The following is a 64,970-nucleotide window of genomic DNA, read 5'->3' as shown; positions in this document are numbered from 1 at the left end:
TGAAGAAGGGCTTATGCCCGAAACGTCGATTCTCCTGTTCCCTGGATGCTGCCTGACCTGCTGCGCTTTTCCAGCAACACATTTCCAGCTCTCCCTCTCTTCCTACCTCCCACTACAACTCTCCCCTCACCCCACTGCCCCCTCTTACTCCAAACATCCCACCTGCACTCTATTCTTCATGTCTTCAATCCACCTCCCACCACACCGTGCCCCCAAACATGTACATCTCCCTCAATTATTAATGGAGACTGTTTTCTTTTTCATTCCCCAGCTCAGACGCAATGAGGCCATTTCCAATATCTCCTAGGCTCCCAGCTGAGATTGTAAGGGAAGCATTTAACAATCTTTCCCCTACTCATATTGGGAGTAACCATTGAATTATCTTGATGTAAAATCAAACAAAATGCTATTTTTCAATAAATGCTATTTTTCGGGCGGCATGGTGGCACAGTGGTTAGCACTGTTGCCTCACAGTGCCAGAGACCTCTTTCCCCTACTCATATTGGGAGTAACCATTGAATTATCTTGATGTAAAATCAAACAAAATGCTATTTTTCAATAAGTGGTTAATCTAGAAAATGAGAGGGTGGCACGTTAACTTGCACAACATGAATACTCTAAGCTGACCATACATTAAAAGATGCAGTATAAAATCTTTTACATGTAGGTTTTGTATGCAGCACGTGCTCCGTACGGCACCACAACTGAAGTCTCCATATGTTAAGGAAACAACATAGCTGAAATTAACCATTGCCTATTAATTTATGAGCAAAATATCTGTAAGATTTTCATGCCACACAAACAGTTCCTGAAAACTCCATTCCTCTCAATGTTAGGTTTTATGAATCTGTTCATTTGCTTCCATCATCGCATTCAGATGCACTGTCATTCCTTTTGGTCCCACATTCTGCAATTTCCTGACTTGAACCTCTCTGCCTCTCCATCTCACTCTTCACTTTGAACAACTTCCTTTAAACCTCAAGCTTTTGGTTAACCGCACTCTTTGTTGTGGCAGAGTTCATTCTAATCCGATTACTTGTCTGGGTAAAATCTTTTTTATTCATTCATGGGACGTGAGTGTCACTGGCTGGCTAGCATTTATTGCCCATCCCTCGTTGCCCTTGAGGAGGTGGTGGTGAGTTGGCATCTTGAACCACTGCAGTCCACCTGCTGTAAATTGACCCACAATGCCGTTCAGGAGAGAATTTCAGGAATTTGACCCTGCAACAGCAAGGAATGGCGATATATTTCCAATTCAGGATGATGAGTGGCTTGGAGGCAAACTTACACGGGATGGTGTTCCCATGTATCGGCTGCACTTGTCCTTCTAGATGGAAGTGGTCATGCATTTGGAAGGTGCTGTCTGAGGATCGTTGCTGACTTTCTGCAGTGTATCGTACTATCTTTATACATTGAACACAATACGTTTGTGTAATTTGTTGTTGTTAAGTGAGTGAAATTGATTGATCAAACTATTTTTTGGTTCAAAGCAAAGCATTTCAAAACTATCCTGTTCAGGTACAGAAAGCCAACTGGCAATACTCACAGAAACTAATCAATTGATTATTTCCCAAATACAGCAATTGATTCATTTTGTGATTGGATCTGATCCAGATTACACGGAAATTTTTCAAAGCACTTTCAACTGCGGTCATTCTGGACAGCCATATGTACCATTTATATGATTGCCAATACACCTACATAAAAACTTGCACCATTTGAGAAATTCACTTAAAAAATTTATACTGGAAGCCCACCATGTTGGGAAGGAGATCTCTTCAACACCTGGATCCTGATTTCTGTTTGACCTACAGCTGAAGGCATCACCTGTGTCTTGAAAGTGAACCGTTCTGAGTGTGTCAGGGAGGTGCAAAACCATGCTACCCCTTCGAAATTTGTTAACATCATTTATTTACATGATGATAAACCTGTGCCCAACAACAAAAACAAAGGAGATCAAAAGGTACACATAAACAACACATGGCTATAATTCTAGTGAAGACAATTGAATCCGGAGTGTCTAAAATATAAGTATGAGTGTTTAAATGAAAGTATACATTTAGTTCAGGAAAATATCACAAGCTACATTAAATCAGTTTAAAGTGAGGTGTTGATTCCAAAAAATGTCTTTCGAGTTAAACATAAATGCGCTAATGCAATTATTGTACACAAATCCCCATACAATTTGCAGAGATTTAGTAGATTTTATTTTAAACAATGTATAAGTATTGAGAATTGAATGGACAAAAACCTGGACTTATCTCCCAAACCCCAAATTTAATTGGAACTACATGTTACGAAATATATGTTTGTGCAACAGACATTTGGAATACGATTATGCAGAGACATTTTTGAAAAGCTCCATAATTAATTGGAATTTGAAAGGCAATTTCCAAAAATAAAATTCACAGAACTGCACTCTACATTCCAAAGGCATAACCAACAAAACATCAGTTAAATTAAGCAAGCAAAGTCACGTCAGTTTAAAATGTAAAGTCAGTTCCACAAAATGTGTTTCAAGTTAAAGCGCTTCAAGTGTTTCTTTTGCAAATGGTAGAACACTGGAAGCAAAGACTGACTCAGAGTAATTACCTCATTGCATAGGAAAGTGAAATTGGCCTGATGTGGCCCCGCTGTGACATAAAGGTCTTGGCTCAAATTAACTGCATCAACAAACAACTTTCTGAAGAAACTGGAATGTGGAGAATGGTGAAATTTCACAAAATAAAATTCAAGTGCCGTGTTGCCAATAAGCAAAGAGTAACCAAAATAAAGCTGCCATTAGATATAGAGACAGGATACAAAGTTAAAAGCCGTACCTACACTGATTCAGAATCCCTACAGCATGGAAGCAGACCCTCCGGCCCAATACGTCCACAGCGACCCTCCAAAGAGTAACCCACCCAGACCCATTCCCCTACATTTACCCCTGATCTACACAACTCTGAACACTATGGCTCAGCATGGCTAATCCATTCTAACCTGCATATCTTTGGCTTGTGGGAGGAAACCCACACAGACACAGAGAAAACTTGCAAACTCCCACAGACAGTCACACAAGGCTAGAATTGAACTCAGGTCCCTGGCACTGTGAGGCAACAGTGCTAACCACTGAGCCACCATGCAGAAAAAATTCATTTATCTAGTTTATTGCGCCTTTGTGAGTGGATTGGGCTTAGTATCTCTGTTCTGTTGCGCATTTGGTAAATGAAACAAATAATAAAAGAACAGCTAGGACAAAATCTGAGCAGGCAATACTATCAAGCAGCTTGACATTCACTTGTGAACCTGTTGCAGAATTAACAACAGAAGGATGCAGCATAGAAGGGAGCTATTCAATTTAAGAAAAGCTTGCATTTATATAACTCCTTTCATGGCCACAGGACATTGCACAGCCCTTTACAGCCAATGGAGTGCAGTCACTGTACCAACATAGAAAATTCTGACAGCCAATTTAGGCACAGTAAGCTCCCACAAACAGCAATAACCAAATCATCAGTTCTTTTGTTGTCGTGACTGAGGGATAAATATTAGCCAAAACACAAGACCTACCTATGGAATGAGCTGCCAGAGGAAGTGGTGGAGGCTGGTACAATTGCAGCGTTTAAGAGGCTTCTGGGTGGGTATATGACTGGGAAGGGTTTGGAGGGATATTGGCCAAGTGCTAGCAAATGGGACTGGATTAGATTGGGATATCTGGTCAGCATGGATGAGTTAGACTGATGGGTATGTTTCAGTGTTGTACTTCTCTCTGACTCTTTGACTCTATAACATCATGGGGGTCATCCATAGCCACCGCAGAGAGGATACAGATCCTTTGTTTAACATCAAATCTGAAAAACAGCACCTCTGAAAGTATAGTCCATTGATATTGCAGTATAACAGATGGTGGAATTTGAGTTCAATAAAAAAATTTAGGAGTCTAATGATGACCATGGATCCATTGTCGATTGTCGGAAAAGCCGGCTTGGTTCACTAATGTCCTTTAGAGAAGGAAACTGCAGTCCTTACCCAGCCTGGCCTATATGTGACTCCAGACCCACAGCAATTTGGTTGACTCTTACTGCCCTCTCAGCAATTGGAGATGAGCAATAAATGCAGCTGAGCCAGCGATGCCCACACCCCATGAATGAACAAGAAGAATTAAGTCTGCGATCACATGACACCAGGTATTAGTCCAACAGATTTATTTAAAATCACAGCGCTCTGAAAGCTTGTGATTTTAAATAAATCTATTGGACTATAAGCTGGTATCATGTGACTTCTAGCTTTGTCCCCCCCCCAGTCCAACACCAGCACCTCCACATCATGGCACTGGAGTACCAGCCGTGATTTTTCCTGCCTAAGACCCAGAGTGGGATCTGAAACCATAAGTTTCTGGCTCATAAGTAGAAGTGCCACAATTGAACCACCTTAATTACATAAACTTGCAAAATAGATTCCCTCAAGTTTACCATTGTTAGTGCTGTCTCTTTGAAAGAACATGACAACTACTTTCGCTGCTAAGCTCTTTCCCCATGTCACTGCATAATTAATAACCAAGCTGATATTCAAAGAACAACTGAGAGAAAACATACCCAATTTAACACAACAGGTTAAATTTTCTAAGTGCTTCTAACTGCATTGTTCAAGATTTTCTGATAATTGCCAGATCAAGAATACTTTTTCGCTCTTGAACATAAAGGTTCTTCTTGGTTGAATTATGTGATAATTGTTACTAGATTTCTAATATTTATCAACTAAATCTCTACCTCAGGTCATGGTCATAGAGATCGACAACAGAAAAAGACACTTTGGCCCATTGAGTCTGTGCCAGTCAAAAACAAGTGCGCAATCATTCTAATCCCATTTTCTAGCACATGGCCTATAGCCTGAATGCTTTGGCATTGCAAGTGCACAGTTAAATATTTCTTAAATGTTTGGAGGGTTTCTGCATTTATCATATTTACAGGCAGTAAGTCCCAGATTCTCACTGTCCCGTGAGTGAAAAAGATTTTCCTCATATCCTCTCAAAATCCCCCACCCTTTACCTAAATCTATGTCCCTGGTCATTGATCCCTTGGCCAAGGGGAACAGTTTCTCCCTGTCTACCTTGCCTGTGCCTCTCATTATTTTGAAACGCTTTAGGTTAGAAAGATTACCTGCTTTGATTCCAGCATATTTATTATTTCCATTGCCGATTCCAATGACTTCACCATCAGCAAAACCCATCTGGGAAGGTCAAGGCTGATACTTCAGTGCCATGATGTGGAGGTGCTGGTGTTGGACTGGGCTGGACAAAGTCAGAAGTCACATGGCACCAGGTTATAGTCCAAAAGGTTTATTTAAAATCACAACACATCAGCACAACCCATCTGGAAAAGTGTAATGATCCCAAACTGCACAATTTTCAAAGCCATCACAAGAATTAATGTTTAATCAAGTCACTCGAAGTTCTCAATTTATCTATCCAATGGACTCAGATTCACAGAAACCACTGACTGGGCTTCAGTGCTTAACATGAACTACTATTTATTATAATTAAATCAAATCTGACCACAGGCAAACACAAAATGTGAATGCAATAGAAAGTGAGGACTGCAGATGCTGGAGATCAGATTCGAGATTGTTGTGCTGGAAAAGCACAGCAGATCAGGCAGTATCCGAGGAGCAGGAGAATCAATGTTTCAGGCATAAGCCCTTCATCAGGAATTTATAACTCTTCTAGCTTAAGTTCCATCCCTTTCCTAAATCCCTATATCCACACACAGACACAGACAAACAAGCAAACCTGGGTGAAGAAGACTAAGTACTGGGGAGAAACAGTTCAATAGCACCAGTCTATAGGACTCAATAAAGTGTCCCTTTTGCTTCTTCCAAAACCTTCAATTAACAACTCTATGTATTTCCAGATTCTTTCATAAGATGCAAAGGTGTGGTTGACACATCAATTGTTCAGTTTTCCAGCCACTCGTCTGAGGCAAAAGTTTACAGATGGGAGAGATTAGCTATTTTTAAGCATTTGCTTATTTCACTTCAGTGAAAGAGAAGAGTGAAGTGCTTTCCCTCTGCCTTTATATTATATTACCCACACACAATCTGTCCACCTGCCAAGGAACCAATCAGAGTGTTGTTGTCAAGCTAATGACCCCTTGACATCCACAAATGGCCTTGATTGCATAAACCAATCAGCAGATTGCCTCTGGGTGATGCTTGCTCTGCACACACACGCAAAGCATTCTTCCGCGACTTGAACAAAGCAACATTGCAAACACAACTCATAGTGAGTTCCACTACCTTTTGTTTTCTCAGAAGTGCAGCAGCTCTTTCCACAGTCCTTATTTTGAAGCAGTCCTTTACCAGTTTTAGTCCAAACCCAAAATAAAGAAAGCATGTGGTCTTCACGCCATGTACCAGTGCTTTGCAATCGACATGTTGTGTAAATAAATAAAGGTACAACCACAAGAAGATAACCTACTCCAATATTTAATAAGATCACAATGAAAAACTTCACTTAACACTCCTCAGCTTTAAGATTCCTTAAACCACATTTATTTTCTCCATTACAGCTAATAATATTAATTGGTTGGAGATACTAGGTGAAGGCAAGTGAGGGGAGGCAACATCTTAGAAAGAGAGAAGGAATACATCATGCAACTATAAAATATTCTTTTGCTGCTTAAAGTAGACCTTTATTCCTTACAGGGTAAAAACAAGGACTGCAGATGCTGGACACCAGAATCTAGATTAGAGTGGTGCTCGAAAAGCACAGCAGGTCAGGCAGCATCCAAGGAGCAGGAAAATCGACGTTTCGGGCAAAAGCACTTCATCAGGAATAGAGGCAGGATGCCTGCAGTGGAGAGATAAATGAGAGCATTTCCCTCATTTATCTCTCCACTGCAGCCAACCTGCCTGTATTCCTGATGAAGGGCTTTTGCCCGAAACGTCGATTTTCCTGCTCCTCGGATGCTGCCTGACCTGCTGTGCTTTTCCAGCACCACTCTAATCTTTATTCCTTACATGCTACAAAGTCCAGTGGACATGAGTGTAAATACAGTAGAGGTGGTGACCTAATTGTTTTATCATTATACCTATTAATCCAGAGACTCAGACAATGTTCTGGGGATCTGCGTTCAAATCCTTTTAGGGCAAATGATGGAATTTGAACTGAATTTTTTTTTAAAATCTAGAATTAAGAGTCTAAGGGTGTCTGTGAAACTCCTGTTGATTGTCAGGAAAAGAACCAGCTCATTCACTAGTGTCCTTTAGCGAAGGAAATCTGCCATCCTTGCCTGGTCTGGCCTACATGTGATTCCAGTCCCGCAACAACATGGCTGACTCTCAATTGCCCTCTGGGCAAATGAGGGATGGACAATAAATATTGGTCTGGTCAGTGACATTCACATTCCATGAATATAATATTAAAATAAATCATCAGGTGAATTAGAAACTAATTTATGTGGTGGGCAAAACTCGGGTATGCATTTACAAATTATTTCTAAAGAGGTTTTGGCTTTAGAAGGCTATTAACAGGCTGGATTGACCATTGCTGTAATAACCAACCTGGGAAGCAAGGTGGTGCTGATGAACCTCATGTAGACTGACACCATAATTTGTAATGTCACTAATTTCCAAATCTGGCCCCAGTGAAGACAAAAATATCAAATGCCCAGAGGGCAGTTAAGGGTCATCCGCATTGCCATGGTTCTGGAGTCATATGTCAGCCTGAAGGTTTCCTTTCCTGAAGGACCTTAGTGAACTGGATGGGTTCTGTTGACAATCAACAATGGTTACATCATTACCACCAGACTAGCTGTCTATACCAGATTTTTTTGGTGAATTCATGTTTCATCATCCAGCATCATCAACCTATACCACCAGAATATCACCCTGGGAGTTCTGAGTTAATAGTCCAGTAGCATTATCACTATACCACTCCCTCCCACTTTCCTTATTCATCCTGTGCTTGTCTATCCTTTTGACTTTGCCACTCTTCAGAGTGTCACGTTTTGAGATACTGCTCATCAGTTGACTGCTCCACTGGGGAAAATCACAATGAACAACTCTTTCCCACACAGAGCAGGTACCTAAAACCCATTGCAGCCCAATGGCAGGGTTAAGTAGCCTGCAGAGAAAGCCCTTCCCAGAACCAAAATGTCTTTCCCATTGTTTCATTGAGTTTTTCACCTCATGACCTTGGTTGGACTAAACAAGAGGGAAAAATCTTTTAATGCACAGTGCCCACCAGTTTCCTTTACACCAGGAAGTGCATGTAACTGTTCCCCAACATCTTACCAACTAACCTGAACAAATACAAGCATTTCCTGTTGTTTTTCAGGCATCTATAAATTTATTCTTTTTCCACAAATACGCTTTGAAATCTTTGGAGTATTTCGTACTCAAAGGGTAGAGAAATCAAAGCTGACTGCTAAAAACTTGAGTCCAGCTACCAGGTTATTTTTGTAATGTGTTATTGCTGAAAAATGTTGGCCTAACATTGAACAGAATCAACATCTTTTTACGTGAGGAGCATGTTTGGCACCTCTTGAAATTGATTCAAGTCTTGAAACATATACACGTACTGCCCTTGAGAAATCGTGCATGGTGTTTTGAAACAGGAATTTCAGCTGTGGAAACAAATCCCACTTCACAAAACAACAAAAACAGGTTTTAAGTGAGAATAAAATCTGCAAAAGTGCAATCAAGCATTGGCAAGTCAATTGTGAGTGAAGAAAAATAGTTGCACAAGAATTTAAGTAATATTAAATATAACATTACAGCTCAGTTGTTTCCCCTGTGCTTCACTGTCTCTTAAAAGCAGCCACATTGTACAAAGTGGTGAGATTTTCCAAGCTGTTACTATGGTTGGAGACCACCAAAGTTTGTGCCACCTCTGTTACACTGCATCAGCTCCTGCCTGATTTCAGAAGTTCCTGTGTCAGAGCTACGAAGGATTCATGCTGCAAACTGGATTTTGTTGGAAAAATAATCATGTTTCATTGATGCATCTGGTTATTAATGCACAAACCGGTGTAACAAGAAGATACGGGACAAGAATTACAAATTACCACAAATGGCTCGGCTAATGTACCCTGCTCCATCATTGGCTTTATGAAATCAGCCTTTCTTGCTTAAAACCCTCTGATTATCATTGCTTTGCTGCTCGGTAAAATAATTCCAGAAAGTTCAGCCGAGTAATTAATTTCTATTTCCTCATCTTTCTCACTCTTAATCTAATCTTCCCTTTAATTCACTTACTTCGCTTCTTGTATTTGATTTGACATTGAATTGCTCCACTCCAATTCACCCACCTGCTCAGTTCTTCCTTTGATTATTTCCAAGTCGCTAAACCTGATTGGTGTTACAATCCCTGCACAGGCTGATAACTTCGAAAATTAAAGGAATTTCCCACATTGCCAGTGGAAATAAGTAGACAGACTAGATTTCACTTTTAAAACTTTTACTGCAACAAACAAGCTATAATTAACATTGATCAAATAGTCATTATCAGACAATTGATACACCAAACTAAAGCTACGTTTTGCATTATCTAACTGATGCAACTCAAGTATCTATTATAAAATGTTTACACATCACAGGTGTGGTAAGAAAGCCTCAAAGTTACATCCAACTCTAATTAGTGAGTCACCTTGTCATGGCTTCCAGTTGACTTTCAACAATCATTCCACTCCACCTGAATCTTTTGGATTGAATAATAACCAAAAAGCACCTCGCTCTCTCAGGCCACGGCAATCTCATTGATCTACAATTCCAGATATTCCTGTATCCAGCCCCTTTAAATAGTTTAGTCACCTCTGCTAAAGCCCCTTGCCCCATTGAGAATTGCATTTCTGCTCCCTATCATTTTCTACAGTCAGCGTCCTTTGGAGATTCTAATTCTTTTTCTTCTATATCTCAGCAGCAGCTCCTCCTTATTCTGTGAGGTATCAGGAGAGGTGATGACCTCATGGTATTATCACTGGACTGTTAATCTAGAGTCATGTGCCAGTGATTCAGGTCTGAATCCCACAGCAGATAGTGGAATTAGCATTTTCAATAAAAATCTGGAATTAAAGAGTCTAATAGTGACTATGAATCCTTTGTCAATTATTAGAAAAACCCATCTGGTTCACTAATGTCCTTGAGGGAAGGAAACTGCCATCCTTAACTAGTCTCGCCTGCATGTGACTTAAGACTCACAGCAATGTGATTGACTCTTAACTGCCCTCTGGGTAATTAGGAGTGGACAATGAATGTTGCCTGAGCCAGCAATGCCCTCATCCTGTGAATAAATACAAAAACAGGATTCTGCATCTGCACATCGAAGCCCAAATGGGTTTTTACTTCAGTTCATAACAAACAGAGATCACATGAACATTTCTTCTTGTTCACCATCCCCTATTTCAAAGCTAACAATTTTACTTTGAATTGATGGGACACTCTGAAACAAAATTGTTTTGTAAAATTAACCATATGTAACATTGATTAAGGAGGTGCACTCTCTGTCCCATGCTTTTCCGTTGAAGGCTTGTTGTTCTCACATTTCAGCTCACAAATTCAGCAACCTAAAACATAAAATGTGCATGAACAAGTCTAACTAATGTAGTGCTCCACAAGATACAAAATCAGGCCCTACCTATCATATTAGGAAGCATAAGCAGCATGTAGCATTAATAACATTGTGAAGCTTCAGTAGTCTAAGAGTTATTATGGATCATTGACATTTAAGCAGCCTGGATTTTCTCATGCAATTATGTCAATTATTTTTATTCATTTGTGGGATGTGGGCATCACTGGCTGGGCCAGCATTTCTTGCCTGTCCCTACTTGCCCTTGAGAAGGTGTTGGTGAGCTCCTTCTGGAACCAGTCCATGTGCTGTAGGTTAACCCACAAAGTCATTAGGGAGGAAATTCCAGGATTTTGACCCAGTGACACTGAAGGAATGGTGATATATTTCCAAGTCAAGATGAGGAGCAGCATCAAGGCAAACTTGCAGGTGGTGGTGTTCCCGTGTATCTGTTGCCCTTGTCCTTCTAGTTGGAAGTGGTCTTAGGTTTGGAAGGTGCTGTGTAAGGATCTTTTGATGAATTTCTGCGGTTCATCTTACAGATAGTATACACTGCTGCTGCTAAACGTCAGTGGTGGAAGGTGTGGATGTAGGTAGATGTGGTGTCAAATGGGCTGATTTGTCCTGGATGGTGTCAAGCTTCTTGAGTGTTGTTGGAGCTAAATCTATCCAGGCAAATAAAGAGTATTCCATCACAACCCTAACTTGTGCCCTATAAATGATGGACAGACTTTGGGGAGTCAGGAGATAAGTTACTCTCCGCAGTGTTCCTAACCTCTGACCTATTTTTGTCACCACTCAGCTAATGTAGCAAGTGCAGTTGAGTTTCTGGTCATTAGCAAACCTAAGGATCAGCCAAGGTGCAGTGGTTGGATTGTCTCTTATTGGGGGTGGTCATTGTCTGGCATTTGTGTGACACAAATATTAATTGTCACTTGTCAGCCCAAACTTGGATACTGTCCAACTCTTGCTACATTACCTTGAGGAACTCCAGTAAGGAAGATCTGGAGCTGAGGTACCTGACCTCCAACATCCACAACCATCTCGCTATGTGCCAGGTATGACTCCAACCACCAGAGAATTTGCCCTTGTTACCCCTTGATTCCAGTTTTGTTAGGACCTCTTGATGCCACACTCATCGAATGTGGCCTTGATGACAAGGGCTGTCGCTCTCATCTCCCGTCTAAAATTCAGCTCTTTCGTCCATGTTTGAACATTCCCTTAGGATGAGCAATGTTCTGTCATACAGTCTCTATCTTATCTTTGAGGGCTTTACTTTTGCCTCACCACCTTTAACCACTGACCTTATACAGTTTTATAAAATCATGAGGGGTATGGATAGGGTAAATAGACAGGTCTTTTCCCTGGGGTGAGCAAGTCTAGAACTAGAGGGTGTTGGTTCAGGGTGAGAGGGGAAAGAGGGGAAAGATTTAAAAGGGCCTAAGGGGCAGCTTTTTCACGGAGAGGGTGGTGCGTGTATGGAATGAGCTGCTAGAGGAAGTGATGGGGGCTGGTTCAATTACAACATTTACAAGGCATCTGGATGGGCTTATGATTTGGAAGGGTTTAGAGGAATATGTGTCAAGTGCTGGAAAATGGGACTAGATCAGGTTGGGATACTGATTGGCATGGACGAGTTGGACAAAAGGGTCTGTTTCTGTGCTGCACATCTCTATGACTCTATGACTTCACACAGGTTTATAAAGTTCATGATTCTGCACAAAGTACCAGTGTTTATCTGATACTTCTCATTGGCTAGATGCTCTCATTCAGCAGTCATAATTCACAAACCATGCATCTCCTTTCGAGCTCACAACATGAACCTACTGTTCGGAGAATCATCAGCTAGCATTCCCTAGTAGCCACCTTTAAGAATTTGTTTTCCTCCCTTCTAGCTCTGCACGTGCATGTAACTGATGCAGCTTCTTGCAGTTAGAATGTGGCTTTCGCCATCCTTCTCTTGTGTGTGACGTTCTATATAATGTTTACATTCTGCCTCTATGTTCTTCATTTTTATGCTGGCCTTTCTGAAAGTACTTCTTCCTATTTCTTCCTTCCTCATTCAGCCTAGAATATCTCTTAGCATAATGCAAAGCCTCGACAGTGTTATATTACCCCTTATCTCATTTGCCCTAATCTTGCCCACTAACCTCTTCTGTACAACCTCAAAATTGCATACTCAAAAATATCCAGTACATCTGTGAAAACGTTATTTGTCTATCATAAACCCATGCTGGTTTTGTCCAATCCCATTAATGCTTTCCAAGTAATCTGTTGTCACTTTTTTTTAATAATAGCATTATCCACATTAGTATTAGGCTAACTGGTCTGTAATTCCTTTTTTTTCTTGTTTCCTTCACTTTCTAAATAGCAGGATTACCTATGCAATCCTCCAACCTGTAGGAACTGCACCTGCGTCTGTTGAATTTTGTAAGATCACCATAAAGCATCAATCAAACATTTCCAGGACTACTTCCTTTAAAATACTGGAATGCAGATTATCACATCCTGGTAATTTGTCAGTCTTTCACCCCATTAATTTCCGCAGAAAAATATTCTTACTAATGTGGATTTCCTTCACTTCCACACTCTCACTAGCCCCTTGGATCCTTAACTCAACTTGCACACAACGGACTTGTGAGGAAAGTCAATGTACATGGTATAAAAGGGACAGTAGCAAAGTGGATACAAAATTGGCTGAGTGATAGGAAACAGAATAATTGTCAGTTTTTCAGACTGGAGGAAGGTCTGTAGTCTGGACCCCAGGGGGTCGGTATTGGAATCCTTGCTTTTTCTGGTAAATACGGAGTTGGATCTTGGTGTGCAGGACACAACTTCAAAGTTTGCAGGTGACACTAAACTAAGAAGAATTGCAACTGTGGGGAGGGTGGAAATCCAAAGGTACATTGGCAAATGGATGGAGTGGGTGAGTCAGTGACAAATGAGGTTCAATGCAGAGAAGTGTGAGGTCAGAAGAACATTAGAAGACAATGCAAAATAGGAGGTACAATCCTACAGGGGGTGCAGGAGCAGAGGGACTTGGGTGTATATGTGCTCAGAGCACTGAAGGCGACAGGACAGGTGAAGACATAAGTTAATAAAACAACAATATTCTCGCCTTTATTAAGAGGGTGATGTTGAATTTGTACAAGACACTTATTAGATCTGACCTGGACTATTGTATATAGTTGTAGGTGTCACATTATAGGAAAGACATGAATGCATTGAATAGAGTGCAAAAGCAATTTGCAAGAATGGTTCCAGGAATGAGAGACGTCAGTTATGAGGATGGATTTCAGAAGTAGAGGCATCTGAACATGGAGAAGAAAATTTAAAAGGTGATTTGAAAGAACTTTTCAAAAGTCATGAGTGGGCTGGTCAGAGTAGATAGAGAGAAGATGCTCCCATTCATGAAAGGAAATAGAACAAAAAGTTACAGATTAAGAGTGATGTGCAAATGAAATAAAGATGATTTGAGAAAAATCTTTTTCACTGTAAGTGAATGATAGAGTCCCGACAGAGTGGAAAGAGGCCATTCAGCCCATCAAATCCACACTGACCCACTGAAGACCATCCCACCCAAACCTCTGCATTTCCCGTGGCTAAGCCACCTACCCTGCATATCCCTGAACACTATAGGGCAATTTAGCGTGGCCAATCCACTCTAACTTGCACGTCTTTGGACTGTGGAAGGAAGCAACAGCACCTGAAGGAAGACCATGCAGGCACATTGGAGAACATGCAAACACCATGCAGACACTCACCCAAGGGTAGAATCGAACCCAGGTCCCTGGCGCTGTGAGGCAGCAATGCTAACACTGAGCCACCCTGCTGTCGTTCGGATATGGCATGCACGGCCTGGAAAGGTGGTAGAGGCAGATTCAATTCAGGCTTAAAAAACAGCAATGGATGATAACTTGAGTAGAAATGCTGTGCAAAGATATGCAAGAAGCTGGCACGAGGAAATAGACCAGTGCAGGCCCAATCAGTCAAGTGGCCTCCCTCTACACCGTAACAAGTCTGTGATTCTAACATTGCTGTTAGACCTTCTATGTCTCCTTTTGTGGAGATGAAACTTGGGCATATGTTCAGTTCTTCTGCCATTTCTTTGTTCCCATTATAATTTTCTTGGCTTCTGACTGTAAGAGACCTGCATTTGTCTTTACTAATCTTTTCCTCTTCTCTGTGGAAGCTTTTATGGTCATTTTTATTCTCCCCATAATTTCAATTTCATATTCTATTTTCTCCCACTTGATCAAACATTTTGTTGTATGTTGTTAAATTCTAAAATATTTCTAATCCTCAGGTGTACTGCTTTTTTTGGCAATTTTATACATCTCCCCATTGGATCTAATACTACCACTCATATCTTTGGTAAACCATGGCTAAGCTAGGAAGTGATAAATAATTCATGCACATGTTCTTTTAACATTGAACATCACCTATTCACCATCAACACTGTCAACAAGTTTCCCCAATCCATCCTTGCCCATTCATGCCTCATACTCTGATAAATCCCTTTATTTAGATTCGGCACCCTAGTTTTGCAAAAGACTACTTGACTCTCCACTTTAATGAAGAATTCTATCATGTTATGGTCACAGGCACCATTTAAATATTAATTGAATGCTGCAATGAATCAACATTTCTATGTACAATCTACATGATGAACAACAGCGAATAGAATAATATTCATTATCCATAAAAATTGTACAATATTCAGAATTAAAAAGTTAAAACAGGATGTTTGATTGATAACAATCTTTGGCATCAGAGCTCAATTTTTGTATAAATAGCTGATTCAACCTATTGTATGCAGAGAGAACATGCTGAATAAGTCATGTCATGTGTTCTTTCATTAAAGCCAACCTTTGGGTGTTGCACACACTCATTACAAACTTATAGAGTGGTTTCACCTACTCTAGGGATCATGGGTAAAGAGAACAACCATTTTGATTCATAAATCTGAGCTGCCAATTTGGAATTCTTAAGCATAAGAAGGATTTGAGTTGCAGCCAATTACTGCTCTTGAATCCAGAGATAACTGACACTTACAAACCTATCCTTGTAGAACATGAGGATGCCACAATTTGGGAGGGATTTTTTTTAAAAACAAATTATGAAAAAAACAAACATTTTTCTTGATGCTGAAAGGTTTGTCAATTCCTGTTCGCTGTGACCTTCCAAACCACTGAGAACATATTTATTGGAATGTTGTGTTATCTGGAAAATTCCAGTAAAGCTTTTGCCATGAATTCAATGAACTAACTTCCAGCTGCACAAACTTCCCATCTTGTGAAATAAAACTCATCAAAAACATCAGGAAACTTAATAAACAATTTATGATAAAAAAATGTGGAATAATGCAGGGTAATTTTAGAAGCCTGATCTTTAAAACAGCTGGAGCCAAAAATGCGACTAATGGTTAGCAGGTTTACACTCATCCCACACATCTCTATTTAGCAATTTCACACTCGTCATCTAAGTGATTCAATATTCAGAGAAGACTGGCTCAAATGAGAATTATATAAGTATGCTTACAACCTGACTACTACGCAGAACAATCTGAAGCAGGTCAACAAATTGCTTCTGGAAAGAACTACAAGTGGATATCTTGAAACCAGCAAGTGAAAGGTAAATTTAACATGCAAATTGGTAGTTCAATTCTTTCTCATGAATGTGAAACCATACTTCAGTTTCCACTCAGTTTAAACTTTGTTTTATGTTGTTGCTAGTGCACAATTTAAGGGGAAATATGTTTGTATATTTGGGACATTAATACAAGCATGAGCTGTGCTGATGTATGCACAGGCGCTTAGTTGTGTATTATGGTGCATGCTTGAGGTTGTTTGCGTTTTAAGTTGCTCTTCATTTGTTTGCTGTGCTTTTAGTCATTTGTGTTCTGGTGCACCTCAGTCAGATTTTGAGTCAGAGCTGGAATTTCTTTCCTGTACAATGCAGAATTTGTTTAAATACAGTCACTGAGCTAAACATTATATTTGTCATAGCTGTGATGGAAGAGCAGGGCATCAGAACCAATTATATTTAAAAGCTGTTCTGAATTTGTCATGGACAAATTAGGCTAAATGGCCCCTCTGTTTACTGTTTGCTTGTACGTTTTGATGATGCAGATGTTGGTTTCGGATTGGTACCTACTTTGAAGCAGTCCAAACAAGCAGTGTTGAGTTACTCAGTCAGAAATTAGACTCATTAGCTCTCATGGTTCCACACACTCATGTGGGACAAATCAGACTGAATACCTTGTCAGTGCAGTTAGATAGACAATGAACATCTCTCAGAAGTATACAGAGCAGATGGATCAAGGAGCTTAATTTTAGATTCATTTGTGGGATGTAAGCCAGCTTTTACTGACCATCCATCAGAGGGTAGTCAGTCACGTTACTGGAGTCACAAACTGGGTAAGCCTGGCAGACACCCTACCCTGGAGGAGAAAGTGAGGACTGCAGATGCTGGAGATCAGAGCTGAAAATGTGTTGCATCCAAGGAACAGGAGATTTGACTGAGACAAGGTGGGGGAAGGGGAAATGAGGCAACTGGAGAAATCTGAGTTCATCCCTTGTGGTTGGAGGGTTCCTAAGCGGAAGATGAGGCGCTCTTCCTCCAACCGTTGTGTTGCTATGGTCTGACGATGGAGAAGTCCAAGGACCTGCATGTCCTGGTGGAGTGGGAGGGGGAGTTGAAGTGTTGAGCCACGGGGTGGTTAGGTTGGTTGGTCCGGGTGCACGGGGTGGACACCCTACTCTAAAGAGAATGAATGAACTGAATGGGTTTTGCCTGACAAATGACAATGGATGCACAGTCATCATTAGACTCTTAATTCCAGGTTTTCATTGAATTCAAATTCCACCCGCTGCCATAGCAGGATTCAAACCTGTGTCTCCTGGGATTAATAGTCTAGCGAAAACACCACAAGGCTACCAGATGAGCAACATAGATTTGATGTCAGTGCTACCATTTCAGACTGAAACTCCAGATTAACCTCACACAATTTCCTCCCCAACTCTGTTTAAAGGTGTGTTTGAATCAACCTGTTCATCTCTCAATGCTTTTAGAGAAAGATAAGTACTGCAGAGGGTAGAGTGTTTTATCTCCCCCTCCAACTCAATTTTGATTTAATCCCTTCCCCTTTTCCCCATGACGTTGGGGCTTTGATTGTAAATGAATCAATTGGAACGTGGGTGATTTAATGGTGGTAGTTAATAGATGAAAAATACCAGAGGTGATTTGGTAGTTGGAAAAAAGCTGTTTTGTTATGTGTGATAATACTTCAGGGTATTAAAAACAACCAATCTGCTTATAGATATTATTACACATCTCCCACAGCAGGTGGTGCTTGGACCCAGACCTTCTGGCTCAAAGGTAGGTACACTACCACTGCAGCACAAGAGCTCTACGTGTTGTATTTAAAATGATTACTAACTATTTTTGAGTTAAATTTTTACTTTTTTTTCCTTAAAGATCCTATTATAATATCAATATTTATTATGTTCTGTAACTGCTTTCAAGTTGCAGATCTTCACAGGGAGTGGAGTACTGGGTAGGACCTGAAAAGATTTTTGCTGACTTCCAGGTTTCTGCACAATAGCAATTGCCCCCAGAAATGGTTGCTGTAGAAGGTATTCCACTAAGCATGGGGCTTCTCTTAGAGAAGCAGAGGGGGAGGGGTTAGGGAAATACACTCAGCAGGAGACAGTACATATCCAGGGTGTGCGTGGAGTTAATGTTCTACCTGAAGGACAGTGAAGAACAATGTGTGTGACATCTGCTTCAGGATGGAGGTCCGCACTAAAACGAACCCCGTCCCCACTTCAACCACAACAAACATCAACTTTCGGAGATCAGTGCCCAGTGTCCAGGCAGCAGTCATGTGCCCCCTCTGAGCCAGGTCCAACTCTACATTGCCAGCTGCTCGGAAAGTGACAATGCTGATGAATGTTTATGTACCTCACTCCTTCCAGACTAAAGGTAAAGATATTAGCACCAGCCCGCTATCCACTGTTGAGTAATGTAAGTTCTCTGTTCAAGCAGAGTGAATAACACTTCACTTTCTCTCTTGCCAGAGATGATCAGGCAAAGGCACCACACAGCTTCATTGGCACTGTAGGCCGCCCCTTGTGTACACAGTGCCATTGGCTGCAAACACATTGCATTGCCACATGTCCATTCTGCCTTATATTGGAACTAAAACAGATTCCACTTCTTCACCCAATGTGACCATCTTCAAAAATCATGAAGATAGGTGCCAAGTCCCTTGGCAGCCTTCATTCTGTTCCAGTCGGCTCTGCCAGCTGCATTTAAACCACCATCGCGACCCACAGGGTCACTGTTAGATGACAAGGACTATCTGACTACGATATAATGTTGATGAAACTAGGAATCATGTGGAATTCTCACGGGCATTGGGTAGCATGCATACAATGCAAGTCATGCTGCCACACAAGGAGGAACAGAGCTGACCACAGACATACTGAAACAATGCTTCCATTGCCTGCCTTTAGAGAAACCTGGTAGCACTTGGCAATAAGGGACATGAGACTGATGGTGGTCTGCTGCATGCTGCCTCAACCTTAACAAGGAGACATTCCTGAAGAAGGGCTTATGCCCGAAACGTCGATTCTCCTGCTCCTTTGATGCTGCCTGACCTGCTGCGCTTTTCCAGCAACACATTTTTAAGCTCTGATCTCCAGCATCCGCAGTCCTCACTTTCTCCTACTCCATAACAAGGAGACAGCTCATCTCATCAACAGTCAGCAGCTAATGAGCAGAGGCTTTGTTGATGAAGAGGAAGAGGGCTGAGGATGTAACTTGGGAATCCCACCCCCCACCTCCCTGCACCTACCTGTCATACTAGGAACATCAAGCTCATCTCATCTTGCCATTTTTCAGTAACCCAGATTGTGTTCACTTGGCCACAATGCAAAAATAAAAAAAAAACACAAAATAAATATTTCAAGCGGAATTTATAAATGAAATTGAACTACATTGCAAACAGAAGTTAGGAATCTTTAACAGAAACAGAAATTGTTGGAAAATGTCTGGCAGCATCTGTGGAGACAAATCAGAGTTAATGTTTCAGGTCCAGTGACCCTTCCCCAGAACTTGGGAACTTTTCTTGTGCATTCTCTTGCGTGCCGTCTCATGGGTGACTTTGCCTGCAGTGTTTCTGTGCAGGATTTCCCCAGTGGCTGCAGTATGGCTAGTGAAAGACTGCTAACGTACAGTGACAAAGACTGCAGATGGCCCTGGAGGACAAATTAAAGTCTAACTATAAGACAGTAGTAGACCACACCATCTCAGCCTGGACAACAACATTTTGGGTTTGCTAGTTTGACAGGTAAGAGCAGATATTGTCATCTAATAAAGTCTGAAGTACTGCTTGAAACCTAATGGAACAATGAAGTGGTGATAAATATATTAGTCAAGGGTTAATTAGACATTGATTGGTTGTATAAATATGGAAGAGCTAATAATCTATGGAAACCCCATCCAACTCCCATTTGATTTAGCCCCCTCACCCCCCTCTCTCTCCTTCTGCTTCTCCCTCTCTCCCCTCTGGCGGTTTGCATTACCTTTAATGGGCTTTGCATATAACATTATTTGGTTGGAAACACTGATTATTTACTAGTGGTTGTTAATAAAGTATTTTGAAAAGGGGTGATTTGGTGTTGGGAAAAGGAAATGTGCAGTTGTGCAGGCCCACGATGCTGTGCCAAACATGAAGCCAAATGAAATTAATCCCTTCTGCTTGCCCTTGGTCCATCTTCTTGCATTCTTTGCATATTCATGTGCATATCTAAAAGTCTCTGAAATGCCCTCATCGTATCTGCTTCCACCACCACCCCTGGCAGTGCGTTCCAGACTCCTACCACTCTCTATATAAAAAACTTGCCCCTCACATCTCCTTTGAACTTTCCCCCTCTCACCTTAAATGCATAGCCCCTTGTATTTGACATTTTAACTATGGGAAAAACATTCTGACTGTCAACTCTATCTATGTATCTCGTAATTTTATAGACTTCTATCAAGTTTCCTCAGCCTCCACAGCTCAAGAGTTTTTTTAGCCTCTCCTTATAGCTCACAACTCTAATCCAGGAAGCATCCTGGTAAACCTCTTCTACACCCTCTCTAAAGCTTCCACACCCTTCTTGTAATGTGGCAACCAGGATTGAGCACAATACTCTAAGTGTGGCCTAACCAAAATCTTATAAAGTTGCAACATGACACCCTAATTCTTGTACTCAATTCCCTGACCAATAAAGGCAAATATGCCATATGCCTTCTTTACCATCCTATCTACTTGTGTGGTTGCTTTCAGGGAGCTATGGATTTGAACCCCAAGATCCCTCTGTACATCAATGCTGTTCAGGGTCCTGTCATTAACTGTATACTCTTCCTTAACATTTGATCTCTCACTTCTGGATAGATATAAAAACACAAAATGGAAAAAGATATCAGTGGAGTGTGGTTAACTGAAATAAAGCTTTCACTAAAAGTGCAGGCTCAAACCCTATGTAAATAGTTATCTTCCTGCTTATAACAAAAAAACCTGCATGTAGTGGACGGGATGGAAGAAAGGACAGAACTTGATGTTCTACAGAGTCATTGCCACAAGTCAAAGGTCAGTATGTCAGTAAACCTAGTAATCTGATGAAGATTGTTGAAGTGTTTTAATCTACGGCAAAGATGACAGCAGTTTCCTGAAGCACTCAGATATTGGTTTACTGATGCTTGCACTGACATTGATTATCGCACACATCATGGTTGAATCCACAAGGATGAAAGAAGAGCTGACCATCACTTCCAAACTGGAAAAGCTGAGCTCCAAGCTCTATGTGAATTCCTGTATCAAGTTGGTGTTGGACATCACCAGTCTAGTTATCTGAAGGAAATCTGGTCTCTTACTATACTCAGTATTTAATTGTGTATACCCATCAATGTTCCTGTGATGTCCCATCAAAGTCTTCATTTGAGTACCTTAGCAAACCTGTGCACACCTTCACCCTCTAACAACTTAGCACCTACACTATCTTTGACCCTGCCCCAGATAAATAGCAAGTAGCATTCATGCCCCACAAGTGACAGACAATGACCATCTCCTGCAAAAGTCCAACCATCACCCCTTGAACATTGAATGGCAGCGCAATCATTGAATCCTCAAACAACCACATCTTGGGCGTTACCATTCACCAGAAACTGAACTGGACCAGCTATGTGAACAGTGTGGCTGCAGAGCAGGTAAGAAGTTGGAAATTCTTTGGTGGATAAGTCGCCTCCTGACTCCTACAGCCTGTCCACTATCTACAAAGACTCTCAGGAGTTTGATGGAGTGCTGTCTATTTATCTGGATGGGTGCAGCTCCAAAAACACTCAAGAAGCTCAACATTATCCAGAATGAAGCAATCCACTTGTTTGGCACCCTATCTAATACCTTCAACATTCACTCCCAAGATACAATCCAACAATTCATCAAGACTCTTTCAACAGCTCCTTCCAAACCCACAACCCCTACCACCTAGAAGGATACAGTCAGCTGGTCTATGGGAATGCTGCCAGTTGCAAGTTCCTCTTGCAAGCTGCACATTATCCTTATTTGGAACTATATCGCCGTTCCTTCAGTGACACTGAGAGTCAAAGCTCTGGAACTCCCTCCCTAAAATTGCCACATGGACCGCAGTGGTTCATGAAAGCAGCTCACCTTACATTCTCAAGGGCAATTAGGAATGGCCAATAAATACTGCTTCAGCCTGTGACATCCACACCCATTACTTAAATGTCTCATCGCATACAGATCCTGCCTCTAATCTACCCTCTAAAATAGTGTTAGTACCTGAACTTTATGCTACACATTTGAAATTAAGTAACACTACGTTACCATCATCTCTTGATGCTACCCTACCCCATGTGAGGTGGCAATTCATAGCTTGCTGAAAGGAAGAAGGTACAACAGTGCCAAGAGATAGAGGATAGAGGTGGCGGGCAGTGGTAGGTGGGGAAGGGCAAAACCGAAATATATATAATATCCTTTTACAGATACAACTCAGTGTGACATAGAGATTAGGACAACTTAGGATGTGAGGAGATGGATTAGTTACAAGGATATCACCACATTCAGGGATGAGGCAAGTATCAGCTAACTGGTGGGTGAGGTCACAAACAGGGATTCCACTGCAGTGTATCCAAGGTGAGGACTTTGTTGGAATTGCCTGCAGAGCTTGCTGATGTACATGGAGACCAGAACTGCAAACATCTGAGTACCTCTTCATCAGTATATTTTGCAAATTTTTATTTCTACTATGCAACCTTTAACTTGACTGACTGGTAGACTAACAATTATATGTTAGTATATCAGACTTGGGGATAAAGATAAGAGTGGCACACTGGTTGGCATTGCTGCCTCATTGGGCCAGACACCTGGATTCGATTCCAGCCATACTGTCTGTATGGAGTTTGCCATGTCTGCATGCATTTCTGCTGGGTGCTCCAGTTTTCTCTCACAATCCAAAGATGTGCAGTTAGGTGGATTGGCCACGCTAAATTGCCTGTAGTGTCCATGGATGTGCAGGCTAAGTAGGTCAGCTGTGCAAAATGCAGGGTTACAGGGGATGGGGGGAGGCAGTGATTGTGGGTGGGATACTCTTCACACGGTCAGTGCATACTCAGTGGGCCAAATGGCATCTATCTGCATTATATGGAATCTATGAAAGTTACTTAAGTGCAACACACCTTGCTGGATTTAAATTTTAAATAAGATTTTACGAATACATTTTCAAATGTGACAACTTTCATTTTCATCTATTATTTTCTTAGAAGCTGCAACATCTTTGCCATGAAGGACTCATTCAACCTTTTAGGGAGTTTCAGTGGTTGCGTTAATGGTTTGGCAGTTCTTTGGCACCTCTCATTCATCCCATTTTGCTTCAGCCAGCTGCAACTTAAGACTGCGCTTCCACTTAAACGAAATTTTCCATTCCTTGCAATATGGAATGCACCAACGGAGCTATGCACAAAGAAGTTTGGAGTGACTTACAATCTGAAACCTTTTCCGATGGTATCCACCACACGAAGAAGTCCGCTTCAGCAGGACATTAGGATCTTCTTCAATGGCATGGTTGGCTACTATCCTCACTATAATGAGTTGACTGGTCAAGAGTTCAATGGTGGCATCCCACAGCAGGTCAAAATGGATGAGCACTTGCAAAAGGCCGCACAGGATATTGAAGGGTTAATTCCATCCAACACGTCCAGGGGTTTAGCAATTATTGACTGGGAAAATTGGAGGCCTCTTTGGGATCGAAACTGGCACCACAAGTTCATCTACCAACACCAGTCCATTGAATTAGTCCAGCAAAGGGATCTTTCCTTAACAAGGCAAAGGGCAGCTGCTATTGCCAAGACTGAATTCGAAGACGCTGCGAAACAGTTTCTATTAAAGTCTTTGCAGCTGGGAAAGAAATTAAGACCAAATCAACTCTGGGGATATTACTTATTCCCCCATTGTTACAACTATATGCACAAGAACAAACACAGAACGTACACAGGGAGGTGTCCATCCCATGCAATATCACGGAACAATGAACTCCTCTGGCTATGGCAAGAAAGCACAGCCCTATACCCTAGTATTTATATGTCCAGAATATTCAAGTCTTCCAACAACGCAAAACTTTTTGTACAGAATCGTGTCCGAGAGGCGATGAGAGTGGCAGCATTTTCCAAGGAGAACCATTCTCTCCCTGTCTATCCCTACACCAGAGTAGTCTATCGTGATTCTCTGAATGAAACTCTCTCTGAGGTAAGAAGATAATTCATCAAACACTAATCACAAATCAGCAGCAGAATTTTAAGTGATGGGCTTATTGACTGATAGATGCTTATTCTAAACACTTGGTATTCCCATCAGAAGTTATCCAAAACTGAAGTAGTAAAGTGGTTCATGTAAACTAATAACAACTTGCCTTTATTCGGCACCTGCAATATTTAAATGGTACGTTGTGTAGTCAGACAAAGCTTAATACTGTCTCAAAGGGAGTACAAGTGCAAGAAACCAGTAGCTTAGTCAAAGAGGTAGTCAGGATGTAACAATTTAAGTCATCCACAGTTTAGACTATTATTTCTGTCACATGGGTTTAAATTCCTACCACAGCGGTTTGGGGAAGGAATTTAAGTTCAATTCATTAGAGTTATAGAGTAAGAGATATAGATCCTTCAAGTCTGACTCGTCCATGCCAACCAATTATCCTAAGTTAGTCTAGACCTATTTGCCAGCATTTGGCCCATATCCCTCTAAACCCTTCCTATTCATATACCCATCCAGATGCCTTTTAAATGTTGTAATTGTACCAGTCTGTACAACTTCCTCTGGCAGTTCATTCTATACAAGCATCACCCTCTGCATGAAAAAGTTGCACTTTAGGTCCCTTTTAAATCTTTTCCCTCTCACTTTAAACCCATGCCCTCTAGTTTAATGTGGAATAAATTTCTCGACGTAAATAATAATGAATTGTTGTGATTTACTCATCACCTTCAGAGAAAGAAAAAGCTGCCATTCTTACCTGATCTAGCCTTAATGGGACACTGACTCTTAGCAAGCCCTGTGACAGGGAAGAGCTCTGTGGGTGCAGTTACCCTACATGGACTGTAGCTGTTCAAGGAGGCAACTGACATTCATCTCCAAGGTGAGATGTTGGTCTTGCCAGAGTTGACCATATGAATGAAAGAATGCAGAGTTTGAGGACAGAAATTTTCAGCCATTCAATGAGTTCTTGACCATTGATTATTCATTTGTAGACGGGGCTTTCAACCTCCACTCATCTCTTACCAGGAAGTGAAATGAAAGCACTAACAACCTGGGCATCCTTATCAGGAAGAGGAAGTACTGCATGGCGCAACTAAAGTGATCTAGAGGGGTTGATACATAGGAATAGTGGTAGCAGTCCAATTCAGATATGTTAACGCAAGAACAGAATCATAAAAATCAGCATTAGTCGGCTGGGAACCAACAGCAGACCCAGACAGTTTTATAACTTGTATCATTTCCAATCTTAATGTCAACTTTCATAAATTATGGGAAAATTTCATTTGTGCTTTAAAAAGAAAATGCTTTTTAGCATTACCGCATAGTGCCCAGCTGTGTACTAAAGGAGAGTAAAGCTTAGCAGAGATATATAAAAAAGACAGTAGTAAACTGGGTGACTGACAGCACCATGGAGTGCAGTAGACAGCTAGAGATAGCCAAACTATTAGCACATAAGGGAAGTGCCAAAGGACACAGGCAGGTCATTGGCAAGTCTAAGGACTGTATTTATTGGGGCCAAATAATTTGTTCCAGAAAGTCAGGTAGTGAATAATAGAACTGGGATCCAATCCTTACCTTTTACAAGCCTTCATGTACTTGCAGAAAACAAGTCCAGTTCTGAATTCAAAGCATTAATTTTGATTTCTCTCCACAGGTGCTGCCAGATCTGCTGAGTTTCTCCAGCAATTTCTGGTTTTGCTTGGAATTGGGCAACCCTTCTGGCTCAGGTTCAAGTCCCACCTACTCAAGAGATGCATCAATCTTGGTCAGGTTGATTGAAAAAAGTAAATCTACATTGCTTTGTAGGAGCTCTTGTGGTACATTGGAAGTGTCCTGACCTCTAAGCCAGGAGCTGAAAATGTGTTACTGGAAAAGCGCAGCAGGTCAGGCACCATCCAAGGAATCGACGTTTCGGGCATGAGCTCTTCTTCAGGAATGAGGAAAGTCAGGTAGTGAATAATAGAACTGGGATCCAATCCTTACCTTTTACCAGCCTTCATGTACTTGCAGAAAACAAGTCCAGTTCTGAACTCAAAGCATTAATCAAGGCTTTCCTCATTCCTGAAGAAGGGCTCATGCCTGAAACGTCGATTCTCCTGCTCCTTGGATGCTACCTGACCTGCTGCGCTGTTCCAGCAACACATTTTCAGCTCTGATCTCCAGCATCTGCAGTCCTCACTTTCTCCACTAAGCCAGGAGGCCCAGGTTCAAATGCCACTTGTTCCAGGGGTGTGTTATGCCATTGCTGTATGGATTGACTTGAATTACTTATTATTCCACAAGAGCACCAGGAAAGGCAGTTTTACATTGCATGCCACTCTGTGTTAGGGAAATAAAACACTCTTTGGGTATATGTTATAGGAGAAAGTTTTATTTGAATAAGCCAACTGCGCTGTTATGTACAATCAGTTTGCAATTCATTGTGACATTAATCCTTTTATCTCCACCTATTCCCTCCGAGATAATCCTCTCTGACCACCCACTTCGTTTTCAAATAAATTGTTCCTATTACCATGCTGCGGTTTGGAGTTTGAGTTTCAGTGTTGGCTGATGCTGAACTCAGCTACAAACATTATTTGATGAATTCCACTAGTCAATTGGCAAACATTATTCTGATGTGGAAACACTTAAAACTTCAAAGCTGCCATTCCAACATAACTTAATCCTTAGTTCTTAGGATTGTGTCAGTTGGACACATTTTCCAAGTGACTATTGTCAGCTGTCAGTTAGAAAAGGACAACCAAAATTAGACACTAGTAAAAAAAAAATCATCAATGTTCATATTGCATTTAGCATAAACTCTTTCCTTACATCTTTGAGCATCTTACCTGACATTTCCCATATAGCAGGTTTACTCCAAACACGAAGCACTCTGGGAAAGTTATATTTTCTATTTTGTGTCTACAGTTGTATTCCCGTTGATATCCTCTGTCTTGTCTTATCTGGTTTTCCTTGACTGAACTACAACACAAGACTCCATTAAAATTCTTGGATTCTTTGAGTTCCACACTTTAATTACCCTCTTCCCCAAATTGGAAGAATTGAAATTGCAGGTTATCTGCTTTTCACTTCACATAAACAATTCTCTGACCCTTTCCAATGCACCTAATGTGCATGTTCTGCTGGAACATTGTCTTTTCGGTACCAAGCGAGTGTGGAGTTGGAAGGAATTAGGCAGCACTGAATTGAGGCGCCTCATAGCCAATCATGACATGTGTCAACAATATGTTCAGACAAATCAGGACTTCAATTCAGGAAGGGGAAGAAGAACTTGCTTTAATGTAGCAAGTTTCACAATGACCAGATGTCTCAAAGAGCTTTATTGCCAATTAAGTGACTTTGAAGTCACTGTTGTAATATAGGAAGCATGACAGCTGTATTACATGACATCCTTTGAACTTCCATAAATAATATTGTGATAATCTGATTTTAGTGATGGTATGAGAGGGACTGGATCTTTGGAATAACTCGTCTACCCATCTTAGAAGTAATATCATATAATCTTTTACACCACACGAAGAGGTAAATGGGACCTCGGTTTGATATCACCTCTAAAAGGCAGCCCTCTGACAGTGCACTGTTCCCTCAGTATTGCATTGGACTGTCAGTCTTGTTAGTGTAATCAAGCCCTGAAGAGAAACAAATTGCACAAGAATTACTATTATCACATTGGTTTAGGTCGCACATAGAAACTTATTTTGTTTTATGCAATTTGTCCAGTTGAAGTCGTCTGCAATGATTGAGGTTATCTCATACTTTTGTTATGATAAACCAATCAGATCACTATCAACTTTGCAAAACGAAAAGTCTTGTAAACTTATGTGTTTTCACCTCTCTAATCCAGAACTGTTGGCATGCTTCGTTACTTGACCTTTTCGTGTGAAGAACTAACTTACAAAATTTCTCCCCAGGACGACCTTATCAGGACAATTGGTGAAAGTGCCTCTCTGGGAGCAGCGGGGATCGTTGTGTGGGAAAGCTCAAACATAACTCAAAATCAAGTAAGCTATCTTACCAAGCTTTTCACCCCTCATGATTCACTTCGCTACAGCTGTTTAACAGAATACCCATTCTGTCATCATCCTAAAGTGAATAGAAATGTTTGATCACAATCAGCTCTGAACTCAGAAATAATCAACCAAACTCCAGCAATGATGTCACATGGCACAAAACCGGTTGAGGAAATCTGAAACTTGTAAAGTAGTCATTAAAAAAATTGATATTTCTGGTACTAAGAGTGTACCAAATATAAAGCAATGGGGTCATTGAGTCTGCATTGGTTCTTTCAAAGTACATCTGTCAATTGCTGGTAACATCAAACAACATTAACCTTTACCATAGATGGGAGAGGTGATGGCCAAATGGTATAATTGCTCGATTGTTAAACCAGAGAGTCTGATAATGCTCTGGGGACCTGGATTCAAATCCTGCTATGGCGGATGGTAGAATCTGAATTCAATACAAATCTGGAATGAAGAGCCTTGGTGACTATGAATCACTGCCAATTGTTGGGGGAAAGCCCATTTAGTTCACTAATGTGCTTTAGTGGAAGGAAACTGGGCGGCACAGTGGTTAGCACTACTGCCTCACAGCGCCAGAGACCTGGGTTCAATTCCCGCCTCAGGCGACTGACTGTGTGGAGTTTGCACATTCTCCCCGTGTCTGCGTGGGTTTCCTCCGGGTGCTCCGGTTTCCTCCCACAGTCCAAAAATGTGCAGGTAAAGTGAATTGAGCATGCTAAATTGCCCGTAGTGTAAGGGGCAGGGGTAAAATGTAGGGGAATGGGTCTGGGTGGGTTGCACGTCGGTGTAGACTTGTTGGGCCAAAGGGCCTGTTCCCACGCTGTAAGTAATCTAATCTAAACCCTTACCTGGTCAGAACTACATGTAACTCCAGACCCATAGCAGTGTGATTGATTCTTAACTGCTCTCTGAATACTGGCCCAGCCAGCAAAGCCCTCATCCCTGTGAATGAATAAAAAAAAGTGAGATTAAAAGTGTGTAAGTATCTGGTTTGTAATGGACCAAAAATTATTGGGACTTCCCAAACTAAAGGTCACAATGCGAGATTCAGGAGTTGTGAGCTGTGAGACTGCAATATCTAGTGTGGAACTCCAACACAGTACCATTTAGCTATAAGGACCTTTTAAATCTGTGTCACGGCCTAGTCCTTAATTCTTGCTCCAAGAGAAGCCAGTGCAAAGATAGCATTTGTTTCAATCTGCCTGAAGAGATTGGCAGCACAGTGGCTCAGTGGTTAGCACTGCAACCTCACAGCACCAGGGTCACAGGTTCGCTTCCAGCCTTAGCATGAATTGACCATGCTAAATTGCCCATAGTGTTCGGTGCATTAGTCACAGGTGAATAGGTATAGGTGGGTTACTCTTCGGAGGGTCGGTGTGGACTTGTTGGGCTGAAGGGCCTGTTTCATGCTGTAGGGAATGTAATCTAACCATCATGCCTCCTGCCTACCCTTCCCCCACCTCATTGCTCTTCCCCATTCTAAGTCCCACAACTGTCCACCAACGTCTCATTTCTCTCATGTCCACCCGTCCCAAAACCCAACAGACCACCTCGCCCATCCCACATGGTGCCCCCCCCCAACAACCCATGTACCATTCCCATCATCATTGCCCACTTCCCCTCTCCTCACCACCTGCCCCACTCAACTCACTTGTAACGATAATTTTCAAGCCTTGAATTGGGGTCACATTGGAAACATATTTTGGAGGTACAAGGTGAAGCACCGGCAAAGAAAATAAAATTATCTGAGAAGCACAATCATTTTCAAACCAGAATCACCAAAATAAATTCCATCTGCATATAGTAATCAGCTCAAGTCAAAAGTTGGAGTGACAGAATGGAGACCCTACTTGGAGGTTTTGGGTTAATTATTGGTGCCTGTTAATCTTTGTAGATTCTATCCACCAACGAGGTCTGATATTGTTATTGGGCTTAGATTCTAGTTCTCTCCAGCAAGATTTTTTGCATCCTCTGTAGCTTTTGGTGCCTTTCTTATTGAATACACCATCCTCAAATACACCAACATTCACTGGGCTGTAAATACTCTACTATTTGGGAGAGTGTAAATGTGGCCTGAGATGACTCCTGCTTTTAACTGTCATGGCGATGGGAGTGTAGAGTAGGGGGGATTGAATGGTGTGTTCATATGGTTCATCTTGCAATGTTACAGTACCCTGGAGCTAATTTGTATAGCCACTCCTTTCCCACCCAGAACTATTGCTCCTTTCTCTTCAGGTTGTTGAAGTGTAACTTGCTGTCGGGTACATGATTTGGAGGCCTAGTGGTATTATTGCTGGGCTGTTATTCTAGAGACACAGGTTCGAATCCTGCCAGGGCAGATGGTGGAATTTGAATTCAATAAAAATCTGGAATTAAGAGTCTAACAATGACCATGAAGTTAAAAGTCATACAACACCAGGTTATAGTCCAACAGGTTTATTTGGCAGTACTAGCTTTCGGAGCGCTGCTCCTTCATCAGGTGATTGTGGAGAATAAGATTGTAAGACTTATTCTCCACGATCACCTGATGAAGGAGCGACGCTCTGAAAGCTAGTGCTTCCAAATACACCTGTTGGACTATAACCTGGTGTTGTGTGATTTTTAACTTTGTATGCCCCAATCCAACACCAGCGTCTCCAAATCACGATGACCATGAAACATTGTCGATTGACCGAAAAACCCATCTCGTTCACTAACATCATTTAGGGAAGGAAATCTGCCATCCTTACCTAGTCTGGCCTACATGTGACTCCAGACCCACAACAATGTGGTTGACTCTTAACTGCCCTCTGGGCAATTATGGATGGGCAACAAAAGCTGGCTTGGCCAGCAACGCCCCCATCCCATGAAAGAAGTAAAAGAAAAGCTGGTGAAACTTACTGTCTCCCTTGTGCGCCTTTCACTGTGGAGACACTCACTGCACTTAACTTGTTTCCGCAGCAATCGTGCTCAGTGTTGCAGAGTTTTATTGACGATGTCTTGGGTCGCTACATCTTAAATGTAACCCGTGCAGCCAGATTGTGCAGCAGGGCGTTGTGCAGCAACAAAGGAAGGTGTTTAAGAAAGAACTGGGAGTCCAGCGACTACCTCCACTTGAACCCAAGCAGCTTCAAGATACACAGAAAACGAAATGGGCAGCTTTCAGTAAAAGGCCAAGAATCCTTCAGTGACCTGTTGTACCTGGCTGAGAAATTCACCTGTCAGTGCTATGTTGGAAAAAACTGTGACTTTCAGTCCCCTGTTCGCCAACACAACTGAACTTCATGTTGATTCAGCACGAAACGCATTCTTCAAGAAACATGCTTCAACTAAAATTGTTAGTTGTCAGATTTTACATTAAATGTAGAGGGAAGGATCACTTTCACCAAATATGGCACAAAGAGGGGAGGTGAAGATTAGCTTTCTTGATCACCCTGCTGAAAAATGGGCTTATGTGAACGTGACACGAAGGAAAAAAAGGGAAAAGAAAGACTTGTATTTACATAGCATTTTTCACAACCACTGGATATCTCAAAGCGCTTTACAGTCAATGACTACTCTTTGAAGTTCAATCAAATGTTGTAATGTGGGAAATGGGAGAGCTATTGTAAGATCAGCACATTCCCACAAGCAGCAGTATGATAATGACCAGGACACCTCCTCTTTTATGATGTAGATACAGGGATAAATATTGGCCAGGACACTGAGGAAAACTCAATAGTGCCATGAGATCTTTTATAGCAGACTGAGGGGTGTCAGTTTAACATCTCATCCAAAAGACAGTGTGGCATTCTGTCCATATGGCACTGAACTGTCAGCATGAAATCTGTAAATCCAGAGACGCAACTAAGGCTCCGGTGACCGGGGTTCGAATCCATGCCATGGCAGATGGTGGAATTTGAATTCAATAAAAATCTGGAATTAACAATCTAATGATGACTATGACTCCATTAGTTGATTGTCAGAAATGCCCATCTGGTTCACTTAAGCACCGGAGAGGGCGATATCAGGAAGAGAGTTCTGGGATTTTGACCCCATAGTTGCAAAGGGCACACAGAATCAAACTCCATATTGAAGATTTAGAATTTCCAGGCTGATGTTAGTCAAGCTCCTGTCTTGCTTCGTTATCTGGTATAATGTAAGCAAATACACCCAATGCCTTTCACACATTTCAGCAAACTCCCTTATGAGACTGGTGTATTATGTTCTGAAGTTTCTGAATGAAAACGCTGCTTCCCTTTCTATTGTATCAATACATTCTAAGTCTTTGACGTAGGTGAGGTCCACAGTTTCCTTGCCCACCACAGCAGTGGGAATGAGAGCTTGCAAGCCAGGATCACACAGAGATTAGGGAGTTAATAAAGAAATTCCTCAGACTCCACAGTGTCTTTCAGTTATAGTCATTGCTTGCACAAATGCCCTCTTTTGGATTATCATTATTTTATTCTTAGTTGCTATTTGTCTGCAATAAATGCTAACACATACATTCCATTACGAGTTCATTAGTTAATTTATTTTTATTTATATATAAAAAAAACTTTAAGTTTAATGTTGTATAATACAAGGTTGTGCAAATATTGCAGCTTTCTATAAGCACAATGTAATCAATTTGAACTTTGTCATTTTACAAGTAAAATTGTTTATCAAATAGTTTCAAAATGCTTTTAAATTATTGGTTTTTAAATTTTCAAAAAGGAGTTGGATAAATACATGAAATGGAAAAACTTTCAGTGTTGTGGTGAAAGAGCTGAAGTGTGGGACTACTTTCAAAATCAACTTGAGAAATCAACTGTTCAGCCATCAACATTCCACTCTTACCTACTTTTCACAAACCACCCAGAAAGACTGACTCATACATATTTTAATTTTTATGTAGTTTGGACTCACTTCTTATTCCTAATCTGTGTGTGTGTGTGTGTGTGCGTGTGTGTTGCTTTATTATGTCTTTTTATTTCTAGTAATGAATAAAATTACTCTTTTGTTAACTCAAGAAAGCCAGGCTAAGTTAGGTCCTTTTAAAACATTTGATCTGGGAGAAAGGCATACCACAAGGGGGAGATCATTTTTAAATCAAGAGGAGGAAGTGAGAACTGCAGATGCTGGCAATCAGAGTCAAAAAGTTGGAAAAGCACAGCAGGTCAGGCAGCATCCGAGGAGCAGGAGAGTCAACGTTTCGGACATAAGCCCTTCATCAGGAATGTTTGGGGATGGGGTGAGCTGGGGACTGAGAGATAAATAGGAGGGGAGGGTGAGGCTGGAGGGAAGGTAACTTGGAAGGCAATAGGTAGATGCAGGTAAGGGTGATTTGTGATAGATCGGAACAGAGGGTGGAGCAGATAGATGGGAAGGAAGATGGACAGGTAGGACAGTTTATGAATGCATTGCTGACTTGGAGGGTTGGATCTGGGATGAGGATGGGGGAGGGGACATTAGGAAACTAGTGAAGTAGATTTTGATGCTGAGTGGTTGGAGGGTCTCAAGGAAGAAGATGAGCCATTCTTCCTTCAGGTATCTGGGGGCTTGAATCTGGCAGTGGAGAAGGCCCAGGACTTGCACATCCTTGGCAGAGTGGGAGGGGGGGGTTGAAGTGGTTGGCCACAGAGCATTGGGATTGTTTGGTGTATGTGTCCCAGAGGTGTTCTCTGAAACATGCCTCTAGTTGGTGTCCTGTCTCCCCAGTGTAGAGGAGACCACATCGAGAGCAATGACATAGTAGATGAGGTGTTTGGATTGCAGGAAAATCTCTGCCAGATGTAGACGGATCCTTTGGGGTTTTGGATGGAAGTGAGGGGGGAGATGTGGAGACAGGTTTTACACCTCTTGTGACAGGAGTTGAGGGTGGGTTGGTGGGGGGGCGTGGACCTAACGAGATAATCATAGATGGAATGGTCTCTGCGGAATGCTGATGGGGGTGAGGAGGGAAATATATCTCTGGTGATGGAGTCTGTCTGTAGGTGGCAGAAATGGCGGAGGATGATGCGTTGTTTCTGGAGACTGGTTGGGTGGAAGTTGAGGATCAGGGGGTTCTATCATTGTTGCAGTTGGAGGGGTGGGGTACAAGGGTGGAGATGCGGGAAGCTGAGGAGATACACATCCATGTAGCTGCACAAATATCTTTTAAATTTTTAAATTGTATCTACCTCCTCTGTTCCATACACGCACCACCCTCTATGAGAAAAGGTTGCCCCTTAGATCCCTTTTAAATCTTTCCTCTCTCATCTTAAACCTATGCCTCTAGTTTTGGACTCCCCTGCTCTGGAGAAGAAACTTTGGCTATTCACCCTGTGTATGCCCCTCATGATGTTATAAACCTCTATAAGGTCACCCCTCAGCCTCCAAAATTCCAGGAAAAAATGTCCCAGCCTATCCAGCCTCTCCTTATAACTCAAACCCGCCAGTCTCAGAAACATGAATGTAAATCTTTTTTATACTCTTTCCAGTTTAATAACAACAACAGCATGGACTGGTTGGAGCGAAGGGTCTGTTTCCATGGTCTATGAATCTACATCAATATTGCAAGAGAAGTGAACAAATCCACATTAAATGGGGAAGATGAGGAGGTGGAGCATGTGATATCATAAATGTAGGCCCAGGAGGAGAAACATCCCTGAACCACCACACTCGACTTTGACGTGTTCATGACAGCCTGCAAAGGACTGCTAGTTACGTTTCCTGGAATTCCTAAATGTAGCCAGTCAAGGACACTCTCTACAATTTGGTGAAGGAGACCTCAAACAAAATCTGAGCCCCTTATTGGACAAGGGCTGAAAGCCAAGCATAGACTGTGGGCACCTCATTTGAGGCTAAACTAATATAGTAGGTGGGTAAAAACAATGACTGCAGAGAAACCAGAGTCTAGATTAGAGTGGTACTGGAAAAGCACAGCAGGTCAGGCAGCATCCCAGGAGCAGGAAGATCGACATTTCGGGCAAAAGCCTTCATCAGGTGCACGTAGCCCACCAATCATATCACTGAATTTCTAGGCTGCTGATCCCCCATCAGTAAACTCAATTAAACTTAAAAATCATACAACACCAAGTTATAGTCGAACAGGTTTATTTGGAAGTATTAGCTTTCGGATTGCACCGCGGTTTATTCAATATATTGTTTCAGTTTCAATGGTATTGATCTTTTTCTATAAATTCTGTATCTCATGATCCTGCTCCACAGTTTCCTGATGAAGAAGCAGTGCTCCGAAAGCTTGTCCTTCCAAATAAGCCTGTTGGACTATAACCTGGTGTTATGTGATCTTTAACTCTGTCCACCCCAGTCCAACACCAACACCTCCACAGCAGTTAAACTTAACATTAACACCACAAGCAAAAGCATTTTTAGCCAGATGAGATAAGCAAACAAATCTGAAGTTTCACCCTCCACTAAAGGGGGTGACTTCTGATTTTGAGTCCATTTTCTCGTGGGATGATGTGACAGAACAAAAAAAGGAATGTCTTCAATATAACTTTTCTACCAGTTGGTGGTGATGTTGTACAATGTAAATAAGCATTGTTAAAGAGTTCATTACTAAAGTGTTGCCTATGTTAAACAAACCAATAAGGTTGGTTCTAAGTTGCCCCTCTCCTCTAAAACTGAGAAGTCACTGCTCATTAAAATTTAAAATCTAATTACAATGAAATTAACCAGCAATTACTCTGATTACAGTGGAACCAGTTGTGTTCTTAGATGGGCAACATTCTAAATTGTTTAGGGCCCATCATGTTACCAGAGGCTTAATGGAAAGGCTCTATTGATGTAAGGCACAAACAGAGCTAAATAAAGTCCCAAGTCCACTTCTGTTCAGTGCTGACTTATGCTCAGCCAATGCAGCAACTGATGTGTTCTAATGCCTGGGCTGGTAATGGTTAGTGTGGAGTACTGGAAAATCAGCTTGCATCACAGTCCTGACTGTGGTCTAGTGACCATCACTGGACTGTGCATCTTTGTAGATATCAGGCAAGAAGGGTCAACTCTGAAGTGCTCCTCAGTTGCTTCACTTGCCAACCATAAACGTAGGCCCAGGAGGAGAAACACTCCACTTTGACATTTTGTGACAGTTTGCAAAGGACTGCTAGCTAAGTCTCCTGACCTTTTAGAGCCAGAATTAGAATTAGTTTATTGTCATGTGTGCTCAAGTATAGAAAAGTGTACAATGTCGCCATTCCCAACACCATCTTAGGGACAAAGGTATCTTGATACAAAATCTAACCTACAAAATAGAAAGTTAAAGAATTAAGTTAAAAGTTCATCATTACAGTCCTTCTATAGCTATGGGACTGCAGTCGCTCCACTCTCAGCTTTACCCATGAGGGCTCGCTCTCCCCCCGCTGGGTTTAGTCCCTCATTGCCAACCGCTAACCAGGCACCACCTTGCAGCCAACCGCCATCTGGTCTCGCCATCTGCTCACCAACAAATGATATCTTGTCTCACCAGCCATTTCACTGCCGACCGCCATTTTATCTCACCAGCCATTTCACTGCCAACCGCCATCTTGTCTCACCTGCCATTTCACTGAAGCTGCTTCACTGCCGACCACCATCTTCACTTACCTGCCATTTCATTGCCGACCGCCATCTTGTCTCACCAGCTGTTTCACTGCCAACTGCCATCTTGTCACTGCCAACCACCATCTTGTCTCGCCTGTCCATTTCACTGAAACCGTTACCTTGACTCACCAGCCATTTCACTGCCAACCACCATCTTGTCACCGCCGACCGCCATCTTGTCCCACCTGCCATTTCGCTGCCGATGGCCATCTTGTCTCACTGGCTGTTTCACTGCCAACTGCCATCTTGTCACTGCTGACCGCCATCTTATTTCACCTGCTATTTCACTGCCATCTGCCATTTTGTCTTACCAGCTGCTTCACTGCCAACCACCATCTTGTCACTGCCAGCCACCATCATATCTTACCATCTGCCTCGCCAATGACCACCATCCAGACTCACCAGTCAATTCATCAACAAATGACATCTGGACTTGATTGATATAGTTTGTTCTCAACATCCAAGGAACTGTAACCTAGAAAAAGGAAAAGCTATGGAGAAAACAAATAATATAGCAATGTTGACCCAGACGTGTTCTCACTATAAAACTCAGATTATAATTTCAGTTGTCTGCAAGAAGACAGACTTCCATATCTGTAGGACCATTCATCACAAATTGTACCATCAATAAACCAGTTTCAAGTAATGTATTGAAAGGAACAGATCAGCCAATTTGCACATGTCAATGTGACAGAAATAACAATGGAACAACAGATGAGAAAATAGCTTTGTCTTTAGTGTTGTTGGTTGAAGGATAAGTATTTGAGCAGGAAAAATAGGAGAACTGAGTAGCATTTCTGAAATAGATGCTGTGGGATCTTTTATATCAGTCAAGGGGAAAATGGGGTTTGAGTTTATTACTGTCCTAACTGAAAGAAGGTACAGAACATCAAATATTTTGACAGCAAGAAAGGCTCGTGTGCTGGTACTAATGGGGTTTTTCAATCAGGACAATAACATGTCTGTTATTATAATTTGGAGATACCGGTGTTGGATTGGGGTGTACCAAGTTAAAAAATCACACAACAGCAGATTATTGTCCAACAGGTTTATTTGGAAGCACTAGCTTTCAGAGTGCTGCTCCTGCATCAGGTGGTTCTGGAGTATAAGTTTGTAAGACACAGAAGTAATAGCAAAAGTTTACAGTGTGATGTAACTGAAATTATATATTGAAAAAGACATGGATTGTTTGTTAAGTCTCTCATCTTTTAGAATGACCACGTTGGTTTCAGTTATTCCATGTTTATATCCCAAAACTTCTTTTTAAAGTTACATTCTCAAGTGAACTTTAACAGTGGATGCCATGTTGGCCCAGATAATGCATTGAAGGTGTGAGGTCTCTATGTGAGGCTGTCTGTGCCCCAATGTTCGACTGATTCTATTTCTAAAAAAGGCATTTACAGAATCTTACATGGATTCATGCAGGTCTTGAGCAAAATAAAATGCAATTCTGCAAGTACAAATTCACTCCACAAACTTATATGCTTATCTGCGTGCATGTGAGTGTGTATGTATGTGTGTGAGGGGGTATGAGTGTCTATGAGAGATTGTGTATGTGTGTAAGTGAGAGTGTAAAGGGGTATAAGCCTGTAAGAGGGTGTGTGTGTGTGGGTGAGTGTGGAGAACACTTCAGCGGACTCATACACATACACAAACACACACTCTCACAGACACTCACACACCCCCCCTCACACACATACCCATATGCACACGCACACATATAAGTTTGTGGTGAATTTGTACTTGAAGAATTACATTTTATTTTGCTCAAAAACTGCATGAATCCATGTAAGATTCTGTAAATCCTTTTTTTAGAAATAGAATCAGTCTGAACATTGGGGCACAGACAGTATCACACAGGGCACCTCACACCTTCAATGCATTATTTGGGCTGATATGGCACCTATTATTAAAGTTCACTTGAGAATGTAACTTTAAAAAAGTTTTGGGATTTACATATGAAAGAACTGGTCATTCTAAAAGCTGGGAGACTCAACAAACAATCCAGGTCTTTTTCAATATATCATTTCATTTACGTCACACTGTAAACTTTTGCTATACATTCTGTGTCTTACGATCTTATACTCTTATCTTATACGATCTTATACGATCTTATACCTGATGAAGGAGCAGCGCTCCAAAAGTTAGTGCTTCCAAATATATATGTTGGACTATAATCTGGTATTGTGTGATTTTTAATTCTGTTATTATAAGACAGCCATGGCTCAGTTGACAAAACTCTGACTGAGAATGAGAATGACTGTGACCTCCAGAATCTTCAGCGCAAAAATCTGATTCAGTACAGGGCCACAGTGGGAGAATGTATATGATACATTGGACTAAGGCCCTTTCTTTAGATTCAAGCGAATGCAAAAGATTTCATAACACTAGTCTTGGCCAATATTTATCACTCTATCAACATCACTAACACAGATCATCTGGTCATTATCACGTTACTGCATGCGGGAGCTTGTTGTGAAGAATTTAGTGAAGTGATTGCATTCTAAATGTATTTCATTGCCTTTGAGACATGCTGAGCTTAAGAAGGCAGATCTGTTTTGCTGACTTGGGTGGCTCAGTGGTTAGCACTGCTGCTTCACTACGCCAGGGACCTGGGTTCAATTCCTGCCTGGGTAACTGTCTGTGTGGAGTTTGCAGATTCTCCCCGTGTTTGTGTGGGTTCCCTCTGAGTGCTCTGGTTTCCTCCCCAATACCAAGGATGTGCATGCTAAGTGAATTGGCTGTGATAATTTGCCCATAGTCTTCAGGGATGCCTAGGCTAGGTGGATTAGTCAAGGGAAATGTAAAGTAATAGGGAATGGGTCTGGGTGGGTTGCTCTTCGGAGGGTCGGTGTGGACTTGTTGGGCCAAATGGCCTGTTTCCACACTGTAGGAACTCTATGATTCTTTAGAGCACAGTATCCTTCTCAAATCTGGAGAGTGACAAAGAGATCATTCAGATGAGGACATTTTTAAAATTTAATTGAAGCTGGAAATGTGAAATGGTGAACTGCAGAGACTCCTCGAGTCACTGAGACTTTTTCTTCACATGCTGTTAGTGTTTTTGGTGAATGGAATATCCTTAATTCCAGTCCAACTACAACAAAGCCATTATTTTTAATTTGTTATAATTATAAGAAAATTTGTTGAATGCATTAAAAAGAAACGATATTCCATGATTAAATTCATCAATGATCTTCATTAATACACAAATGCAATATAAATTATAAATATTTATATACAACCTGTTTGAGGCATGTTATGACACACCTTCCGGACAGTTAGGGAGTTAACCTGGAACTTTGATCCTTAAAAGTGATTGACTTCCATTGACCACAAGACACATACACTGGATGGAAATAAGTGTTCAAGCAGATTTAGGACATGACTTCACCATGGAGGATGTTTGTGTTAATTAGTAAGGCCAATGAGTCAATTATTTACTGCATGTCCAGAGCAAACTCAAGCGATCCCCAGTCAGTTCATCGTTAAAGGGAAAAACAGAAAACATTTCAACATCAGAAATGAGCGCAGAGAACGTTAAAAATACCAGGTGGGTTAGTCAGTTACCTCCAAAGGAAAATAACAAGTTATTCTAAATGTGCAACCTTCATTAAAGTAGATAAAGGATTTGGCATTTAAAATGCCACCTTGCCAAATCACTTTAAAAATGCATATTATTCATTTTCATATTTTCATTTGCAACATCAGCAACAATGATATTGGACGTTGATACAAATAACCCTACTTAGAACATAGAACATAGAACATAGAAGAATACAGCGCAGTACAGGCCCTATATTATTCATTTTCATATTTTCATTTGCAACATCAGCAACAATGATATTGGACGTTGATACAAATAACCCTACTTGGTCCAATAGCTATGAAAAGAAACAAATTTAACATTTATTCTGACATTCTTTGGTCTTAATGGAATTTTCTCTGCTCTTTAACAAAATTCCAAGCATCAAATGTGGAGATTAATGCACACAGTTCACTCTACCATCAGATCAACGTTAGTTTTGCATTCGAATTGAAAGACTGGGGTCAGAGTTCAAACCTAACTGAATAATGGTGAGTAACATGGGAAAATACAGAGAAAACTAAGAAATCAAAATCTTGATGACGACAAAAGTTTTCACAATTTTACCTCAAGACTTAAATGGCAACTTTAGAATCTCACTATTGAGCAGTATCTACCTTATATCCATACATTTAAATCTCATGAAAGCTGCATCTCGCTTTATTCAAAGGCAACTTGCAATTCTCCTGCCTTTTCCCAAGGAAAGGATGGTACAAATTGTTGCCATGTAAATCCAAGTGGGCACCCTGGCAGCTGCAGAATGCCCATCCCAGCTTCTTCACAATGTCACCCCTCCATGGTGACCATACTGCCCGATCCTTCGTCCACCCATCTGTACCAGCGAAACTCTGACGTCACCACATCACCGGCCCTGCTCTCAAAGCATCTTCCACACCTCTTCAGCCCTTCAGCACTTCACTTTGGATTTCAGAGACGTCACTGACTTATAAACTTCTGACAAGTCATTTTGCGTGCAGGGACATTTCGTGCATCTTCACGGGATGCCACTGATGGCTTTTTTTAGCTTGCTTTCTTGGCGCTCACTCACTTAGTTAAAATCTGCCAGCCTCGATTCACTTCTCATTGTTTTCTTAGCACACTCTCATTGGCTTCAGTACTGACTATGAACTGCCAGCCTCTGCAAAGTTCACATGGTTTTCTCAGTGTTTCAGTGCTCAGTTCCTGTTGCCAGCCTCTGTGGCTTGTACAGACTTTGTAGCATTGACGATGGGCGGCACTGAACAGGGAAGAGGGTGAACACATTGCTGTGTGGCATTGGACTACGCCAACATCACAGCTACAACTTGTGCCAGGCATTTCCATGACAAACATACTGCATGTTCTGCAAGTAAATGGTCATGTGTGAAAGTCAAAAGATATCAGTCTTCAGTGGGTGGAGAAAAGCTGTAGTGAGTCTTGGGAGCGGACGTACAGTTAGTTAAGGACCTCGCCCGATTCCAGTCCAAGGATGGGCCACAGTCAATCAGGCACTTGGCCCTAATCAGAGACTGGAGATCCATGTCCTTGCAGTTTGGGGAATGGGCTATGGTCGAAGTGCAATCAGTCTCTGGAAGTGGGAAAGCTGTAGCCTATAAGTCTCACAACTGTTACGACATGGAGACAGACAGCTGAATCAAAGCAGCCTTTCTACTTCTGCTTTCACAACAACGTAAAATTAAACTGTCACAGGCCCCCAGATGGTTCCGAACCAGGCATTTGAATAACAAATTTCAGGTTTGGTGAACGATTAAGTTCCAGTTAAAAATCACACAACACCGGGTTATAGTCCAATAGGTTTATTTGGAAGTACTAGCTTCCAGAGTGCTGCTCCTTCATCAGGTAGCTGTCTCCACATTTACCTGACAATGGAGCAGCACTCCAAAAGCTAGTGCTTCCAAATAAACTTGTTGGGCTACAACCTGGTTTTGTACAATTTTTACCTTTATCCACCCCAGTACAACACCAGCACCTCCACATCATGATTAATTTCCAGACGCCAGTTCCGTACCATAAACAAAAGGCTGAAAGATGTAGATCATATAAAGTAGCTTTAGCAGAGAGAAAATTAAATAGCACGGTAAGCTGATTAATGTCTATGCTTTAAACTGGAAACATTTGTTTCCAGCCACCATTCCCATAAAAGTCAGAGGTCAAACAAAGAGATAAGTAAGAGGAAATAACAGAACTAGTCAGATTACTTAAATGTTCATCACAATGTGTTGTTCACAGGTATAAACATGAAGTCCTTGACTGTTTTTACTGAAACTTTGATCAGAGTTACCTTCTAACAGTGGTCTTCCCAGGGGGTCATTAGGTCTGTTGGAACCTTTTAATCAAAGCTCAGCCTTCAATTAGCCTTGAGGCCTGGCCTCACAAACAAACAAAGCTTACCTCCTCTGTTCTTTTTAACCCAAAGTCCATCAATCAGTGCAGTACTGAGTGAATGCTGAACTGTCTGTTTTCAATGAGATAGTGTACAAAGGCCCCATTGCTTCTAAATCCAGTAGCAGAACTTCTCAGGAGACCAGGGAATTTCTCTCAGGTATCCTACTGAATCACTCAGCCAACATTATTAAAATAGATTATATGTTCATCATCAAGTTGCTGTTTGTGGAAGCTTCTGGATTAATGCTGCTGGAAGAGCACAGCAGTTCAGGCAGCATCTGAGGAGCAGTATTGCTAAGTGCAAATTTGCTGCCATGTTTCTTGCATTATAATACCTATTGTACTTCAAAAATACTCCATTGGTTGTATAACAGATTGAAATGTGCTCAGATTTTGAAAAGTGCCATATCTGATTTTTCAAAGTCTGTTTGTGGGAAGGATTTCAAGTTGTCTCAAGACAGAAGCAGGAGTTAATGGTGCAATAATTAATACTCATTGTGGTAAAAATAATAGGGTGGTTCGCTGAGGAGATTTTAACTTTCCAAACATAGACTGGGACTGCCCCTAGTGTTAAGGGTGTAGATAGAGAGGAATTTGTTAAGTACAAGAAAATTTGGTACAAATCAACGCCAAAAGGGTAACTAGGGAGAGAATAGGGCCCCTCAAAGATCAGCAAGGCAGCCTACATGTGGAACTACAGGAGATGGGGGAGATTCCAAACAAGTATTTTGCATCAGTGTTTACTGTGGAGAAGGACATGGAAAATATAGAACATAGGGAAATAGATGGTGACAATAAGTGTGCACAAGAAAATTTTCTGATTCAGTATGTGGATGTACCTACTAGAGAAGGTGCAAAACTTGACCGACTCTTGGGAAATAGGGCAGGGCAGGTGACTGAGGTGTCAGTGGGGGAGCACTTTGGGGCCAGTGACCATAATTCTAATTGTTTAAAATAGTGATGGAAAAGAATAGACCGGATCCACAAGTTGAAGTTCCAAATTGGAGGAAAGGCAATTTTGATGGTGTTAGGCAAGAACTTTCAAAAGTTGATTGGGGACAGATGTTCACAGGTAAAGGGAAGACTGAAAAATGGGAAGCCTTTAAAGATGAGGTAATGAGAGTCCAGAGACAGTATATACCTGTTAGGGTGAAAAGCAAGGGTAGCAGGTATAGAGAATGCTGAATGACGAGAGAAATTGAAGTTTTGTTTCAGAAAAAGAATGAAACATATTTCAGGTATAGAGATCAAGTGAATCCTTAGAAGAGTATAAAGGCAGTAAGAGTATACTGAAGAGGGAAATCATGAGGGCAAAAAGGGGACATGAGATAGCTTTGGCAAGTAGAGGTAAGGAGGCTCCAAAGGGATTTTCTAAACATATCAAGGTCAAAACAGTAACTAGGGGGAGAATAGGGCCCCTCAAAGATCAGCAAGGCAGCCTACATGTGGAACCACAGGAAATGGGGGAGATACAAAACAAATATTTTGCGTCACTGTTTACTGTGGAGAAGGGCATGGAAAATATAGAATGTCAGGAAATAGATGGTGACATCATGAAAAATGTCCATATTACAGAGGAGGAGGTGCTAGATGTCTTAAAATGCATAAAGGTGGATAAATCCCCAGGACCTGATCAGGTGTATCCTAAAACTCTGTGGGAAGTGAGGGAAGTGATTATTGGGTGCAGAGATATTTGCATCATCGATAGTCACGAGTGAAGTGCCGGACGACTGGAGGTTGGCTAACGTGGCACCACTATTTAAGAAAGGTGGTAAGGAAAAGCCAGGGAACTATAGACTAGTGAGCCTGACATCAATGGTGGCCAAGCTGTTGGAGGGAACCCTGAGGGACAGGATTTGTATACATTCAGTAATGCAAGGGATAGTCAACATGGCTTTGTGCGTGGGAAATCATGTCTCACAAACTTGATTGAGTTTTTTTAAGAAGTAACAAAGAGGATTGATGAGGACAAAGCAGTGGGTGTGATCTATATGAACTTCAGTAAGGCGTACGACAAGGTTTCTCTTGGTAGACTGATTAGCAAGGTTAGATCTCATGGAAAACAGGGAGAACTAGCCATTTGGATACAGAACTGGCTCAAAGATAGAATACAGAGGGTGTTGGTGGTGGTTGTTTTTCAGACTGGAGGCCTGTGACCAGTGGTGTGCCACAAGGATCGGTGTTGGGTCTACTGCTTTCGTCATTTACATAAATGATTTGGGTGTGAACATAAGAGGTATAGTTAGTAAGTTTGCAGATGACACCAAGATTGGAGGTGTAGTGGAAAGCGAGGAAGGTTACCTTAGAGTACAACAGGATCTTGATCAGATGGGCCAATGGGCTGAGAAGTGGCAGATGGAGTTTAATTTAGATAACTGTGAGGTGCTGCATTTTGGGAAAGCAAATCTTAGCAGGACTTATACAATTAATGGTAAGGCCCTGGGGAGTGTTGCTGAACAAACAGACCTTGGAGTGCAGGTTCACAGCTCCTTGAAGGTAGAATCACAGGTAGACAGGATAGTGAAGAAGGGATTTGGTATGCCTTCCTTTATTGGTCAGAGCATTGAGTATAAGAGTTGGGAGGTCATGTTGCAGCTGTGCAGGATGTTGGTTAGGCCACTTTTCCTGGGGTGGGGGAGTCCAGAACCAGAGGGCATAGGTTTAGGGTGAGAGGGGAAAGATATAAAGAGACATAAGGGCCAACATTTTCACGCAGAGAGTGGTGCATGTATAGAATGAGCTGCCAGAGGAAGTGGTGGAGGCTAGTACTATTGCAGCATATAAAAGGCATCTGAATGGGTATATGAATAGGAAGGGTTTAGAGAGATATGGGCCAAGTGCTAGAAAATGGGACTAGATTAGGTTAAGATATCAGGTTGGCACGAACGAGTTAGATTGAAGGGTCTGTTTCTGTGCTGTACATCTCTTTGATTCTAAGACAAACAAAAGCCTCACATTTATTCATAGAATCCCTACACTGTGGAACAGGCCATGCAGCCCATTGAGTCCACATTGCCCCACCAAATAGCATCCCACCTAGACTCATCCCTCTACCTTGCCTGCACATCCATGAACACTGTGGGCAATCTAGCATGGCTAATCCACCTAACCTGCACATCTTTGGACTGTGGGAGGAAACCCAGTCAGACGAAGGAAGAACATGTACACTCCACCTAATCACCCAAGGCTGGAATCGAAGCCAAGTTCCTGGGACTGTGAGGCAGCAATGCGAACCACTAAGCCACCCTGCCGTGATTTAGTTTCCTTCACTCATACACCCCCAAAGCAGAATAGAGAAAGATCAGATTGCCAGTAGGCACACTTAGGAGAAAAGATTTTCTGCCAGGAACATTAAAGGCTGATGTTTCGTGTTTATCAATGGAAATAGAATTAGGTGTGAGATTCAGCATTAATAGCATCTATTCAGCTTATTTATCAAGCTAACCATCATGTGTCCTTTCATAACGTGAGACATATCGCTGTTCTGTAACACAATTAACTTTGTTTCGTGGATGTATTGCTGCAATTCTTGCAGGCAAATGATTGTTTTGTCCGGTTTTGATGCCGCAACTGAAATGCTGTGACCTTTGAAATTTGGAATCGGCCAGGAAGCTGGTTAATTGGTAACATTCATTCATTCCCCATGAGTGCTTTGTGCTAAATCATGGAATTCTATCTTGTGCTTTGCAGTGTTGATCCGGATATTGTGACAATTAGTCCTGTCCATAATTAACCCATGCATGGACTGTGAGAATGGGTTATGAGACTCTATCATGTTCTGCATATTTGTGCAGAGCACAAATTAAATAAGTCACTTTTGCAATTATTTAATGTATTCTGATCACCCATCAGAGATTTCCCAGGACAAAGCCAAGAAGAATGCAAACTGGCTGGTGAAGCAGAAACCAAGACACAATTCCATTTTTTAAATGGGAGAGTTTATTGACTTTATCAGTCTCACACCACTAATATCAATGTCTCAGTATCTGATATTTATAGGTGCCAAACGGTAAATAGTTCAGACCTGCTACCTGTCTTCACAATGCAATTGACATGACATTAACAAACCTTAACAATGTGATTGACAAGGTAGTAATAATTAGTAAAACATTTCTCTTTCAATGTCATCCGTTATATATATATCATTTGCATGTCATCCTTTATTTGGTAGTTAATATGATTTAATTGGGATCATTTTGGAGTTTGCTAGGGGCTTGCTTTGGAAAGACTATGAACTTTCTGACCATTCAAATTAACGATTGGGAAAACATCCACGATTTGAACTCAGTTTTGTTACACAAGTAAAGAACTTGAATTTGTAGAGTACATTTTATGTCCTTAAAACACCACAGAGTGCTTCACAGTCAATTAATTACTTTTATCATGTACTCCTCTCTGTTATTATCAAGTCAACATTGCAGACAATATACACAGAGTAATGGACTGAAAGACAGCAATCATTCAAATAGTAGAAAGTGAGAACTGTAGAAGCTGGAGATCAGAGTCAAGAGTGTGGTGCTGGAAAAGCACAGCAGGAAAGGCAGCATCTGAGGAGCAGGACAATCGACATTTCGAACGTTATCCCTTCACCAGGACTCTGGAGTACATTGAGACTCATTTTCTCCTACGAGAAATTACCTTTGAACCTGCAGTTGCTTGGCTTATAAAAAAAGAGTTACTCATTGGACCATGGCTCAAACACATCATAAAACCTTCTCCAAATCCATAAAATGTACATATTTAACCCAAGATTTAATTTTACCCAATACTTAAGACCTACATTGAATGAGACAATAATGTAATTCGTAGGAAATACTTCGACACCTCAACAATTCAATGTAAGAAAGTTTGGCCAATGACCAATATACCTTCTGTATTCAGAATTATAAGATCAAAGATTTTGAGCCATGTCGACAGTCTAATAAGTCGAGACAGTGGTGATGGAAAAGCACAGCAGGTCAGGCAGCATCCAAGGAGCAGGAGAATTGACGTTTCGGCCATAAGCCCTTCATCAGGGCCAGAGCAGCTGAGTCCTCCCATTTAACTCTCGGTCCCCCGTCCCACAAACCTCATTCCTGATGAAGGCCTTATCGATTCTCCTGCTCCTCAGATGCTGCATGACCTACTGTGCTTTTCCAGCACCACACTTAAACGAAATGTCTAATAAGTTGTATATGAGATAATGCAATCATGCCAATTTTCCACAAAGTACTAGATTCTGGAAAGATTCCATCAGATTGCAAAATAGTAATTGTAACCCCCTCTTATTCAAGCAGAGAGGGAGGCAGAAAATAGGCAACACTTGCTACTCCTCTCCCTCTGTCCACACATAAAAGCACTGAATCTTTTCATTTCTGAAGAAGAATCAAGTCAGACTCAAATGTTAACTCTGTTTCTCTCTCCACAGATGCTGCTGAGTTTCTCCAGCACTGTTTTTATTGTTAACTATAGGCTGGTTAGGTTGAGGTTTTTCATGAAGGTGGTGTTAGAATTGATCATTAAAATGTTTATAGACTTAAAAACTACTGATGTAATTGGGAAAGATCAGCATGGTTTTATGAAAGGGAAATTATGTAGTATGTGGAATTCAAAACACAAACAAATAAGCTATGATCTTATTAAATAGTGGAGTAGGCTTGAAGGTCTGAATAGTCTACTTCTGCTGCTAATTTGTATGTTAAAATATTTTATTTTCCTTTGAGTTACAACACCTCGATTCTCAAGACCCCTGGAACAAACATGGTTCACAGGAAGCCTATTTCATTGCTACAGCTCCCCAATTTCACCACTACGTGTGCCAGTGTCCCCAGGATCAAAAACCCATTTCATCTATGTCATGTTGATTGTCCTCCAGCAACTATAGCCATCTTGGCTTTGTGCTACGTACGACTCTGACCAGTGGAGAGCTTACTATCTGTCTGTCATAGACTTCAACTTTGCGACGGCACATTGGTGTCATTCTTAACCTCCATTGTTATGATTCAATAATTATGTAAAAGAAGCTGCCAGCAAGGGTAACCAAACAAAAAATTATGCCAGGGCTCCAAAGGACAAAATCCTGAGAGCAAATAACATTCAGAATAAATTCAGAAATGCATTGGAATAATTTTGTGGGAAAGTAAATGGCTGGCTTGTATGGATTAAGTATTTGCTCAAAGTTCGCGTAATCATTTCATGATTTTCATGTTGCATTCAGACAGATAAGACCTGTCAGTTCAACTTCACTCCTTATGATATAACCTGACAGAAACTTGAACGTAAAACCTGTATTTTGCATGGAGCTCAGTACCACAACACATGGTATGTTTGCACATTGAGCCATTGAGGAATATTTAGCCAAACTTAATTAAAGAAAGAATCATTTGTTCTGCTGATGACTACAATGTGCAGTCTGCAGAAGAGATGGCTGATTAACATGTGATACGTGAATTGCCAAAGATATTGAATCACAAAATGGAAATAGAAATCACAATATTAAACATGCTTGTGCATTGCAGCATGAAATTGAATACTGGCATTTATATTGTTCTAGTTCTGTACAGTACTCCCATGTACACACACAGACTTGGGCTTTCCCACTGTCTCATAATGCACACTGCGCAGCATCCCTCAATATCTCAAAACATTCTCGGATTGTTCATCTTTTTTCCCAGTAATTCACTCTATTTATTTTGTGCTATACTGATGAGGGGGCTTACTCTTGAATTCCCTTGTCACTGTGCAAGCTGGAAATTGTCTTTCTGCACTCAGACGAGTGGTATTAAAATGACAATGTGCTGAGACTCCTACAGCAGCTCATTATCTGTCAAATTGCTGCCGTCAATGAGGTAAAGTTGTTAGATTTCCTGTGAATGCTTTATGCTCTTCCATCACACCAAGTGAAAATGCATTGATAGAAATTATTTGAATGAGAATATCGAAGGCATGGTTAGCCAGTTTGCAGACGACACCAAAAGTGGTGGCTTAGTAGACAATGAAGAAAGTTTTCTAAGATTACAAAGGATCTTGATTAAATGGGTCAATGGGCTGAAAAATGGCAATAGGAGTTCAATCTGGATAAATGCGAGGTATTGCATTTTGGTTCAACAAACAAGGTTACGGCCTATACAATTAATGGTAGGGTCTTGGATAGAGTTGTAGACCAGAGGGACCTAGGGGTGCAGGCACATAATTCTTTAAAATTTGCGTCATATACAGACTGGGTGGTTAAAAAGATAGTTGGCATGCTTGCCTTCATTGCTCAGTCCTTGGAGAATAGGAGTTGGAATGTTATGTTGAGGGTGTACAGGACTTTGGTGAGACCTCTTCTGGAATACTGTGTCCAGTTCTGGTCACCCAGTTATAGAAAGGGTATTATCAAGCTGGAGAAAGTTCAGAAGAGATTTACCAGAATGGTGCCAGGATGGAAGGTTTGAGTTATAAAGAAAGGCTGGATAGGCTGGGACTTGTTTCACTGGAGTGTAGGAGATTGAGAGGTGATCTGATAAACTTTTATAAAATAATGAGAGGTATAGATAGAGTTGCTAGTAGTTGTCTTTTTCCCTAAGATGGGGAATTTCAAGGCAAGGAGAGAGATTTTAAAAAGACATAAGAGGCAAATTTTATACATAGAGGGTGGTTCGCATGTGGAATGAATTTCCTGAGGAAGTGGTGGATGTGGGTACAATTACAACATTTAAAAGACATTTGGATGGATACATGAATAGGAAAGGTTTGGAGGCATATGGGCCTGGAGCAGGCAAGTCCCCAGTGTGTCCAGAACTAGAGGGCATAGGTTTAGGGTGAGAGGGGGAAGATATAAAAGAGACCTAAGGGGCAATTTCTCCACGCAGAGAGTGGTGCATGTATGGAATGAGCTGCCAGAGGAAATGGTGGAGGTTGGTACAACATTTAAAAGGCATCTGGATGGGTACACGATCAAGAAGGGTTTAGAGGGATCTGGGCCAATTGCTGACAAATGGGACTAGAGTAATTTAGGATGTCTGGTTGGCATGGATGAGTTGGACCAAAGGGACTGTTTCCGTGCTGTATATCTCTATGAATCTCGACAGCAACCATTCAAAGCAACACTGAAATGTCAGGACAACTTGTGTGCTTAGTTCCGGGAGTGGAACCTGAACTCATGATTGTCTGATGCTGATGGAACAGGGATATATTTCCAACTGAGGAGGGTACTGGCTTGGTGGGGAACTGTGACCCTTGGCGATTGTGCTGTTTTACAGTTTACAGAGGGAGAGTGAGTTACAGTGGTAATATGCACTTTACAAGCAAGTTATTGTCTGGAGCTGTGATTAGTAATGACAACTTCTTTTTCACCACACAGCTGACAAGGCCCCTGCTAGAATATTAGATGCCCTCAGTAAACCTTCGCCTCGTAAACCTTTCCTCCACGTAATTAACTTTCAAAAATTAATGTTATGCATTACAGTGAATTCAAATTCTGCATTTATAATTAGATTTATTTTACACAAGAAAGGACTATATGATGCTGCTAATTGTACATTTTAATTGTTCTATATTTTTCAGAGGTTATATACCAGAAGAAATGCAGATTAGGATGTGTAATATGCCTCACATGATGCAATATTCTGTGATCCAGCAACAGTTACTGTATAATTTTATGCAAACTTGACACAGTCATTATGATAGTGTGGGCTAGATTAAATTAGAATCTTTAATGTTATTTACATGTTTGCATGTAGATGCACAAATTTGTAAACTTGGTGCATAAACATAATGAAGAAAATAATATGAAATTTTGGGAATAATGACAATGTAAGTGCATGATAATCTATATGTAAGTCAGTATAGTATATGTGGATGCATATTGGTAGATCTAGACCTTTCATTCCCACTTCTGAAACCTATTTGTTTATCTATGGAGTTTCATGAATAGTTGATTCAGCTTTTTTGCCACACCCACCCTCCCAAAATGTCACACTCTTGGCATCTGCCTAGTTTGCCTAGTGCTTGTTCTGGCCCACAAAGCTCTCCCACCCTTACTGCCTATGTGTTAGCAAGATTTACAAGTTCATAGCAAATCCGTATATCCTGGTTATAAGCCCACCATCACCACACTGTTCCAAAAGTATGCATTCACTGCCATACTTAGAATTTTTGCCCATTCTTACCTATTCTACTCCACAGTTCTCCCTCATGTACATATAACAAGTGATGTGGGACTATCTATGGAGTATATATACATCACTGTTGTGATCTGAGGCCAGACCATTAAATTTACATTACTAGGAACCAGTAAGTAATTTTTTGAGAGTAGATAAATGTTAGATACTCGGTACTTACTAAGAGAATATCACAAGATTTTAAGATTTTGAAAAAGCTTTAGTAATGTTCTAACTTCACGATGCAAAGTTGGAACAGTAATGCAGTCTACATGTATATACACACAGAAAAAAATATTCTAACATCCTGACTTAAACTGAGGTAAATATGTGTAACAGACAAATTGTGGTTGAGCACTCCACAGAGCATTTAAAATAGCAAATGCGGTCAAGAAAGATCCTACAGATTTCTCAACAACTGCCCCAGATGTTAGTGACGCTGTGGTCATCCAATCTCATTAAAAGATTACAATTCTTTTCTTTATAAGACTTAACTGCAGAACTCCCTCAAAAGCCACTCTGATACAGTTACAGGGCCCTTGAGTTTAAATCTTGGCATAGTAGTTTTAGATTTTAATTAATTTATCAAAACTTGGGGAAACTAAAACCAATAGGGGTTAATCATGTTATTGTATTAGTAACAGTAACCATGACCATGCTGAGCTGTCATGAAAGATTAACTTGTTCATTCATTTCCTTTAGAGAAAATCATTGCCATCCTTGCCCAGTGCAGGATACCTGTGACAACAGTCCCACAAGAATGTGGTGAATGTTAGAATCAAGGATGAAGCATTGAAGACGAGTTTATATACCTTAACAGGCTTTTACTTACAATAATGCACATTACATATTACCTACTTCCTAACCAACACTGACAGTTTCAGCTTGCTCCTGTATATGATATATGTATATACAAAAATAAATGCTCACCTTCTAAATACAATTAAACTCTAACTTTTCTTAATGTTGTTATGTGAACATTGATCAAATGACCAACATTTTACCCAATCCCTACTCACCATAGAGGAGGTAGTGTCTTCTTGAATTGTTGGAGTCTGTGTGATACACGCGCACCCTATCGCTGCTACAAAGCTTTGGTTCTTGAAGATATGATTTTAAAACTTTTGACTGGTAGGAACGGTTACAAATTGAACTGAGACAAAGCAATTGAACAGCCACCTCAAGGTTAAGGTGATACATTAACAAATTGCCTTCAGAGGATGTTAAAATAGAGATCATCTATAATTTAGGCACATATTGAAACGTAACATGGCCACAGGAAGACATTAACAAAGTGCTGGACGTTGACAAAATGTGTGTCATGGTCAGACCACCCAAGAAATGTCTTGGAAAAGACACTGGGACCAGTATTTCAGGGGAGGTTTCCGTTGCATTTTGGCATGAAAAGATGCTGTCTGCACAATCTCTCTGCAAAATTGGCACTTGGTTCGCTCACAAAGACTCAAGAATTTTCAATAACTGCAACATTTGTTACCACTGACTGCATCCAACTAATTGTCATCAGCCTTAGGTTAAAACCCGATGCCTAAAGTAGGGAATTGAATCTGTGAAAAATTAATAAGGGGGTGGGCAAGTGACTGAGTGAGTATGAAGTTCGTTTAGGACTGCAGATTTTAAAATAAATTGAATAACAGCTGTAAGTACGGAAGTAGTTTAGGAAAAACCCTCTACAGGACACGTTTAAGTACAAGGTTTCTGGCTCAAAGTTTTGCAGACCGGAAGTATGACCACATTCCAGGCACAGAGGTCATAACCCCATTCACGGCCCATAGAATTTCCCCTCCATTAACTTTACCGGATGGAAAATCGAGCATGTCACATGCTCGTTATGCTAAACTTCGCAATCAAGTTCTTAATTTCAACACTTGTCACGCAAAGTTCAGTACTGAGAGTGGTAAAGCAAATAATTCATCCTCTAAGTATTTGTCCCCTTTTATCCCATACTAACACATCCGGGCAATGTTGAAAGATCCACTTGACCCTTAGACAATCGGCAATTATTAGCTAACTAGCCATAGTTAATTACAACAAAATTGCTAACTTGTTTGCTGAACCTGCTCAGACACAGATTTTTGTGTTGTGGATTTGTGCACCAATCCTTGTCAGAGGTGTGAAGTAATTATTTTGATCTACTGTTTTGACCATTGAACTTGTTAATCGATAATCACGGATTAGAGCTAAAACGTGTCAAGGAAAGTTGACTGTTTTTGACTCCAGCAAAGCTGCTTGGACCTGTGATTGAAGTCGAAACACATTCATATAAATGTTGCAATCAAAAGCCAAAAAAAAGTGACAGAAATTGTAACAGAATGCAAATAAACCCAATGTGAAGCACCTGCATTTAACAGCAGTATTATCATTAACATACGTCACTAGCATTGCAAAGGAAGTAGTTCATGACAAGCACATACACCATATTGTCCTGCATTCTGAAATAATGAAGCTGAGGACGAGTTTTTTTTTTGTTCTCATGCCTAACTGAGGATCAATCGGGAGAAGTGAGATTCAATCACTTTGTGGGAAAATCTATTCTGATACACATTGATCACACAAATATCACTCAGCATCCCCATCTCCCCCATCTTAGCCGACCTTAAATCTGAAGCTTAGTATTTACCTGACACTCTTGTAACCATTTCATTTGCTCATTGCTTCCTGCTGTTGCAGAATACAGCTTGTTCCTTCAGTGAAGATGTAACTGACAGACAGAAATATCACTTCATTCTATGCTGTTTTGTAATGAGGGAACAATTGGGTCCTTTTTACTTGTAGGATCTGTTTATAAACTATGTGTATTGCCAGCTGAGAATCCAACTTTTTGTCACTTGATCACATTTTTGCTTGACTGTCAATAACATAAATGATGAAAACCTGTTTGTTTCTTTCACTCAACTTCACATACACTATTTCCAAATTCAATATTGATCCCTAAAAGACAAACTATCACTATTGCCATTTAATGTGGGCGTAGAATTAAAGGACACAAGCATAAAGTCCGCAAGGTTCACATAAGGTTAAAGAATAGAAAATATTTCTCCACAGGATGATGAGTATTTCTTTTGGCTTGGTGGTGCACACAGAAATGGGTCATCATGTTTAGGAGTGTCTAAATTCCACTCATGAGAATATTGTGTTTATCTGTCAAGGGCACATCCTGCTCAACCATATCCAAGGAGCATAAATTCCAAATGTCAGGTGCCAATGTGCGCACAAGGTACTGCTGGAGTTTGAAAGGCAGAATCTGAACACGAGCCATTGCCTTGAAAGGTTATCTAAAGCCAAGTTGAAAGGACGCCAGTCTCAATCCCACATGTTGAGTTTTGCATTGAATGTTCGAGGGCATCTCGCCAATGACTTAGCAATCCATTTCGGAAGAGTGCAGAGCTGCTTAGGTCATTATCTATCAAAGACATTAAGCCATTACCACTCTAATCCATGTCAGAACTTTGTAGAGCATTCAGCTGAGCTCAGTCAGCATAGTGGCAGCAGGAGAGCAGAACAGAGCAGAGCATATCTGGAAGTAAACAATGGTAGGAACTTCCGGATAAAAGCTTGAGGAGTGGGTGCTGGATTAAGCTCCTTCGGAGTGGTGGCAGGAGCAGAGCAGAATCAAGAACCAGTTTTATAGACTGAGTGAGTAGCCTCTAGAGTATAAAGTATTATTATTTTTTGAGATTTGTGGTTTGTTAGAAATCTGATTTTGGTGAGCAGTGGGTAAGATAGTGTACTTGGTTCCTGGCTTATTGTCTACGTGCTCAGGCTCACAATGGCAGGAGAACCCAACCCCCGTAGAATGTTCCTTCTGCAACGTGTGGGAAATTAGAGGCACTTCCAGTCTCCATGGTGACCATGTATGCAGGATGTGTGTTCAGCTGTAGGCCCTGATTTGGCCACATGGAGATATGGATGGACCGACTATGGAGCATCCATGAGGCTGAGAATAGCACATCTAGTGAGCTGGTCACACCACCAGTAAGGGCTCTGCAGACAGAGAAGAGTTGGGTGACACCAGAACTACAAGTAAACATGAGCAGGCAGTTCAGGAATCCCCTGTAGCCATTCCCCTTTCAAACAGGCATATTGTATTGATTACAGTTGGGGGGGGGTGTTGGTATCTCAGGAGAAAGCAACAGCAGCAGCCAGTTCATTGGCACCACAACTGGCACTGTTGTACAGCAAGGAGGGTCAAAGTTAGGCCAGCAATAGTGATAGAGGATTCAGAGACAAGGGTGTTTCTATGGAGGTGAGCAAGACTCCAGGCTGGTATATTGTCCCCCTGGTGCCAGGGTCAAGAATGCCTCTGAGCAGACATAAGGTATTCTGAAAGGGGAGACTGAGTAGCCAGTAGAGATGATCCATATTAGTTCCAACAATATCGGCAGAAAGAGAGACAAGGTCCTACAAAGGGAATTTAGGGAGTTAGGCAGGAATTTGAAAAGCAGGACTTCTAGGTTTGTAATCTCAGGCTTACGCCCTGTGCTAGTGAGGCCTGAAATAGGAAGACAATAGAGTTGAATGCGTGACTAAGGAGCTGATGTCGGAGGGAGGGCTTCAGATATCTGGATCATTGGGATCTTTTCCAGGGACCTGCACAAGAAGGACGGGTTACACCTAAATTGGAGACCCACCAATATCCTGTCTGGGAGATTTGCTAGTGCCACTGGGAGGGTTTAAACTAGGGTGGCAGTGGTTTGGGAGCCAGAGCAACAGGTCAACATGTGGAGTGGTTGAGTCGAAGGTAGAGGTTAAGTCAAGTAAGTCTAATAGGAAGAACAAGCATGATCAGTTTAGTGAGACTGGTAGTCTGACGTGTATTTATTTTAATGCAAGGATTATAACAGATAAGACAGATGAGCTTAGAACCTGGGTTAGTGCATGGGTCTACAATGTGGCAGCAATTACAGAAATTTGGTTGTGAGAAGTACAGGGCTGTCAGCTCATTGTTCCGGTGTTTAGATATTTTAGACATGATACAAAGGGATATAAAAGGGGAGGGGGGGGGGTTGCATTATTGATTAAAGAGTGTATCAGACTATATTAAGAGAGGACATCTTGGAGGTCATATGTGTAAAATGTAGGAATAAGAAAGGTGCAATCACCCTGACAGGTTTATGCCATAAGTTTCTCAATAGCCAGTGGGAGACAAAGGGACAGATATGTCGGCTGATCAAAGAAAGATGTAAAGCATTAAGGTTGTTATTGTTGGTTGTATTAACTTTCCCAATATTGACTGGGACTTCTTTAGTTCCAGGGACTTAGATGAACACAATGTGTTGGATGCATTCAGGACGGGGTCTTGAGATATTATGTAAATAGTTCAAATAGGGAAGGGACCATATTCCTCATTCCTGAAGAAGGGCTTATGCCCGAAACGTCGATTCTCCTGCTCCTCGGATGCTGCCTGGCCTACTGTGTTTTTCCAGCACCACATTTTTCAACTCTGGTCTCCAGCATCTGCAGTCCTACTTTCTCCTAAGGGACCATACTAGACTTTGTTTTGGGTAATGAGTTTGGCAAGGTGATCAAAAGTTTAGCAGGAGAACATTTTGAGAACAGTAATCATAATTCCATAAGTTTTAAGGTAGTGATGCATAAGGATAGGAAAGGTCGTCGGATGAAAGTGCTAAATTGAGGGAAGGCTAATTACAACAGTATTAGGCAGGAACTGGAGAAATTAGACTGGGGATGGCTGTTTTGAGGGTGAATCCAAAACTGACATATGGGAGTCTTTTAAAGGCTAGTTGATTAAAGTTTAGGGCTAGCATATTCCAGTGAGGATGAAAGATAAAAATGGCAAGTTTTGGGAAACCTGAATAACAAGAGATATTGAAAATTTATTCAAAAGGGCAAGGAAGCATAATTAATGTTTAGGAAATTGAAATCAAAAGATCCTTGAGTAAAAAGGTAGCGGAAAAGACCTTAAACAAGACGTTAGGTGAGTCAGAACGAGCCATGAATGTCCTTGTCAAGTAGAATTAAGGCGAATCCCAAGGCATTTTATACATCGGCCAAGAGCAAGGAGGGAGCTCGAGAAAGGGGAGATCCACACAAGAATAAATTGGGGAATTTATGTATGGCGCCAGAGGAAGTGGGTGAGGTCCTTAATGAGTGCTTTGCATCAGTATTCACCAAGGAGAAGGATATGGATAATGGCAGTCTTAGGGAAGGGTATGTTGATATTCGAGGGCATTTTGATAATAAGAAGGGGATGTGTTGGGTGTTTTGAAAAGCTTTAAGCAAGAGAGGTTCCAAGGACCTCGTGGGATTTATCCCAGGACACTAAAGGATATAAGGGTTGAGATTTCTGAGACTTTGACAAAGATCTCTGTATCTTCATTAGCCATAGGTGAGGTCCTAGAAGACTGGAGAATAGCCAATGTTGTTCTTTTGTTTAAATAGGGTGACAGGGACAACCGGGAAATTATAAATCATTGAGCCTTACATCAGTGGCAGGAAATTTATTGGAGAAGATTCTTAGGGACAGGATTTACTTGCATTAGGAGAAGAATGGACTTAGTAGGGATAGTCAGCATGAATTAATGCAGGGGACATCTTGTCTCATGAACTTGATTGAGTTTTTTTGAAGAAGTGAAGAAGATGATTGATTAAGATAAAGAAATGGATGCTGTCTCCAGGGACTTTACTAAAGCATTTGACAAGGTCCCTTATGCTGGGTTGGTCCAGAAGATTAATGGATTCTATATTGAGGTGGCAAGTTGGATACAAAATTAACTTGGCCATAGAAGACAGAGGGGAATTGTGGAAGGGTGTTTTCCTGACAAGAGGTCTATGAGAAGTGCATGGACCTCTGTTGTTTATAACATGTCTAAGAGATTTGGATGAAAATGTAGGTGATCTGATCAGTAAGTTTGCAAAAGATAACAACTTCTGTGGAGTTGTGGATAGTGAGGAAGGTTATCAAAGAAGGTGGCAGGATATAAATCAATTGGAAAGTTGGGCGGGGAAATAGTAGATGGAGTTTAATCCAGACAAATGTGAGGTGATACATTTTGGGAGGTCAAATGCAACAGGAGATTGGACAATAACTGACAGGACCTTGAGGAGCATTGATATCCAGAGGTATCTTGGGGTGTAAGTCCATAGCTCCCCAGTGCAAGTAGATAAAGTGGTTAAGAATGCATCTGCCATGCTAGCCTTCATCAGTTGGGGCATTAAATATAAAAGTTGACAAGTCACTGCAACAATATAAGACATTAGTTCAGCTGTATTTAGAGTGTTATGTGCAGTTCTGGTTGCCATACTATAGGAAAGATGTGGAGGGTTAGGAGAAGGTGTAAAAGAGATTTACCAGCTGTTGTCTGAATTAGCGTGTATTAGCAGTAAGGAGAGGTTAGACAAACTTGGATTGTTTTTGGTACAGTGTCCAAGGCTGAGGGGCAACCTGATAGAAGTATATAAAAGCAAGTTTTATTGTGGGGCAAGTGTTTACACAGAGTTTGACATGTGTGTGGAGCATGCTGCCAGGGAAGGTGGCAGAAACAGATACAATAGCAACATTTAAGAGGCATTTCGACAGACACACAGACAGGCAGGGAATAGAGGGATAACTACCACATGCAGGCAGATGGGATTAGTTTAGAATGGTATCATAATCAGCACAGACTTGTGGGACGAAGGGCCTGTTCCTGTACTGTACTCTTCCATCTTTATAGCTAATCCATTGACTCTCATCCCCCTGTTTCATCACTATCATCCTGCAAGTTTATTAGACACCGATCAGAGAAGGCTACTGACTTCATCATGATTTTCACCACCAACCAGTTGAACTCCAAAAGGCCCTGCCCATAACATTCTCTATCAAGGAATACAAATTGTCCACCTAAAGAATGGAAAATGTAATAGATATCCATTTAGGGCACTAAAACATTATTACTTTGAAAGGTGTAGTGAAAGAAAGTTAGTGCTTCTTAAAGTCATATCGGGGAGGTGACTTGTAGTATTCTCTTAGACTATTTATCCAGAGACCCAGGAAATGTTCTGGGACCTGGGTTTGAATCCCACCACGGCAGATGGTGACATATGAACTCAATTAAAATCTGGAATTCAGAGTCTAAAGATGACCATCAATATCAATTGTCGAGGAAACTGATCTGATTCACTGATGTCCTTTAGAGAAGGAAACAGCTGACCTACATGTGACTCCAGACCCACAGCAATGTGGTTGACCCTGAACTGCCCTCTGGGCAATTAGGGATGGGTAATAAACATTGGTCCTAGCATGTCGCATCCACATCCCATGAATGAATTCTAAAAAAAACGCAGTGATGAAGGAAACTCTGTAACAGAAAAATTAGATATAGGTGGAGAAGGACTGAAAGATTTTGTTCTGGATCTTCCTTTTTTTTAATTGAGCATTTAGTCCAATTTTAGAAGTGGGTGAGCTATCGGAAAGAGTTCCTGGTCTTAGATCTATTTCCCAGTTGTCCTTTAGTGTTTATGTAGTTAATTTAATTAAAAAAAAACAAAGCAAATGCACCATAAATAGGGCTACTCAAACTGCCAAACCATGTTTGTTTAGTTATCCTCTTGTGTGCTGAGAGGCTGTTTCATCTCTCGCAATGTTCCTTGCTATTCCCTTACACGGCATCCACAAAAAATATGTGGTAACTTCAAAAGACAATTAATCAAATTGTAAAATGCAAAGAAACATAATTCATTCCTGACTACATAACAATCTTGAAATGTATTATTTTAGGCTCATTCAGTCAAAACTGTGTGTGAGATCAAGGGATAATTAAATCTGTGAGCCAATTCATGTTTTTCATGTACTTTTGATGTTGTCTGCTGCACTAAATGATTCTGGCCAACTTGTGGTTATTTATTCCAGTTGCATTAAGCAACAGCTAGAAAGAATAAATAATGCCTCGATTGTTGGAAACTTTTCCAATTGCACATCAAAATCTGCAGAGCAAATTCAAACTGGCTTGAAGTTATCATTCTTTTTGTTTTAAATCCAAAGCACCTTTTCTAGTTTACTGTTTTATCCTCTTTTATCCTCGTGTATGCAGAATGGAGTCGTATGGGAACAATTAGATTTAGATTTACTTATTTATTGTCACGTGTATTACAAATACAGAGAAAAGTGTTGTTTAGATTTGCCACTCTTCAGCGCCATATTGAAACACAATATAAAGCAAAGCATGGAATATAAAGCAAAACACAGAAAATAAAACAAAACATAGAAAATAAAACAGAACCTAGAAAATAAAGCAAAACACAGAATACAAAGGAACTTCGATTACCGAACGACACGGGCGGGAGCATTTTGTTTGGATAATCGAATGTCGGATAACACAGTTTAGCAAGCTTCGGGACCTTGCAATCTTGTTTGAATAATCTGAAATTCGGATAATTGAATGTTGGATAATCGAAGTTCCTCTGTATAAAGCAGAACACAGAAAATAAAACCGGAAAATACAGCAATAGTGTTCATCTTTACATTTGCTTCTTGTTTCGGACTCTGGGGTCTTTGGAATGGGGTCCCTGTCTCGAATACGATCGTCACCTTCATCCCTCCTGTAACCGCCCATGGGCCCAGCACTGGCTCCTCTAACCCGAGGCTGAGACTGTCGTGTTTGAGCCAGAATCGGCCCCAGGGCCCAGGAGCTAACCTCCACACTTGTTCCAAGGAGCACAAAGCAATCAGCTAGCCCAAGTCCCCACCCCTCCTTCAGGCGCTCAGTCAGCCCACCAACACCATTGCTGCCACGGGCTCTACACTCGGCCCACCCCGTAGAGCTGCAACCACGGGTCCCACACTGGGCCCAACTCACTGTCGCCACTCCTTCCACTTCCATTCAGCCCATCAAAAAAGGGCAAAAAGGTAAAAGATTGAGAAAAGAGTGAAAAGAAAAAGAAAAGTGGACAGCGGAGGGAATGGTCAAGCCCTGAGCTCCAGAGCCCGAACACTGCCTATCCCACTGCCGCCATCTTGGTGAACTCATGTCTCAAGCTGGGAATAAATGAAGTGTTGATCATATCGAGGATGATATGCTTAGAAATTAACAAACCTGTGGATTTATTTTTACTTGTGAAACAGGAGGTATAGAGAAAACTGGGGATTAATGACCAGTTAACTGGACATTAGTAGTTGATGGAGTATCAGTGAGGCAATGGCCTCGTGGTATTATTGCTAGAATTTAATCCAGAGACCCAGATAATGTTCTGGGCATCTGGGGACAAATCCTGCCATGGCAGATGGTGGAATTTGAATCCAATAAGTATCTGGAATTATAAATCTAGTGACTACTATAAATCCATTGCCAATTGTTTGGGGAAAAACCCATCTGGTTCACTAATGCCCTTTAGGGAAAGAAATCTGCCATCCTTACCTGGTCTGGCCTATGTGTGACTCCAGATCCATAGCGCTGTGGTTGACTCTCAACTGCCCTCTGGGTAATTAGGGATGAGCAATAAATGCTGGCCCAGCCAAAGATGCCCTCATCCTTCGAATGAGTAAAGAAGGTAAAATGCAAGAGTCCATTATGAACAATTTAAGAGCAGTGCATTTAGAAAACAGTGACAGGATTGAAAAGAGTCAGTGAGGATTTGTAAAAGGAAAATCATGCTTGACAAATCACTGAGAATTTTATTGTGGCTTTTTTAAAAATTCTAACTCTCTTGTTTTTTTTCTTTCTTGTCACCCCAACACTATTGCCATATAGTAGAAGTGCTTATTTTTCCCCACAGCACCCATGTGGTATGTGTGTAAGTGCAGGGACTCCATTTGTGCAAATAACTTTATTCATATTCCCATCATCAGGAAAAACACCCATGTGGCCAGGGAAGTTTTTTTGTGGTTATAACTAGTAGAGTTGATATGGGGGAACCGGTGGATGTGGTTTACTTGGACTTTCAGAAGGCGTTCAATAAAATCCCACCTAAGAGATTGACATGTAAAATTAAAACATATGGGACTGGGATTAGTGTACTGACATGGAAAGAGAGCTGGCAGGTAGGCAGGAAATAAATATTGTACAAGGCCTTGGCAAGACCACACCTGGAGTACTGCGTGCAGTTTTCATCTCCTTGCCTGGAGAAGGATGTTCTGGCGATGGAGGGAGTGCAAGAAACGCTTACCAGACTGATTCCTGGGATGGTAGCGCTGGTGTATGAATAGAGACCAGATCAGTTAGAACTATATTCACTGCAGTTTTGAAGAATGAGGGGGCATCTCAAGGAAACCTACAAAATTCTAATAGGACTAAACAGGGTAAACACAGGAAGAATGTTCACAGTGATTGGGGTGTCGAAAACTAAGGGTCGCAGTCTAAGGATATGGGGTTGACCATTTGGAATTGAGATGACAAAAAATTTCTTCACCCAGAGAGTGATTAGACTGTGAAAATCTCTGCTACGGAGAGCGGTTGAAGCCAAAACATTGAACGTTTTCAAGGAGATGGATATAGCTTTTAGGGCTAAAGGGATGAAAGGGTATGGGGAGAAAGCAGGAAAGAAAATTGAGTCAGATGATCAGCCCAGATCATATTGAAAGACAAAGCAGGCTTGAAGGGTTGAATGGCTTACTGCTGTTCCTATTTTCAATGTTTCTACGGTAACCAACTTGTTTAGAAATGCTTGAACATATCTCCACCACAGTAGGTAATTGAACCTTTATATTCTAGCCCAGAAGGGCCACTGTGAGTCAAGAAACAACATCCCTCTCCTTACTTCTGGATATCTGAGCAACAACTTGCACTGTACATGCTTCATTTCAATGCAATAGCCATGCCATTCAAACTAATCCGCCCAGAATCGCATTATAGCCAATACAGGTAAGGAAAGCTTGCATTCTACAAACAACGGTTTAAATTCTTCAATCGCGGTAAAGAAAAACGCCTTATAGCAGAAGCGACTGTACACTGCCTCCCTTACCTGTCTCATGGCTCCACCCACCATCCCCCATTCTGGTCCAACCCCCTTCCCCCCCACCTCCCCCAATCATACTGTGGGATACTGGCAATTTTCAAAATTGGGTCATGGTGTAAAAATCATTGGGATGCACTGTTGTAATACTTAAGTGATGAGTTGTATATTTTGAGTACACAGGGTTAGGAAGGGAAATTCTAAATCTGACACACCTCTGTGCTGGCTCTTGACTGAAGGAATGCCTACAAATAACAGAGGAGTTTGAAAGTTTGGTAAAATCATTTACATATTGTAAGTGAATGGTAGTTCACTGACCCATGTCTGTGAATGTCAACAAGCTTAATTCAGTATAACTGTGTACAAGAGATGGGAGGAAAGGATATCACTGGAGCCCTCAGGTCCCAGTTCCATGTGATCTGACAACATTGTGAAACAGCTCCTTATGGACATGATCAGTCACTTATATTAAAGTAAAGGTAGTTCCTCCATGCTGAAGTGTTATTTTTGAAGAGAGTTCCCTGCTCAGGGAAAAGGATTTTTTAAGTAGGTCTCATGCTGAGTAATGCCATCCAGAGATTCGTCTTCACATAGTCACTGTGAAGCCAGTCCATGCGGAGCATTACAGTGACGTTTCATAGATGATAGAGTCATAGAGATGTACAGCATGAAAACAGACCCTTCGGTCCAACCTGTCCATGCCGATCAGATATCCCAACCCAATCTAGTCCCACCTGCCAGCACCCGGCCCATATCCCTCCAAACCCTTCCTATTCATATACCCATCCATTTGCCTCTTAAAGGTTGCAATTGTACCAGCCTCCACCACATCCTCTGGCAGCTCATCCCATACACATACCACCCTCTGCGTGAAAACGTTGCCCCTTAGGTCTCTTTTATATCTTTCCCCTCTCACCCTAAACCTACGCCCTTTAGTTCTGGACTCCCCTAACCCAGGGAATAGACTTTGTCTATTTATCCTATCCATGCCCCTCATAATTTTATAAACCTCTATGAGGTCACCCCTCAGCCTCCGACGCTCCAGAGAAAACAGCCTGAGCCTGTTCAG

At 41.3% G+C, this 64,970-nt stretch overlaps 1 protein-coding gene across 1 annotated transcript; it reads left to right on the top strand.

The window, feature by feature from the left end:
• The first annotated feature begins 21,324 nt into the window (after positions 1-21,324).
• Positions 21,325-32,293, top strand: LOC122562931 (hyaluronidase-1-like). Its single transcript, XM_043716231.1, has 4 exons — positions 21,325-21,416; positions 23,375-24,356; positions 28,271-28,360; positions 31,322-32,293. The coding sequence occupies exons 1-4, from the start codon at positions 21,325-21,327 to the stop codon at positions 31,637-31,639; spliced, it is 1,482 nt and encodes a 493-aa protein (XP_043572166.1). The 3' UTR covers positions 31,640-32,293.
• Positions 32,294-64,970: the final 32,677 nt, after the last annotated feature.

The sequence above is a fragment of the Chiloscyllium plagiosum genome, chromosome 26 (genome assembly GCF_004010195.1).
Source record: "Chiloscyllium plagiosum isolate BGI_BamShark_2017 chromosome 26, ASM401019v2, whole genome shotgun sequence".
NCBI classification, from domain to species: domain Eukaryota; kingdom Metazoa; phylum Chordata; class Chondrichthyes; order Orectolobiformes; family Hemiscylliidae; genus Chiloscyllium; species Chiloscyllium plagiosum.
This window is presented reverse-complemented; position numbering and strand designations above follow the sequence as displayed.

What these genes read in the sequence shown, in the direction of transcription:
- LOC122562931 (XM_043716231.1), top strand. Translation starts at nt 21,325, where the DNA reads ATGGTTGAATCCACAAGGATGAAAGAAGAGCTGACCATCACTTCCAAA. An exon ending in TATGTGAATTCCTGTATCAA is followed by an intron (nt 21,417 to 23,374) that starts GTTGGTGTTGGA and finishes TTATTTTCTTAG; the next exon opens with AAGCTGCAACATCTTTGCCA. An exon ending in TGAATGAAACTCTCTCTGAG is followed by an intron (nt 24,357 to 28,270) that starts GTAAGAAGATAA and finishes ATTTCTCCCCAG; the next exon opens with GACGACCTTATCAGGACAAT.